Below are 72,089 nucleotides of genomic sequence, written 5' to 3'. Positions count from 1 at the left end.
ACCAGGCTGGGAAGACTGAATCTGCAATAGGTAAGCAGCTTGGTTTGAAGAAATCAACTGTGGGTGCAATTATTAGGAAATGGAAGACATACAAGACCACTGATAATCTCCCTCGATCTGGGGCTCCACGCAAGATCTCACCCCGTGGGGTCAAAATGATCACAAGAACGGTGAGCAAAAATCCCAGAACCACACAGGGGGACCTAGTGAATGACCTGCAGAGAGCTGGGACCAAAGTAACAAAGCCTACCATCAGTAACACACTACGCCGCCAGGGACTCAAATCCTGCAGTGCCAGACGTGTCCCCCTGCTTAAGCCAGTACATGTCCAGGCCCGTCTGAAGTTTGCTAGAGAGCATTTGGATGATCCAGAAGAAGATTGGGAGAATGTCATATGGTCAGATGAAACCAAAATAGAACTTTTTGGTAAAAACTCAACTCGTCGTGTTTGGAGGACAAAGAATGCTGAGTTGCATCCAAAGAACACCATACCTACTGTGAAGCATGGGGGTGGAAACATCATGCTTTGGGGCTGTTTTTCTGCAAAGGGACCAGGACGACTGATCCGTGTAAAGGAAAGAATGAATGGGGCCATGTATCGTGAGATTTTGAGTGAAAACCTCCTTCCATCAGCAAGGGCATTGAAGATGAAACGTGGCTGGGTCTTTCAGCATGACAATGATCCCAAACACACCGCCCGGGCAACGAAGGAGTGGCTTCGTAAGAAGCATTTCAAGGTCCTGGAGTGGCCTAGCCAGTCTGTAGATCTCAACCCCATAGAAAATCTTTGGAGGGAATTGAAAGTCCGTGTTGCCCAGCAACAGCCCCAAAACATCACTGCTCTAGAGGAGATCTGCATGGAGGAATGGGCCAAAATACCAGCAACAGTGTGTGAAAACCTTGTGAAGACTTACAGAAAACGTTTGACCTCTGTCATTGCCAACAAAGGGTATATAACAAAGTATTGAGATAAACTTTTGTTATTGACCAAATACTTATTTTCCACCATAATTTGCAAATAAATTCATTAAAAATCCTACAATGTGATTTTCTGGATTTGTTTTTCTCATTTTGTCTGTCATAGTTGAAATGTACCTATGATGAAAATTACAGGCCACTCTCATCTTTTTAAGTGGGAGAACTTGCACAATTGGTGGCTGACTAAATACTTTTTTGCCCCACTGTACATTGTGAAGTGTATATGATACCAACCAATACGTAATTTGCGATGAGTGGAAAATAGTTGTTGAGAAAAGGCTTTTTAAAGTATTAGGCCTTTTTATTGGTGTCATCATACCATTGACTCCCTATTTCCATACCAACATGATCAACAAGTCATTAAGGCCTCCTGGATTATAAAATCAAATAATCTCAAATAATCTCTGATATTTAAATGAATTCACAATGTGGACGGTTTTACCATTTCAAATCCTACCGTACCTTCTCCGCTATGCAATCTGGTTTCCGAGCTGGTCATGGGTGCACCTCAGCCACACTCAAGGTCCTAAACGATATCATAACTGCCATCGATAAAAGACAATACTGTGCAGCCGTCTTCATCGACCTGGCCAAGGCTTTCGACTCTGTCAATTACCGTATTCTTATCGGCAGACTCAACAGCCTTGGTTTCTCAAATGACTGCCTCGCCTGGTTCACCAACTACTTCTCAGATAGAGTTCAGTGTGTCAAATCGGAGGGCCTGTTGTCCGGACCTCTGGCAGTCTCTATGCGGGTGCCACACGGTTCAATTCTCGGGCTGACTATTTTCTCTGTATACATCAATGATGTCGCTCTTGCTGCTGGTGATTCTCTGATCCACCTATACGCAGACAACATCATTCTGTATACTTCTGGCCCTTTTTTGGACACTGTGTTAACAAACCTCCACACGAGCTTCAATGCCATACAACACTCCTTCCGTGGTGTCCAACTGCTCTTAAGTGCAAGTAAAACTAAATGCATGCTCTTCACCCGATCGCTGCCCGCACCCGCCCGCCCGTCTAGCATCACTACTCTGGATGGTTTTGGCTTAGAATATGTGGACAACTACAAATACCTACGTGTCTGGTTAGACTGTAAACTCTCCTTCCAGACTCACATTAAGCATCTCCAATCCAAAATTAAATCTAGAATTTGCTTCCTATTTCGCAAAACAAAGCATCCTTCACTCATGCTGCCAAACATACCCTCGTAAAACTGACTATCCTACCGATGTCATTTACAAAATAGCATCCAACACGCTACTCAGCAAGTTGGATGCAGTCTATCACAGTGCCATCCGTTTTTTTTCACCAAAGCCACATATACAACCCACCAGTGCGACCTGTATGCTCTCGTTGGCTGGCCCTCGCTTCATATTCGTCGCCAAACCCACTGGCTCCAGGTCATCTATAAGTCTTTGCTAGGTAAAGCCCCACCTTATCTCAGCTCACTGGTCACCATAGCAGCACCCACCCGTAGTACCCGCTCCAGCAGGTATATTTCACGGGTAATCCCCAAAGCCAACTCCTCCTTTGGCCACCTTTCCTTCCAGTTCTTTTCTGCCAATGACTGGAACGAATTGCAAAAATCACTGAAGCTGGAGTCTTATATCTCCCTCTCTAACTTTAAGCATCAGCTGTCAGAGCAGCTTACCGATCATTGTACCTGTACACACCCATCTGTAACTAGCCCACCCAACTACCTCATCCCCATATTGTTATTTATTTTTTGCTCCTTTGCACCCCAGTATCTCTACTTGCAAATGCATCTTCTGCACGTCTATCACTCCAGTGTTTAATTGCTAAATTGTAATTATTTTGCCACTATGGCCTATTTATTGCCATACCTCCCTAATCTTACTACATTTGCACACACTGTAAATAGACTTTTCTATTGTGTTATTGACTGTACGTTTGTTTATCCCATGTGTTTGTGTCGCACTGCTTTGCTTTATCTTGGCCAGGTCGTAGTTGTAAATGAGAACTTGTTCTCAACTGGCCTACCTGGTTAAATAAAGGTGAAATATAAAAATAGAAAATGTTTTTTTAAAGTCCCTGGTAGTTTTTGATGTCATATTCCATATCAAGGAGAACATAGCTTTTCATGTCCTTTGTTGTTCTAGAATGTGTCTCAGTTGCAGGATTCGCCCCCAACTGTTGAGTGCGTGCGCGCATTCATGCTTCAGCAGATTAGAGTGCAAACAGCAGACACGGCTGCAGAACTGGCAGAAGTATTCATCATAGTTTTGTGTGTGCGGCAGTGCTGCAGGTAGGTTGAACGATGGGTGAAGTTCCCTCCACAGCCCTCATCCAGGCAGACAAAGGCCCTGCTTCCCTTGTGGAACTGCACATGGTCCCTGAGTGACGCCTCCCATTTAAAAGGTGCGACCACAAATGGTGCAACCGAAGAGGTAATCTGTGGTGTGGACTTTCTGATGCTTGGTCAGGCAGCCTGCCATCTTGAAGCCTTTACCACACTGGTCACAGGCAAAGGGAAGAACATCTTCATGCACCACCAGATGCTGGTTGACATCACCTTGCAGCCTAAAGATTTTGCCGCAGGTGGGGCAGGAGTATGGTCTTTGGCCAGAGTGGAACTTCGGATGAAGCGCTTGTGATACTGGGAGCACTCATATTGTCACGCCCTGATCTGTTTCACCTGTCCATATGATTGTCTCCACCCCTTCCAGGTGTCGCTTATTTTCCCCAGTGTATTAATCCCTGTGTTTCCTGTCTCTATGTGCCAGTTCGTCTTGTATGTTTAGTCAAGTCAACCAGCATGTTTTTCCCTGTACTCCTTTTCTATTCTCTTTTGCTAGTCTTCCCGGTTTTGACCAATGCCTGACTCTGGACTACTTTCCCGCCTGTCTGATCATCCTGCCTGCCCTGACCTTGTATTTTCCTGCCCTTCGGTACCTAATGGACTCTGAACTGTTTTTGCCCTTTTGCCTGTACACGACCATTCTCTTGCCTACCCCTTTGGATTATTAAACATTGTAAGACTCCAACCATCTGCCTCCTATGTCTGCATCTGGGTCTCGCCTTGTGCCTTGATACATTTGGCCTCTCTCCACCATGTATCTGCAGCTGATCCTACAGGACATAATGCAAAAAACCCTACTTTTTGACACAAGGATTCTATGGGTGTGCTCTAAATAGCCTATAAGCAGGATTTACATTTTTGAGATGTAGTGAAATCACATTGATACTATGGACAACAAATCATATTTGGGATACTGTGATATGAACTACATAAACTGACCTGATTGTGCAGAACATTTTTGATATCCTTGGGACATTATAGTTTCACAGTGTGTGGTGGTGAAATGACGAGATTATGTTATAATACTGTTATTGCATCAAATGTTTGTTTTATGCAACATAATAGGGGGTTCTTAGAACTATATTGTGTCTGTGTGAACTGAGAGGAGCTTTTGAGATTTAACTCTGGCAATATTTATACACAATATTTTGTTTCATGTCTGCCAGGAGTTTGCCCAAATGTGCCGAATTGGTCAATTTATAAATTTTCAAGTACATAACTACAGAGAACATACGAAAATGCTATGGTAATAAAAAATGTAAGTTTACAGTCATGGCCAAGTTTTTGAGAATGACACAAGTATTAATTTTCACAAAGTCTGCTGCCTCAGTTTGTATGATGTGTCACGATCGTCTTGATAAGAGAGAGAGGACCAAGGCGCAGCGCGTGAAAAATACATCTTCTTTTATTAATGAAGGAAAAAACAAACACTTACAAAAATGAACAAAACAAACGATCGTGAAGCTAAACCGAACTAAGTGCACACATGCAACATAGAACATAGACAATTTCCCACAAACACCTAAAGCCCATGGCTGCCTTAAATATGGCTCCCAATCAGAGACAACAATAAACAGCTGTCTCTGATTGAGAACCAAATCAGGCAACCATAGACTTTCCTAAACACCTACACTGAACACAACCCCATACATACTACAAAACCCCCTAAACAATACACACACCCTAAACAAGACAAAACACACAAACATCCCCCATGTCACACCCTGACCTAACTAAACTAATAAAGAAAATCAATATAACAAAGGCCAGGGTGTGACAGTACCCCCCCCCAAAGGTGCGGACTCCGGCCGCAAAACCTGACACAGAAGGGGAGGGTCCGGGTGGGCCTTCCTATGGTGGCGGCTCGGGTGCGGGACGTGGACCCCCCTCCACCATAGTCACTACCCGCTTTGGTGGCGCCTCTGGAACGGCGAGTCCCGGACTGATTTCCATCCCATAGGGCGCCACTGGACTGAGGGGTAGCTCCGGACTGAGGGGTAGCTCCGGACTGAGGGGTAGCAGCTCCGGACTGAGGGACGGCAGCTCCGGACTGAGGGACGGCAGCTCCGGACTGAGGGACGGCAGCTCATGGCTGGCTGACGGATCTGGCTGCTCATGGCTGGCTGACGGATCTGGCTGCTCATGGCTGGCTGACGGATCTGGCTGCTCATGGCTGGCTGACGGATCTGGCTGCTCATGGCTGGCTGACGGATCTGGCTGCTCATGGCTGGCTGACGGATCTGGCTGCTCATGGCTGGCTGACGGATCTGGCAGATCCTGGCTGACTGGCGGATCTGGCAGATCCTGGCTGACTGGCGGATCTGGCGGATCCTGGCTGACTGGCGGCTCTGGCGGATCCTGGCTGACTGGCGGCTCTGGCGGATCCTGGCTGACTGGCGGCTCTGGCGGATCCTGGCTGACTGGCGGCTCTGGCGGATCCTGGCTGGTTGGCGGCTCTGGCGGATCCTGGCTGGTTGGCGGCTCTGGCGGATCCTGGCTGGTTGGCGGCTCTGGCGGATCCTGGCTGGTTGGCGGCTCTGGCGGATCCTGGCTGGTTGGCGGCTCTGGCGGATCCTGGCTGACTGGCGGCTCTAGCGGCTCCTGACTGACGGACGGCTCTGACGGCTCGGGACAGACGGGCGGCTCTAATGGCTCGGGACAGACGGATGGCTCAGATGGCGCTGGGCAGACGGATGGCTCAGATGGCGCTGGGCAGACGGATGGCTCAGATGGCGCTGGGCAGACGGATGGCTCAGATGGCGCTGGGCAGACGGATGGCTCAGATGGCGCTGGGCAGACGGATAGCTCAGATGGCGCTGGGCAGACGGATAGTTCAGGCGCCGCTGGGCAGACGGCAGACTCTGGCCGGCTGAGGCGCACTGTAGGCCTGATGCGTGGTGCCGGAACTGGTGGTACCGGGCTGGGGACACGCACCTGAAGGCTAGTGCGGGGAGAAGGAACAGGGCATACTGGACCCTGGAGACGCACATTTGGCCTAGTGCGTGGTGCCGGCACTGGTGGTACCGGGCTGGGGACACGCATCTCAGGGCTAGTGCGGGGAGCAGCAACAGGACGCACAGGACTCTGGGGACACACAGGAGGCTTGGTGCGTGGTGTAGGCACTGGTGGTAAAGGGCTGGAGACACGCACCATAGGGCTAGTGCGTGGAGGAGGCACTGGTGGTACTGGGCTGGGGCGGGGAGGTGGCGCCTGAAATACCGGACCGTGCAGGCGTACTGGCTCCCTTGAGCACTGAGCCTGTCCAACCTTACCTGGTTGTATGCTCCCCGTCGCCCGACCAGTGCGGGGAGGTGGAATAACCCGCACCGGGCTATGTAGGCGAACCGGGGACACCATGCGTAAGGCTGGTGCCATGTAAGCCGGCCCGAGGAGACGCACTGGAGACCAGACGCGTTGAGCCGGCTTCATGGCACCTGGCTCAATGCTCAATCTAGCCCGGCCGATACGTGGAGCTGGAATGTACCGAACCGGGCTATGCACGCGTACAGGAGACACCATGCGCTCTACTGCGTAACACGGTGTCTGCCCGTACTCTCGCTCTCCACGGTAAGTACAGGGAGTAGGCGCAGGTCTCCTACCTGACTTCGCCACACTCCCTTTAAGCCCCCCCCCCAAGACATTTTTGGGTAGTACTCACGGGCTTCCAGCCTTGCCTCCGTGCTGCCTCCTCATATCGCCTCCTCTCGGCTTTAGCTGCCTCCAGCTCTTCACGAGGGAGGCGATATTCTCCCGGTTGTGCCCAAGGACCCTTTCTATCCAGTATCTCCTCCCATGTCCATGAATCCTGTGTAGGTGGGTCCTGTTGCCGCTTGACACGCCGCTTGGTCCGATTCAGGTGGGTAATTCTGTCACGATCGTCTTGATAAGAGAGAGAGGACCAAGGCGCAGCGCGTGAAAAATACATCTTCTTTTAATGAAGGAAAAAACAAACACTTACAAAAATGAACAAAACAAACGATCGTGAAGCTAAACCGAACTAAGTGCACACATGCAACATAGAACATAGACAATTTCCCACAAACACCTAAAGCCCATGGCTGCCTTAAATATGGCTCCCAATCAGAGACAACAATAAACAGCTGTCTCTGATTGAGAACCAAATCAGGCAACCATAGACTTTCCTAAACACCTACACTGAACACAACCCCATACATACTACAAAACCCCCTAAACAATACACACACCCTAAACAAGACAAAACACACAAACATCCCCCATGTCACACCCTGACCTAACTAAACTAATAAAGAAAATCAATATAACAAAGGCCAGGGTGTGACATGATGGTAATTTGCATATACTCCAGAATGTTATGAAGAGTGATCAGATTAATTGCAATTAATTGCAAAGTCCCTCTTTGCCATGCAAATGAACTGAATCCCCCCAAAAACATTACCACTGCATTTCAGCCCTGCCTCAAAAGGACCAGCTGACATCATGTCAGTGATTCTCTTGTTAACACAGGTGTGAGTGTTGACGAGGACAAGGCTGGAGATCACTCTGTCATGCTGATTGAGTTCGAATAACAGACTGGAAGCTTCAAAAGGAGGGTGGTGCTTGGAAACATTGTTCTTCCTCTGTCAACCATGGTTACCTGGAAGGAAACACGTACCGTCATCATTGCTTTGCACAAAAAGGGCTTCACAGGCAAGGATATTGCTGCCAGTAAGATTGCACCTAAATCAACCATTTATCGGATCATCAAGAACTTCAAGGAGAGCAGTTCAATTGTTGTGAAGAAGGCTTCAGGGCGCCCAAGAAAGTCCAACAAGCGTCAGGACCGTCTCCTAAAGTTGATTCAGCTGCGGGATCGGGGCACCACCAGTACAGAGCTTGCTCAGGAATGGCAGCAGGCAGGTGTGAGTGCATCTGCACGCACAGTGAGGCGAAGACTTTTGGAGGATGGCCTGGTGTCAAGAAGGGCAGCAAAGAAGCCACTTCTCTCCAGGAAAAACATCAGGGACAGACTGATATTCTGCAAAAGGTACAGGGATTGGACTGCTGAGGACTGGGGTAAAGTCATTTTCTCTGATGAATCCTCTTTCCAATTGTTTGGGGCATACGGAAAAAAGCTTGTCCGGAGAAGACAAGGTGAGTGCTACCATCAGTCCTGTGTCATGCCAATAGTAAAGCATCCTGAGACCATTCATGTGTGGGGTTGCTTCTCAGCCAAGGGAGTGGGCTCACTCACAATTTAGCCTAAGAACATAGCCATGAATAAAGAATGGTACCAACACATCCTCCGAGAGCAACTTCTCCCAACCATCCAGGAACAGTTTGGTGACAAACAATGCCTTTTTCCAGCATGATGGAGCACCTTGCCATAAGGCAAAAGTGATAACTAAGTGGTTCAGGGAACAAAACATCAATATTTTGGGTCCATGGCCAGGAAATTCCCCAGACCTTAATCCCATTGAGAACTTGTGGTCAATCCTCAAGAGGCAGGTGGACAAACAAAAACCCACAAATTCTGACAAACCCCAAGCATTGATTATGCAAGAATGGGCTGCCATCAGTCAGGATGTGGCCCAGAAGTTAATTGACAGCATGCCAGGGCGGATTGCAGAGGTCTTGAAAAAGAAGGGTCAACACTGCAAATATTGACTCTTTTCATCAACTTCATGTAATTGTCAATAAAAGCCTTTGACACATATGAAATGCTTGTAATTATACTTCAGTATTCCATAGTAACATCTGACAAAAATATCTAAAGACACTGAAGCAGCAAACTTTGTGGAAATTAATATTTGTGTCATTCTCAAAACTTGGCCACGACTGTACACACTCCCAGGAATGTCATTCATGATAGATCATTAGCTTCCCTCTAGAAAAGACACTAACCTTCACACATCTAGATGGCCGGGCGGGGTGGGTGTGGAGCCAGAGACAGCAATGGGGTCAAACTGTAGAACCAGTTCCTACAATTGAATATAGAAATTTCTTTTTTCAACCAAAACTACACTACATTTTATCTCTGGGACCCTCAAGATGACAAATCAGAGTAAGATTACTGAATGTTAGTACATTATTTACCTTCAGAGGTGAATGTATCAAACCAGTTACCGTGATAAAAGTATTTTGTTGTCATCAAACAATAGCATGGTATTATTTTGCTGTAATAGCTACTGTATATTCGACACTGCAGTTAGATGAACAAGAATTTAACCTCTACAGGATCGGTGTCCCTAAACCGGGGCAGTTGTTGCTCAATATGCGATAATGTGACTAGAAAATGTTGTAAACAACAGCCAACTTCCGGGACATAGACATATCTTACATGGGCAGAAAGCTTAAATAATTTCTTCAGTTGTTTAATATGAATTAGTATATTGCAAATAACTAACCTATGGGTCATTCCATGTTATTTTACCCACCATCTCAGATTGTTCTGAAATCATTTCTTATGTTCGAAACAGATAAGATTAGCATTCCTGATTTTTTTGTTGTTTAAATTGTATTTGATCTCTGATAAATTAGGCTAATTTCTTGCACCCAAATTGGCAATTTTTTATTCATAGGATTCACATAATATTCAACAAATATAGTACCCAACTACCGATTTGGACCAAAATTCTTCCTACCCTTGAGTAAGACATGAGGAATCCAAAAAAGTGTTAAGTCACCCATGGACCCCCACACTCCACAGCAATCCCACCCCAACAACCAGTAAACAGCATCAGTTCTCCATGTTTGATAAGTAGTATTGAGCTGAGGCTTGGAGTATTGTTCTTCACCCTTTGATATATATTACCTGTGAATATGTTGATGTTTTTTCCCCCTTGTTCAGAGAAATTTGACATTGAAGTCACTTGCATTATCTACCATAAGTTAGTGTGAAAGTACCAGATTTTGTCCACTAGATGCTGCCGTTTTAGTCACAACATTTTAGTCACAATCCAGACCTTTTTTTGAACGGAATGAATCACACACAGTTTCCAGGACACAAATTAAGCCTAAGAGAAGGACAAACTGAATTGCTTGAATTGTGAGGATGGCCATACAATGTATTTTCATCATGAGCTAAATCTATTGGTTTTCTACCCAAAGTTACAAAGAAAATGTTGTGATCCATTTAATAAACACAAAAGACCAGCAACATGGATAAAATAGTGTGGTGTCAGTAGCAGGAACAGTGGCATCATGTGGGCAAAATGTGGTACTTTCCCACTAATTATTACAGTAAATAATGCATCAACTTCAATTCTCTAATTTCTTTGAAAGGAAAAAGAACATCACCAGATTCACAGGGAATACATTACAAAGGATGAAGAAGCAATAGTCTAAGCAGCAGCTGCACACTACTTGTCAAACATAGAGACCTGATACTGTATACTGCATGTTGGGGTGAGATTGGCGTGGGGTGTGTGAGGTCCGTTGGTGGCTTTTGATTATTTCATTGGATTCTCCGTGTCTTATTCATTGTTAGATGTAGTTATGGTCCAAATCAGATTAAGATACTATATTTATTGAAGATTACAAGAATCCTATAAATTAAAATGGCTAATTTGGGTGCAATAAATAAGATTTGGAATGCTAATCTTAACCATTTCTAACTACAGAAACGATTTCAGAACAATCTGAGATGGTGGCTATCGAAATCCTCTTTCTTGTGCTTTTTGAGATGTAATGACTTCTTTCTCTGTCATTGGGCATCATCATTCTCATCCCTATGACAAGTATACCTTGAGGATCAAAAGGCACTGGGTCAGGGAGGGTATCTCACTGTTGGCTCTCCCTCAATGAAATGCTGTGATATAACAATTTTAAGTCAATCAATGTTGAGTTGTTAAATCCCAATGTAGACATACTGTAGTTCAGGGGTACTCAACTCTTACAGTACGAGGTTCAGATCCTGCTGCTTTTTGTTCTATCTGATAATTAATTGCACACACCTGGTGTCCCAGGTCTAAATCAGTCCCTGATTAGAGGGGAACAATGAAAAAATGCAGTGGAACTGGCTTCGAGATCTAGAGTCGAGTTTGAGGCCTGTAGATGCTATACACTGAACTAAACTCCCATGTAAATTGTAATACAGTGAGGCTCACAGTAAAACTATGAGCAGTCAGGATCAAAGCCCTGGAAACCTGCTAACAAAACTGGTTAGTTGTGTCGGATTAGTTAGCTACATCCAAAATACACTACATGACCAAAAGTATGTGGACACCTGCTCGTCGAACATGACATTCCAAAATCATGGGCATTAATATGGAGTTGATCCCACCTTTGCTGCTATAACAGCCTCCACTCTTCTGGGAAGGTTTCCACTAGATGTTGGAACATTGCTGCAGGGACTTGCTTCCATTCAGCCACAAACGATTAGGTCTGGCTTGCAGTCGGCGTACCAATTCATCCCGAAGGTGTTGGATAGGGTTTCTGTATGGACCTCACTTTGTGCACAGGGGCATTGTTATGCTGACACAGGAAAAGGGCTTTCCCCAAATTGTTGCCACAAAGTTGGAAGCACAGAATCGTCTAGAATGTCATTGTATGCTGTAGCGTTAAGATTTCCTTTCACTGGAACTAAGGGGCCTAGCTCGAACCATGAAAAACAGCCCCAGACCCTTATTCCTCCTCCACCAAACTTTACAGTTGGCACTATGCATTGGAGCAGGTAGTATTCTCCTGGCATCCGCCAAACACAGATTTGTCCGTTGGACCGCCAGATGGGGAAGTGTGATTAATCACTCCAGAGAACGCGTTTCCAATGCTCCAGAGTTCAATGGCGGTGAGCTTTACACCACTCCAGCCGACGCTTGGCATTGTGCATGGTGATATTAGGCTTGTGTGTGGCTGCTCGGCCATGAAAACCCATTTCATGAAGCTCCCGACGAACAGTTCTTGTGCTGACAATGCTTCCAGAGGCAGTTTGGAACTCGGTAGTGAGTGTTGCAACTGAGGACAGACGATTTTTACACGCTATGCATATCAGCACTCGGCGGTCCCGTTCTGTGAGCTTGTGTGGCCTACCACTTTGAGGCTGATCCGTTGTTGCTCGTAGATGTTGAATGTCACTGAGCCCTTCTGTATGGGCCATTATACTGCCATTATACTGCCAATGTTTGTCTATGGAGATTGCATGGCTATGCGCTCGATCTTATACACCTGTCAGCAACGGGTGTGGCTGAAATAGCCAAATACACTAACTTGAAGAGGTGTCCACAAACTTTTGGTGATGTAGTGTATATCTAGCCTAGCAAATGCACTGGCTAGCTACTCACCTCAGTGCAGACAAAATGTTTCTTAAGGTTCTACACATGTTACTGTCAGCTCTTCCGCAAAGTGTTATCCTCGGTTTAGGCAATGGCATACACCAACCGGACACCTGGCCAGAACTCAATATGTCCCAATATCTAATAACCCAATATGTCATGGTTAGTTGTTGTCTTAACTTTAACGGCACCTCTCCCAACTCTGCCTGCAGCGGTGCCACCGGGGAGATCCCAACTGCTCCACCACATATTTATAGAGCTTGTGCCTGGCCCAGGAACATCGATCTTTTCACGGTCACCATTTTGGGAAATTTTTATCAAGTTGTGCCTTCTGTCGTGATTAGTGAGCCGGTTCTTGTTCATTAGGGGAGACAGTGTAAAAATGTTTGCAAGGAAAAGGGAATAAAGCGTATCTTATTGGGCTAGTCCAGATAGTACCTTCCCGTTTTCTGACCATTTTTGTCCTTTCATGCGTACTGAACACCACCCTGGCTGTGTACTGCTAATTGGCATCCGTGTACCAGCCCGGCGTGAGAAAGAGTTGGAGGAGACCCGGGTGGGAGTTTTACTGACTCTGTCCAAGGCCTGGGCTATTGCGGTGGAGGTGGTAAAACTCATGACTCATCGACTACGGCAGTGGTTTTCAAAGCTCTCTTTGGGGACCCCCAGTTTCACAATTAGGTTGTAGCCCTGAACTACACTAAACAGAAATATAAACGCAACATGCAACAATTTCAAAGATTTGACTGAGTTACAGTTACAGAAATCAGGAAATTCAAGTAAATGAATTCGGCCCTAATCTATGGATTTCACATGACTGGGAATACAGATGCATTTGGTGGTCACAGATATCTTTTCTTTTAAAGGCAGGGGCGTGGATAAGAAAACCAGGCAGTATCTGGTGTGACCACCATTTGGCTCATGCAGCATGACACATCTCCTTTGCATAGAGTTGATCAGGCTGTTGATTGTGGCCTGTGGAATGTTGTCCCACTCCTCCTCAATGGCTGTGCGAAGTTGATGGATATTCCCGGGAACTGGAACACTCTGTCGTACACGTCAAACCAGACTCTAGAGCACAGGTGTCAAACTCATTCCACGGAGGGCCGAGTGTCTGCGGGTTTTCGCTCCTCCCTTGTACTTGATTGATGAATTAACATCACTAATTAGTTAGGAACTCCCCACACCTGGTTGTCTAGGGCTTTATTGAAAGGAAAAACCAAAAACCTGCAGACACTCGGCCCTCCGTGGAATGAGTTTGACACCCCTGCTCTAGAGCATCCCAAACATGTTCAATGGGTGGCATGTCTGGTGAGTATGCAGGCCATGGAAGAACTGGGACATTTTCAGTTTCCAGGAATTGTGTACAGATCCTTGCGATATGGGGCTGTGCATAATCATGATGCTGGTGGATGAATGGCACGACAATGGGCCTCAGGATCTTGTCACGGTATCTCTGTGTATTCAAATTGTCAAAAAATGCAATTGTGTTTGTTGTCCTTAGCTTATGCCTGCCCATACCATAACCGCCACCATGGGGCACTGTTCACAACGTTGACATCTGCAAACCACTCACCCACACAACGCCATCGGCCCAGTACAGTTGAAACTGGGATTAATCCGCACACCTCCAGCGTGCCAGTGCTCATCAAAAAGCACTTGCCCACTGAAGTCGGTTACAATGCCAAACTGCAGTCAGGTCAACACCCTGGTGAGGATGACAAGCACGCAGATGAGCTTCCCTGAGACGGTTTCTGACAGTTTGTGCAGAAATTCTTCGGCTGTGCAAACCCACAGTTTCATCAGCTGTCCGGGTGGTTGGTCTTAGACGATCCCGCAGGTGAAGAAGCCGGATGTGGAGGTCCTGGGCTGGCGTGGTTGCATTTGGTCTGCGGTTGTGAGGCTGGTTGGTTGTACTGCCAAATTCTCTAAAACAACGTTGGAGGCGGCTTATGGTACAGAATGAACATTAATAAAATCTCTGGTGGACATTCCTGCACACAGCATGCCAATTGCACGCTCCCTCAACAATTGAGACATCTATGGCATTGTGTTGGGTGACAAAACTGCACATTTTAGAGTGGCCTTCTATTGTCCCAAGCACAAGGTGTACCTGTGTAATGATCATGCTGATTAATCAGCTACTTGATATGCCATACCTGTTAAGTGGATGGATTATTTTGGAAAAGGAGAAATGCTCACTAACATGGATGTAAACAAATTTGTGCACAAGATTTTTGATAAATAAGCTTTTTGAGTATATGGAACATTTATGGGATCTTTTATTCAGCTCATGAGACATGGGACCAACACTTTACATGTTGCGTTTATATTTTTGTTCAGTGTAGCTGACCTAATCAAGGGCTTGATAATTAGTTGCTTGGTTGAATCAGGTGTGCTAGCTCTGGAATAGTTCAAATACATGACTGGAGGTCCACTAGTAGAGGTTTAAAAACCCCCTGGAAGGCACTATAGCATTCACTCGCGCTACATTGGTTGGCTACATTGGTGGCAGCGATGGGATGCCTATAGGTATTTGTTTACCTTAGAACAATGCCTAATGCCTAGTGACTTCATCAAGTATTTTTGACCTTATGGTGTAATATGCAGTGTCAGGTTTGAGCTGCCTACACCCACCCTGAATTTGCTTCAATGGTCAGAAGTGGGGTTGCTCAAGACTTTATTTGGCTTTAATACCCTATTGAGTCTTCACATAGGAATTAATAGTAGCAGATGATCAATAGCTTTGTCCATTCATATATACAGTCATTGAACTCAAGTTGAAGGTGTTAACTCTCGCAAGGCTGTCGGAACAGACGGCATCCCTAGCCGCGTCCTCAGAGCATGCACAGACCAGCTGGCTGGAGTGTTTATGGACATATTCAATCTCTCCCTATCCCAGTCTGCTGTCCCCACTTGCTTCAAGATGTCCACCATTGTTCCTGTACCCAAGAAAGCAAAGGTAACCGAACTAAATGACTCTCGCCCCGTAGCACTCACTTCTGTCATCATGAAGTGCTTTGAGAGGCTAGTTAAGGATCATATCACCATTACCTTACCTGACACCGTAGATAGACCCACTTCAATTTGCTTACCGCCCCAATAGATCCGCAGATGATGCAATCGCCATCGCACTGCCCTATCCCGTCTGGACAAGAGGAATACCTATGTCAGAATGCTGTTCATTGTCTATAGCTCAGCATTCAACACCATAGTACCCTCCAAGCTCATAATTACGCTCCGGGCCCTGGGTCTGAACCGCGCCCTGTGCAACTGGGTCCTGGACTTCCTGATGGGCCGCCCCCCAGGTGGTGAAGGTAGGAAACAACACCTCCACTCAGCCCTCTCCTGTACTCAGTCCCCTCCTGTACTCCCTGTTCATCCATGACTGCATGGCCACACACGCCACCAACTCAATCATCAAGTTTGCTGACGACACAACAGTAGTAGGCCTGATTACCAACAATGACGAGACAGCCTACAGGGAGCAGGTGAGAGCCCTGGTAATGTCGACAAAACAAAGGAGCTGCTCATGGACTTCAGGAAACAGCAGAGGGAGCATGCTCCTATCCACATCGACGGAACCGCAGTTGAGCAGTTGGAAAGATTCAAGTTCCTCAGCTTACACATAACTGACGGTCCACTGCTCCATCGGAATTGGTCCAACCACACCGACAGTGTGGTGAAGAAGGTGCAACAGCGTCTCTTCAACCTCAGGAGGCTGAAGAAATTTGGCTTGGCACCTAAAACCCTAAACCTTTACAGATGCACAATTGAGATCATCCTGTCTGGCTGTATCACCGCCTGGCACGGCAACTGCACCGCCCGCAACCGCAGGGCTCTCCAGAGGGTGGTGCGGTCTGCCCAGCGCATCACCGGTGGCAAACTATCAGCCCTCCAGGGCAACAACCAGCCGAGCCACTGCCTGTTCACCCCGTTAAATAGCCATCACTAGGCGGCTTCCACCCAGTTACGTAACCCTGCACCTTAGAGGCTGCTGCCCTATACATGTAACCAATGTGAAATGGCTATCTAGTTAGCGGTGGTGCGCGCTAATAGCCTTTCAATCGGTGACGTTACTTGCTCTGAGACCTTGAAGTAGTGGTTCCCCTTGCTCTGCAAGGGCTGCGGCTTTTGTGGAGCGATGGGTAACAATGCTTCGTGGGTGTCAGTTGTTGATGTGTGCAGAGGGTCCCTGGTTCGCGCCCGGGTCGGGGAGAGGGAACGGACTAAAGTTAAATTGGTGCCGTGACCCGGATCACTGGTTGCTGTGGAAAAGGAGGAGGTCGAAAGGGGGGTGAGTGTAACGGATGTGAAATGGCTATCTAGTTAGCGGTGGTGCACGCTAATAGCCTTTCAATCGGTGACGTCACTTGCTCTGAGACCTTGAAGTAGTGGTTCCCCTTGCCCTGCAAGGGCCGTGGGTTTTGTGGAGCGATGGGTAACGATGCTTCATGGGTGACTGTTGTTTATGTGTGCAGAGGGTCCCTGGTTCACGCCCGAGTCGGGGCGAGGGGACGGACTAAAGTTAAAACTGTTACATATACATAAGACTTGAAATTACTGGCCACTTTAATAATGTTTACAAATTTGTGCTTTACTCATCTCATATGTATGTACTGTATTCTATTCTACTGTATTTGAGTCTATGCCACTCCGACATTGCTCATCCTAATATATTTATATATTCCTTAATTCCATTATTTTACTTTTAGGTTTGTATGTATTGTTGAGAATTGTTATATATTACTGCATTGTTGGAGCTAGAAAACAAGCATTTCGCTACACCCGCAATAACATCTGCTAAACATGTGTATGTGACCAATTACCTTTTGATTTGAAGGCCGACTGGGGTACTCCAGGCTGCAATTAGCAACTAAATTATCATTATTACTTTTTCTGTGTGTGATTTTAAAATAATTGGTTCAAGGAAATACATCTGGTCTATTAGAAGCAATTATTGGTAACATGATTATCTTCAAAACTTGTATTTACAAGAAGATTGACCACGAAGATCGCCATGTTTCGATTCACAATAATGGGGGATCCTATTTTCTGCTAACAATGCTGCAGTACCATGGTTGGCCTTGAACTCCTTGGCTTCAATGACAGGGAGTTCACCTCTGCTTGAGTTCAAGGGCCCAGCGTTCGACTGCTCCTACAGTTTTGCTTCGGTACTGCTGTTTAACACAGAAGTCAGATTTGAACATTGCTAATAAGACACATTAATCATCACCTTTGTGCTCAAAACATCCATTGAATTATTCAAATCATTGTTGCTGAGGCCGATTTATTTTTTCTATCACTCACAGTCGAGATCAACATTTTCTATTCATACAATGTCTCCCATGTTTTTGGATGACGTGTTGACGTTGTGCGCATTTGACGTTGTTCCATATAAACCGGATGCAACCCGGATATAGCCGGTCCATGAATCGGCGTATACGAATGTGAGTAGATTACCTTGAAAACAATGGTCAGATATCTTGGGAGCATTCTCCAGCTCATTTTATACCGCGGTGCTTAAATTAGTCAATGCAAGGGGGCAGCACTGACCTAGCCTGTAACGTCACTTCCTGGAGTAGCTCAAACGGTGCATGTTATGGGTGCGTTCCTCTGCACACTCATTGCTGACACATGCCATCTCTCATATTTTATTTTTTATTATTATTTTATTTTTATGCCATCTCTCATATGTTACAGTATTATGTTAGTCGATGACGTGGCATGCAACCATTGGTTGATGTATGCAATGTTTGAGCAGGGGACACAACCTTTGTCTCCATGAGAAGCCATTTTTAGGGTCATGTCTAGCTGGGATACAGCTTTTGTCAAAGTGTGTGTATATATATATATATATATATATATATATATATACACACACACACACACTTTGACAAAAGCTGTATCCCAGCTAGACATGACCCTAAAAATGGTTTCTCATGGAGACAAAGGTTGTGTCCCCTGCTCAAACATTGCATACATCAACCAATGGACAAAAGCTCTATATTTTTTTGTGGGGGTATTTTAGATAATCCTAACCTGCTACGTTAATTATCATAACCTGCTGCATAAATCATCCTAAACCTGCTACGAAAAGTCAATTTTGACAAAAGCTGTAACCCTTCTACACAACTCATTTTAATCGACTTAATTTGGCATCAATGCGCTATTGAGTCTAAACATAGGAATGAATGGTGTCACGTGATCAATGGCTTTGTCCATTCATATTATATACAGCCATTGGTTCCTTGATAAACACACTTGACACACTTTAAGTAAATTGAGGAAAGCAAACGACCTCGGTCTGCTCCATCCAAAACATTGTTTTTATTGTTCACTGTCATCACATGCAGTGAGTAATCGAGTAAAATGGTATCTCCCGCCAGTTGTCCGTTATTGTTCCCGGGAAATTCTAATTCAAACTGTTTTATACAGAGGAGAATGGTTGGTTGTTTTCGTCATACTCATCTTTCGAAAAGTAATAATCCGGTTGTACAGCCCCGGTAACCGTTGATACTTCCCATGCTCCGACTGCCGCCCCCCCCCCACATAGACATTAAAACAGGCCCCCCCTCCCTGGCGTTTCTGTCCCTTTGGTAGTGACCGATTTTCACGCCGGGCAAGATGGCGGCTGTACTGCCGAGGTGTAGGAGCCGCTCGGCATGAAGTAATTTTTTAACAAATTGATTAAAATCAAACAAATATTTGAACACCGGACTACAGGGCGCGTGTACCACTTACCACTCATCGAGATATAATTTTATCTGTTGTGATAAGGATTTTTTTCTGACAATGATAATTGTAGTAGCTCGCTAAACTAGCTAACGTTAGCAAACGCCGGAGAAAGTGTAGAATGGGAGAAAAGCTAGAACTCAAGCTGAAGTCGCCAGTTGGAGCAGAAGCTGCTGGCTACTCGTGGCCATTACCAGTATACGTGAGTATTTAATTAAACCAACCAAGTTGCCAGCTATAACCTGGCCAACCAAGTGAGGATTAGATGTATCTATTCATCTCTTAATGTACCTACCTAGCTGTTGTTAGCTAGCTATGTGTATAGCTACTAGCTTATGTGTTAGCTAAGGTTACATACATACAGGCCAGACAGACGGTCCACCACAGGGCTAGCCAGAAGCTGTTCGAAGTGGTATCATTAGCGTTATATCCACCGATTCTCAGTGGAGTGTATAGACAACAATATGGCTACTGACTGTGCGGAACACCTTACTAGTAACTAGATAACTAACGGATTAAAGTACACACATCGTTAGATGGAGCATGACACAAATTACACACGAGAAGCGCTGCACACTTGGCTAGCTAACTACAGTATATTAGCTAGTTATTGGTCCCGGTAACTCTTTAACAAGTCTAGAAGAGGCTCTCCACCATTTGGTTTCTGTTGGGGCAGTAAGTTAAGTTAACTAGTTAGCTACAGTACCTAGCTAAGGTTCAACCACAGAAAGGGTTAGTTATAAATATATTTGGTAAAACTCGGCTAGCTAGCGTTCTAAACGGCTTTCTTTGACTCGCATTATAGTTCTGAGTAACGTTAAGCATTTATTTAGCTAATTTAGAACGCTAGCTCGCTAACTTGTTATTTTATGCACCTATCCATGATTTAATGTAACTAGCTACCATGCCATCATTTTGAAGTGAGTCAGAGAGCGATGTTTTAACACCACGGTCATTTGCAATACGTGTAATTCGACTCATGCATGCAAGGACTTTTTCCAGAACTTAAACAATATATCAAATATTGTACAATGTTTTGCAAAATATTTTGCTGAAACATTATTACTACAGTAGCTGGACTTCAAATGGCTCTCTGCCTGGTGCTCACTGTCTTGTTGATATCTACTGTTACTGTTATTGCACAGAAAGATAGTTGCATACTCCAGTCTGACTGAATCTAGGGTATAGCTGCCAGCTGGAATTATACCTAAAATCCTGCACTCATGATGCAATCCTGCACTCATGCCAATAGGGTACAATCTGAAGGTATAATTTGCGTTAACATAGCAGGAACACTACACAATTCCCCACAACTCTAGTCCCTTATATGGATATATAAGTTGCTTTTCCACTAGGTCCAAGAAATCAAATAAATAGGGCTTCTGGGAAGTACCATCCCATATGACTCACATGTGTCTCACATGGTTTGACCAGTTATCCATCCCACTTCTAAAAACCAGTTCCACAAATTCAGTGGATTAGCTGACAGACTTGAATTTGAAACCTAGTTTCAACCATAAATGGGAACATCCAATACTGTTTTGCTGTATGTAGGTTATTCAAAACATGTTTTAGTTAGTGTTGAGGAGACTGCTAACAGCCAACCGAAAGGGTGTTAGACAGAAGCCTAATTACAACTATTTTGGCATCCAGAAGATAGCCTGTATACCTTGAACAATCTGTGGAGGACTAGGCTACGTTTTGGTTGTTCGAAGCAAGTGCCACTGAATAAACCAGTAGTGTGGGTTGACTGTGGGCAAAGGCCTACTGAATTCCACGTAAAAAAAAAAAAAAAGTTTTTGCTTTTGCATGCAAGTCATGTGTAGATTAAAAACAGTGAATCATTGCTGTGTGTTATGACATTATGACCAAGCTTCTCGATCTTCCGTAGATTGCTTTTTTGTTGTTACATGCACATACTATGATGCTGTAGTATTTTAACCTATGTAGATCTTACTAGATAGGCTATATGTAAAAAATATATTTGCCTAGTTAGGCCCTAATGTGTTAAGGCAGAGTTGATTGTGTTTGCACCTTGAGTGTGTGCAGCATGCTTTGAACATATTTTTTTAGCTGAAGTTCATGCTATAGTTTGCCAGATTGTACAAAGGGGAACGGAAATGGAAGCAGATGAAATAATTGTGTTTTCTCTGGTGGCTTCAAGTGTGTTTCAGCTGTTTTACTCATTTATAGTAAATTGCGGTAAGACGGTGCTGGGGGGGACTACCTGAAAGTGTATTTCTCAGAACGCCGGAGTGTTGTCTGTGGCGCGTCTAGTGTTCTGTGTCACACTGGGTAATACCCCTTAACGTCAGAGTTCAGGAACTAAGCAGTGCTGCTGCTGACGCAATCCTCCACAGTTGGCCTTGGCTGACTTCGCTCCCATTACACCAGAGACTGATAACCGGACTGTTGCATGACTGGCATCCTCAGAAAAAGGCAACGCAAACAAATCAATATTTTATGTCACATGCTTCATAAACCGTTGTAGACTAACAGGGAAATGCTTGCTTACAGGCCCTTCCCAACAAAGCAGAGAGAATAGTAGAAAAATAATAACACAATAAATACGTAATGGTTTGGTGATGGCGCTGCCTCAACTGCTTCGGTGTTATACCATGGCATTGTTGAATACTCGTTTCTAATTGACTTGAAGGGTATTATTTAAGTGATAATGCCTGAGAAACTGGTGTTTGGAGGATATATTGGCATGAGACTGCTTCGAGGGCATTATCATTTTTATACAATGGGTTACCAACATATTCAAATAATGATTGCTATATTTTCATAAACTTTATTTTGAAAAATTAATTAATACTGTTTCATCCTTCCACAAGATACAGTCCTGACAAATATAGGGTTGCTACTAGAGGTCGACCGATTATGATTTTTCAACGCCGATACCAATTATTGGAGGACCAAAAAAAGCCCATACCGATTAATTGGCTGATTAAAAAAATATAATTAAAATAAAAATTGTAATAATGACAATTACAACAATACTGAATGAACACTTATTTTAAGTTAATATAATACATCAATAAAATCAATTTAGCCTCAAATAAATAATGAAACATGTTCAATTTGGTTTAAATAATGCAAAAACAAAGTGTTGTCCGTACCTCTCCTCGCCCCTACCTGGGCTCGAACCAGGAACACATCGACAACAGCCACCCTCGAAGCAGCGTTACCCATGCAGAGCAAGGGGAACAACTACTCCAAGTCTCAGAGCGAGTGACGTTTGAAACGATATTAGTGCGCACCCCGCTAACTAGTTAGCCATTTCACATCGGTTACACCAGCCTAATCTCGGGAGATGATAGGCTTGAAGTCATAAACAGCGCAATAGCTGCTGGCAAACGCACGAAAGTGCTGTTTGAATGAATGCTTACGAGCCTGCTGGTGCTTACCATCGCTCAGACTGCTCTATCAAATCATAGACTTAATTATAACACACAAATACGAGCCGTAGGACATTAAAATGGTAGAATCCGGAAACTATCATTTCGAAAACAAAACATTTATTATTTCAGTGAAATACGGAACAGTTCCGTATTTTATCTAACGGATGGCATCCCTAAGTCTAAATATTGCTGTTACATTGTGCAACCTTCAATGTTATGTCATAATTATGTACAATTCTGGCAAATTAATTACGTTCTTTGTTAGGAATAAATGGACTTCACACAGTTCGCAATGAGCCAGGTGGCCCAAACTGCTGCATATACCCGGACTGCTTGCACGGAATGCAGGAGAAGTGACAGAATTTCCCTAATTATAAGAAATTCATGTTAGCAGGCAATATTAACTGACTTGCCTAGTTAAATAAAGGTGAATTATTATTTTAAAATATTTGGCAAATCGGTGTCCAAAAATACTGATTACAGTTGGTTATGAAAACTTGAAATCGGCCCTAATTAATCGGCCATTCCGATTAATCGGTCAACCTCTAGTTGCTACCTAAGCCGGCTGGTCGTTCATTCTATCGTTTCAGTTGCCAGGGACGCGTACCAGTTTTTGTTATAAATCTATGGACAAGATTGTTTGTTCTAAATGTTTCGTTGCCATGATGACTGGCACCATTCATATCCCTTTCTAGCTAGCCAACTTTGGCTAACACAGTCATGTCAAACAGTGCAACCAGAATAACAGTGAAGTAGTTGCAGTTGCGTTTATTGTAGCAATATGTAACTTTTTGGGCAAGCAATCAAATTCACATAGAAATTCTAGTTACGGATATCTCATTTTACTTGAAAGCAAGTTTAGGAAGGGGTAAATCTGTTCTACGTGCGCTATTTCTATGCTTCCCGTTAAGCACAGAGTTGTGGGGCAGCAGGTAGCCTAGTGGTTAGAGTGTTGGACTAGTAATCGAAAGGTTGCATGTTCGAATCCCCGAGGTGACAAGGTAAACATCTTTCGTTCTCCCCTGAAAAAGGCAGTTAGCCCACTGTTCCTAGGCCGTCATTGAAAATAAGAATTTGTTCTTAAACGACTTGCCTAGTTAAATTTAAGGTAAAACATTATTTTTTATTTTTAGAGTTTGTCTTTTACATTCGGTTTTGTACACCAGCTTCTAAAAGCTGAAACAACATTATTTTTGTTTATGGAAAGTATAGTTCAGTGGCTTTGATGGTACAATGTTACTCTGCACTATACTAGCTTATTTTGTCACATAAACTGAAGTGAGGCGAACTATTAGTTCTAACAACCAGGAAATGGCGGCGCTATTTCGGTATAGTGTAAACATTTTTGGGGGGTGGTGGATACATCCATAACAATGCATGAGCTAATGATGTGCAATTTCGCCTGGCATAGAACATGTGCTCTCTCTCCAGGCCACTCTTCAGAAGAGAGCCAACTAACACAATCACTTCAAACTGAAGCTGGAATGTCAGCATACTTGCTGAATTTTGTGTTTTCTATTGACATTTCTGTGTATATATCCATAAAATATTATGCCAGCTTATTCATGATTTTGCCTGGCTGAGAAGCTGTTTCGTCCTAACTCCCAACGCGTTTACCATAGGACAGATGGAGATCAAATTTCAATATTATAACAATGTTGCAGATAACAGAGACAGACAGCATGGTTATTACAAATCTCCGCTGTTGAAAACCAACTGCTCGTCGAACATCTCATTCCAAAATCATGGGCATTAATATGGATTTGGTCCCCCCTTTGCTGCTACAACAGCCTCCACTCTTCTGGGAAGAATTTCCACGAGATGTTTGAACATTGCTGCGGGGACTTGCTTCCATTCAGCCACGTGTATTAGTGAGTGCGCGCACTGATGTTGGACAATTAGTCATGGCTCGTAGTCAGCTTTCCAATTCATCCCAAAGGTGTTGAGGTCAGGGCTCTGCAGGCCAGTCAGGTTCTTCTGCACTGATATTGACAATTTCTGTATGGACCTCGCTTTGTGCACAGGGGAATTGTCATGCTAAAACAAAGGGCCTTCCCCAACTGTTGCCACAAATGTTGGCGGCACAGAATTATCTAGAATGTCATTGTTTGCTGTAGCGTTAAGATTTGCCTTCACTGGAACGAAGGGGCCTAGCCCGAACCATGAAAAAACACCCCAGACCATTATTCCTCCTCCACCAAACTTTACAGTTGGCACTATGTATTCGGGCAGGTAGCGTTTTCCTGGAATCTGCCAAACCCAGATTGGTCCGTTGGACTGCAAGATGGTGAAGCGTGATTAATTCCAGAGGACGATTTTTCACGCCCTTCCTGTTCTGTGAGCTTGTGTGGCCTACCACTTCGCGGCTGAGCTGTTATGCCTAGACGTTTCCATTTCACAATAACACCACTTAGTTGGAGGAGGAATAATGATCTGGGGCTGTTTTTTCATGGTTAAAGCAAACACTGACATTCTAGACAATTCTGTGCTTCCAACTTTGTGGCAACAGTTTGGGGAAGGCCCTCCTGTTTCCAGCAAGACAATGCCCCTGTGCACAAAGTTAGGTCCATAAAGAAATGGTTTGTTGAGATCAGTGTGGAAGAACTTGACTGACCTGCACAGAGCCATGACCTCAACCCCATCGAACACCTTTGGGATTAATTGGAACGCCAACTGCGAGCCAGGCCTAACTGCCCAACATCAGTGCCCGACATCACTAATGCTCTTGTGGCTAAATGGAAGCAAGTCCCCGCAGCAATGTTCCAACATCTAGCAGAAAGCCTTCCCAGAAGAGTGGAGACTGTTTTATACACTGCTCAAAAAAATAAAGGGAACACTTAAACAACACAATGTAACTCCAAGTCAATCACACTTCTGTGAAATCAAACTGTCCACTTAGGAAGCAACACTGATTGACAATACATTTCACATGCTGTTGTGCAAATGGAATAGACAAAAGGTGGAAATTATAGGCAATTAGCAAGACACCCCCAAAAAAGGAGTGATTCTCCAGGTGGTGACCACAGACCACTTCTCAGTTCCTATGCTTCCTGGCTGATGTTTTGGTCACTTTTGAATGCTGGCGGTGCTCTCACTCTAGTGGTAGCATGAGACGGAGTCTACAACCCACACAAGTGGCTCAGGTAGTGCAGTTCATCCAGGATGGCACATCAATGCGAGCTGTGGCAAAAAGGTTTGCTGTGTCTGTCAGCGTAGTGTCCAGAGCATGGAGGCGCTACCAGGAGACAGGCCAGTACATCAGGAGACGTGGAGGAGGCCGTAGGAGGGCAACATCCCAGCAGCAGGACCGCTACCTCCGCCTTTGTGCAAGGCGGGGCACTGCCAGAGCCCTGCAAAATGACCTCCAGCAGGCCACACATGTGCATGTGTCAGCATATGGTCTCACAAGGGGTCTGAGGATCTCATCTCGGTACCTAATGGCAGTCAGGCTACCTCTGGCAAGCACATGGAGGGCTGTGCGGCCCCACAAAGAAATGCCACCCCACACCATGACTGACCCACCGCCAAACCGGTCATGCTGGAGGATGTTGCAGGCAGCAGAACGTTCTCCACGGCGTCTCCAGACTCTGTCACGTCTGTCACATGTGCTCATGTGCTCAGTGTGAACCTGCTTTCATCTGTGAAGAGCACAGGGCGCCAGTGGCGAATTTGCCAATCTTGGTGTTCTCTGGCAAATGCCAAACGTCCTGCACGGTGTTGGGCTGTAAGCACAACCCCCACCTGTGGACGTCGGGCTCTCATACCACCCTCATGGAGTCTGTTTCTGACCGTTTGAGCAGACACATGCACATTTGTGGCCTGCTGGAGGTCATTTTGCAGGGCTCTGGCAGTGCACCTCCTTGCACAAAGGCGGAGGTAGCGGTCCTGCTGCTGGGTTGTTGCCCTCCTACGGCCTCCTCCACGTCTCCTGATGTACTGGCCTGTCTCCTGGTAGCACCTCCATGCTCTGGACACTACGCTGACAGACACAGCAAACCTTTTTGCCACAGCTCGCATTGATGTGCCATCCTGAATGAACTGCACTACCTGAGCCACTTGTGTGGGTTGTAGACTCCGTCTCATACTACCACTAGAGTGAAAGCACCGCCAGCATTCAAAAGTGACCAAAACATCAGCCAGGAAGCATAGGAACTGAGAAGTGGTCTGTGGTCACCACCTGCAGAACCATTCCTTTATTGGGGGTGTCTTGCTAATTGCCTATAATTTCCACCCTTTGTCTATTCCATTTGCACAACAGCATGTGAAATTTATTGTCAATCAGTGTTGCTTCCTAAGTGGACAGTTTGATTTCACAGAAGTGTGATTGACTTGGAGTTACATTGTGTTGTTTAAGTGTTCCCTTTATTTTTTTGAGCAGTGTATATAGCTAAAGGGGGACCAACTCCATATTAATGCCCAGGATTTTGGAATGAGATGTTCGATGAGCAGGTGTCCACATACACTACATGACCAAAAGTATCTTTCTGCATTTTCTAAAGGCAGATTTAAAATGCTTCTAATTGTAATTTCCGCACGGCATCAGACTAACTGGATTCCAGTCTTTATCTGTGTGGTGTTCTAGCCATGTTTTTAAAATAAGGGCCTCCTAGACTTCTCAATATGCACCACTGGGAGGGGCAGAAGATAAGACCAGCATTACAAAGCACTTGATTAGCTACAGATTCTGCCTGGCTCTGCAGTCTACACATCACAAGCCTGTGGATGTTTCATTGGGGCGGTTTATTTTGACTATGTGACTAACTCCTGAGCATATTAATGTATAATGGTGCAATATTTTGGTATTCATTGGGTTGTATTTGGTTAGTTCATCTTTCTCAGTAATAATGCTTCAGGCCAGGGGTGTCACTCATTCCATAGATGACCTAGTGTCTGCTGGTTTTTGATTTTCTTTCAATGAAGACCTAGACAACCAGGCAAGGGGAGTTTCATACTAATCAGTGACTTTTTAATTCATCAAGTCCAAGGGAGGAGCGGAAACCCACAGATACTCGGCCCTCCGTGGAATGAGTTTGACACGTGCTTTAGGCCCTGTGCTCCTGCCCAGCCAAAAGATGCTGTACATCATACATATTCCAGTATTTCTGACCAAATTGCTCCACTCCCCCCACAGAGAAGGAACGTGCACTGTTCTGTTCTGTTCACTGCACAACATGATAGTAATATATGCTGCCTTCCTGTCTCCCCACGCTGAAGCTGCTACCAATCACATGCTTAAACGCTCATTCTCTCACTGTCACCATCTGCGGATTTAAATATGTAACTGCGTCCATATGAGGAACAGCTCTTGTGCTGCGGAGCCCTTAGTTCAATTATTTTCTTGGCTCTAACTAAGCCAGAATGCTTTCGCACATGACTGCATTTGAATCGATGTCATCTTGCCTATTTTGTGTTGTCAGTTGTGTTTCTTCTTCCAGTATTTCTACCTGTGTTAAAGTGAAACTAATAAGCTATACATCAATGAATTAAGAAGCCCTCCTTGGGCCAACATGTGACCTGTGGTGTTATCAGGGAAGATCAGGCATATTAAGGCAGTTCTGCCTAAGAACTAGACTGATGGATGGGTTGATGAATCAGTTTTTCTCTGTGGTAATATCGCTGCTGCACCTGGTTAGTTACTTGTTCATTGGTCGTGAGTAATGCGTAGTGGACCGGTATTTTTCCTCGGCAGTGCGTCATGGTGAGGTAACGAGAGAATGAAAAGGCGGGGAAGGTAGTGAGTGGTTGAGTCAGTTCCTTCGTCGTGCCCACAACAGGGGGCTAGGAGGGGAAGAGAGGATGATTGGCTGTTAGTGCCTCTCAGGCGTCACACGCATTCTTTCTCTAAGCCAGCGTTTATTTTTAGAAGCAGCGCTGGTGTTGCTGCGTGCTGTCTGTGTGTGAGCGGCAGGAACTCCCCTCTCTCGCCGCCTCCACACACACACACTGTGAAGAGGCTGATTTGTATGTGCAACCGCTGTCTGTCTGGGACCAGCACATTAACCCTTCACAAAATTGTAGCACAGTAAACTCATTGGAGCTCTCTAATTTAGAGGTCGACCGATTTAGGATTTTTCAACGCCGATACCGATTATTGGAGGACCAAAAAAGGCCGATATCGATTAATCTGCCTATTTATTTGTAATTATGACAATTACAACAATACTGAATGAACACTTATTTTAATATAATACATCAACATCAATTTAGCCTCAAATAAATAATCAAACATGTTCAATTTGGTTTAAATAATGCAAAAACAAAGTGTTGGAGGAGAAAGTAAAAGTGCAATATGTGTCATGTAAGAAAGCTAACGTTTAAGTTCCTTGCTCAGAACATGAGAACATATGAAAGCTGGTGGTTCCTTTTAACACGAGTCTTCAATATTCCCAGGTAAGACGTTTTAGGTTGTAGTTATTATAGGACTATTTCTCTCTATACGATTTGTATTTCATATACCTATGACTATTGGATGTTCTTATAGGCACTTTAGTATTGCCAATGTAACAGTATAGCTTCCGTACCTTTCCTCGCCCCTACCTGGGCTCGAACCAGGAACACATCGACAACAGCCACCCTTGAAGCAGCGTTACCCATGCAGAGCAAGGGGAACAACTACTCCAAGTCTCAGAGCGAGTGACGTTTGAAACGCTATTAGTGCGCACCCCGCTAACTAGTTAGCCATTTCACATCGGTTACACCAGCCTAATCTCGGGAGATGATAGGCTTGAAGTCATAAACAGCGCAATAGCTGCTGGCAAACGCACGAAAGTGCTGTTTGAATGAATGCTTACGAGCCTGCTGGTGCTTACCATCGCTCAGTCAGACTGCTCTATCAAATCATAGACTTAATTATAACACACAGAAATACGAGCCGTAGGTCATTTAACCTGTTTGGGGTGCAGCCCGACACCGGTACACTTATGACAACATCCAGCTCAAGTGCAGGGGCGAAATTCAAAAGATATTTTTTTAAAATATTTAACTTTCACACATTAACAAGTCCAATACAGCATATGAAAGGTACACATCTTGTGAATCAAGCCAACATGTCCGATTTTTAAAATGTTTTACAGGGAAGACACTATGTAAATCTATTAGCTAACCACGTTAGCAAAAGACACCACTTTTCTTACTCCATCAGTTTTTTACTCCATCAGTAGCTATCACAAATTCGACCAAATAAAGATATAAATAGCCACTAACCAAGAAACAACTTCATCAGATGACAGTCTGATAACATATTTATTGTATAGCATATGTTTTGTTCGAAAAATTTGCATATTTCAGGTATAAATCATAGTTTACATTTCAGCTACAATCAGAAATTGCACCGAAAGCAGCTATAATATTTACAGACACCAACGTCAAATACCTAATTACTCATCATAAAACATTTCTGAAAAATACATAGTGTACAGCAATTGAAAGACAGGCATCTTGTGATTCCAGACAATATTTCCGATTTATTAAATGTTTTACAGCGAAAACAAAATGTAGCGTTATATTAGCGTAGCCACAATAGCCAGAAACACTTGGGCGCCCACGACCAGTTCACATGCACGACAGATATTAGAAATAGCATCATAAAATGTTTCTTACTTTTGGTGATCTTCCGTCAGAATGTTGGACAAGGTGTCCTTTGTCCAGAACAGTCGTTGTTTTGATCTGGAACGGCAAATATCCCTCTTCATTTAGCATGGGCACTTGCCAAGTGGCACGGATCACTCCAACGTCAACAAAGTCAGAGAACGGAACACGGCAAAACTCCCGAAAAAATTTCAATAATCTGATTAAACTATATTGAAAAAACATACGTTACGATGATATGGTCACATGTATCAAATCAAATCTAAGACGGAGATGTTAGTCGTCCATAACGAGAGCAAAACAGAAGGCAAATTCATGTCCTCTTTCGCGCGCTCCAGAAACAGGAAATGGACGGTCACGTCAAACAAAGAGCTTTAATTCCACCTCAGACCAAGATAAACACGAATTTTTTTCTCTCACCGCCTCTTGACAACCAGGGGAAGGTGTATGAAGTGTACGTAGACTCTTACGTATCACGCCCATGTATAGGCATGAAGTTGAACAGAGCATCGATTTCTGACATTCCACTTCCTGGTCAGGAAGTGTGCTGCAGAATGACTTCTGTTTCACTCAGAGAAATAATTCAAACGGTTTTAGAAACTAGAGTGTTTTCTATCCAATAGTAATAATAATATGCATATTGTACGAGCAAGAATTGAGTACGAGGCCGTTTGAAATGGGCACGATTTAACTGGCTACTCAATACTGCCCCTTGCAGCCATAACAGGATTTATGGTCGAATCCGGAAACTATCATCTTGAAAACAAAACATTTATTCTTTCAGTGAAATACGGAACCGTTCCATCATTTATCTAACGAGTGGCATCCATAAGTCTAAATATTCCTGTTACATTGGACAACCTTCAATGTTATGTCATAATTACGTAAAATTCTGGCAAATTAGTTCGCAACGAGCCAGGCGGCACAAACTGTTGCATATACCATGACTCTGCGTGCAATGAACGCAAGAGAAGTGACACAATTTCACCTGGTTAATATTGCCTGCTAACCTGGATTTCTTTTAGCTAAATATGCAGGTTTAAAAATGTATACTTCTGTGTATTGATTTTAAGAAAGGCTTTGATGTTTATGGTTAGGTACAGTCGTGCAATGATTGTGCTTTTTTCACAAATGCGCTTTTGTTAAATCATCCCCCATTTGGCGAAGTTGGCTGTCTTTGTTAGGAAGAAATAGTCTTCACACAGTTCGCAACGAGCCAGGCGGCCCAAACTGCTGCATATACCCTGACTCTGTTGCAAGAGAAGTGACACCATTTCCCTAGTTAAAAGAAATTCATGTTAGCAGGCGATATTAACTAAATATGCAGGTTTAAAAATATATACTAGTGAATTGATTTTAAGAAAGGCATTGATGTTTATGGTTAGGTATACGTTGGAGCAACGACAGTCCTTTTTCGCGAATGTGCACCGCATTGATTATATGCAATGCAGGACACGCTAGATAAATTAGTAATATCATCAACCATGTGTAGTTAATCATTCATAATCACTAGATGTTTTTTATAAGATAAGTTTAATGCTAGCTAGCAACTTACCTTGGCTTCTTACTGCATTCGTGTAACAGGCAGGCTCCTCGTGGAGTGCAATGTAAAGCAGGTGGTTAGAGCATTGGACTAGTTAACTGTAAGGTTGCAAGATTGAATCCCCGAGCTGACAAGGTAAAAATCTGTCGTTCTGCCCCTGAACAAGGCAGTTAACCCACCGTTCTTAGGCCGTCATTGAAAATAAGAATGTGTTCTTAACTGACTTGCCTAGTTAAATAAAGGTGTAAAAATATATATATATATATATTTAAAAAATCGGCCAAATCAGTGTCCAAAAATACAGATTTCCGATTGTTATGAAAACTTAAAATCGGCCCTAATTAATCGGCCAATCCGATTAATCAGTCGACCTCTATTCTAATTTTTGTGCCTTCAAAATATTCATACCCCTTGACTGACTTCACATTTTGTTGTTACAGCCTGAATTCAAAATAGATTAAATAGATTTCTCATCCAGCTTCTTTTTTTATTTTTTATTAGTCAATTCAGTTAAGAAATTTGTATTTACAATGACGGCCTACCCTGGCCAAACCCTCCCCTAACCCGGACGACGATGGGCCAATTGTGTACTGTCCTATGGGACTCTCGATTACTGCCGGAACCCGGGTCTGTAGTGACGCCTCTAGCACTGCGATGCAGTGCCTTAGACCGCTGCGCCACTCAGGATCCATACATACAATACCCCATAATGACAAAGTGGAAACACGTTTCTAGAAGTATTGAAATGTGTAAATGAGATTTCTTTAAGTATTCACACCCCTGAGTCATTACTTTTGTAGAAGCACCTTTGGCAATGGTTACAGCTGTGAATTTTTCTGGATAAGTCACTAAGTGCTTTCCACACCTGGATTGTGCAGCATTTGCCTTTAAAAAATTTTTTTTTTATTCTTCATGCTCTGTCAAATTGGTTGTTGATCATTGCTAGATGAGCCATTTTCAGGTCTTGCCATAGATTTTGAAGTAGATTTAAGTCAACTGTAACTCAGCCACTCAGGAACATTCACTGTCTTCTTGTTAAGCAACTCCTGTGTTAAACACTATTGTACAAAAGCTGAAGAACATGCCCACATCCAGGTGCTGGAGTTGTAGGCAAACTAATGGAAAACAGAGAGGAAAACGCTGCTCATGCTCCCAGGTGCTTTTATTTATAACATTTCGACCCGTAGGTCTTCATGGGGCATCCATATCCCAGGCAGGTGGAAGGTCCTATACAGTGCCTTAAAGTATTCAGACCCCTTGAATTTTTCCACATTTTGTTATGTTACAGCCTTACTCTAAAATGGATTGAATACATCAAACCTCCTCATCAATCTACACCCAATACCCCAGAATGACAAAGCCAAAACAGGTTTTTAGAAATGTTTGCAATGTATTTATAAAAAAAAACGGATACCTTATTTACACAAGCATTCAGACCCTTTGACTCTAAATTGAGCTCAAGTGTCATCCTTGATGTTCCTACAACTTGATTTGGAGTCCACCTGTGGTAAATTCAATTGATTGGACATGATTTGGAAAGGCACACCTGTCTATATAAGGTCCCATAGCTGACTATGCATGTCAGAGCAAAAACCCAAGCTATGAGGTTGAAGAAATTGTCCGTAGAGCTTAGACAGGATTGTGTCGAGGTTTTTCTGCGGCATTGAAGGTCCCCAAGAACACAATGGCCTCCGTCATTCTTAAATGGAAGAAGTTTGGAACCACCAAGACTCTTCCTAGAGCTGGCTGCCCAGCCAAACTGGGCAATTGGGGAAGAAGGGCCTTGGTCAGGGAGGTGACCAAGAACCTGATGGTCACTCTGACAGAGCTCCAGAGTTCTCTGTCGAGATGGGAGAACCTTCCAGAAGGACAACCATCTCTGCAGCACTCCACCAAATCAGGCCTTTATGGTAGACTAGCCAGACGGAAGCCACTCTTCAGTAAAAGGCACATGACAGCCCTCTTGGCGTTTGACAAAAGGCATCTAAAGACTCAAACCATGAGAAACAAGATTCTCTGGTGTGATGAAACCAAGATTGAACTTTTTGGCCTGAATGCCAAGCGTCACGTCTGGAGGAAACCTGGCACCATCTCTATGGTGTAGTATGGTGGTGGTAGCATCATGCTGTGGGGATGTTTTTCAGCAACTGGGAGACGAGTCCGGATCGAAAGCTGAACGCAGCAAAGTGTATAGCAATCCTTGATTGAAATCCTGCTCCAGAGCGCTCAGGACCTCCGACTGGGAGAGAAGGTTCACCTTCCAACAGGACAATGACCCTAAGCACACAGCCAAGACAACGTAGGAGTGGCTTCGGGGCAAGTCTCTGAATGTCCTCGAGTGGCCCAGCTAGAGCCTCAACTTGAACCTGTTCTAACGTCTCTCGAGAGACCTGAAAACAGCTGTGCAGCAACGCTCCCCATCTCACCTGACATGGCTTGAGAGGATCTGCAGACAAGAATGGGAGAAACTCCCCAAATATAGGTGTGCCAAGCTTGTAGCGTCTTACCCTAGAAAAATCGATGCTGTAATCGTTGCCAAAGATGCTTCAAAGTACTTAGTAAAGGGTCTGAATACTCAAGTAAATGTGATATTTCAGTTGTATTTTTAATAAATTAGCAACATTTCTAAACCTTTTTTTTGGTGTGTAGAGATGACAATTTTAGAATAAGGCTGTAGCACAATGTGGAGAAAGACAAGGGGTCTGAATACTTTACGAAGGCACTGTATATAGGGGCAGTACCCAGTGACCTCACTTCCTGAAATAGGTGGTGAATGTAACATGGGTTCACAATATTAACATTCAATGTATCAAAATATATTATCATAAACCCTTGACTTTTTCCATGTTTTGTTACGTTACAGCCTTTTTCTAAAATGGATTCATATTTTTTCCCCTCCAATCTACACACAATACCCCATAATGATAATGCGAAAACAGGTTTTTTGATTTTTTTGCAAATGTATAAATTAAACTACCGTATTTACGTTAGTATGCTATGAGACTTGAAATTGAGCTCCGGTGCATTGGGGTGGCAGGTAGCCTTGTGGTTAGTGTTGGGCCAGTAGACAAAAGGTTGCTAGATCGAATCCCCAAGCTGACAAGGTAAACATCTGTCATTCTGTCCCTGAACAAGGCAGTTAACCCACTGTTCCTAGGCCGTCATTGTAAGTAAGAATTTGTTCTGAACTGACTTGCCTAGTTAAATATAAAAATTCTGTTTCCATTGATCATCCTTGATGTTTCTACAACTTGATTTGGAGTCCACCTGTGGTAAATTCAATTGAGTAAACAAGATTTGGAAAGGCACACCTGTCTATATAAGGTCCCACAGTTGACAGTGCATGTCAGAGCAAAAACCAAGCAACAACATAATTCAACCTTGACATTATGGGGTGTAGGCCAGTGGCGTCAAATCTCCATTTAATTCTGTCTGTAAGACAAAATGTGGAATAAGTCAAGGGGTGTGAATACTTTCTGAAGGCACTGTATTCATTGGTTATTTTATTACTAGGCTATTCATAGCAGTGTTTGCCCGTTTTGTGAAATGCTTTGCTTCCCTTGTGGCTAAATATACTTTATTTCATGACATGCTCTCTGGTCCTGTAATCTCAGACCTGATGTTATTGTAAGCGTTATTGTAAGCGTGGAGGTATTGGGCAGGAAAAGCAGAGCCCTGTAACTGTAGCCTGCTGTTGTGCCAGAGCCAGTCCAGCTGAGTGTAGCTAGGCCTGGCTTTCTACCACCTTCCCTTCTTCCTTCCCGCCGAGGCCCTCCCAGGAGGTCCCTCGTTGCAGCAGGGAGCAGAAAGTAGGTCACTGGGTTATCTTAGGTTGCTGGCAACCAGACTGACTGAAATACTGCAGTTCCTCCCATGCTGCAATGGCAGTAGGTACAGCAGTGGCCTGACAACCCAGCTAACTAAGTTACTGAGCTTTAAATGCACTCATTCTCCCAGACCACAGCCATTTTAGAGAATGTCAGCTTGATAAGTGATACACTCAGTGGTCTCTTGAATTGTTATGCTGGCAGTCATAGTGAATGAGTCACACTAACTACTGTGGTGTGCACTGTGTGGATTATTAAGTCATTGAGTGCTGCTGGCCTTATATGAGCCAGTTGTCTGAACTCGTGTTGGTAGCTGTTAGCACATCTGTGTACATTCTTTGTCTCCTATTTGGATTCTGACTACTGACTAGGGCTGTTGTGGTGACTATTACCGCCACACCGGCGGTCACAGGTCATGAAGGCAGTCAACAAATATGATCTTAGCAACTGTTCAAGCAAGAATCATATCATTGTTAAGCGTATGAGAACCAAAAAAGTAATTTTGTTTGGAAGTAATAAAAACGTAAATCTAGGCTATGTTGAATGGCAGCAGTAAGAAAGCCATCTGCAGCCAAGAGTCGTGTGTGACGTCAGTGTGTCATGTACTGGAAAAGGGTCTATACAAACCCACTATCTTTTCTCCCCTTTTTGTTTACTTTATCTCCAGGATAAACACCATGATGCTGCTCATGAAATCATTGAGACCATTCGGTAAGTAACTACCATCTTTCTATCTCAAAAGCATGGTGCAGTGAGTGACTGCACTTCTTGACTGAGTTAGGCTAGGTCTTTGTAAACTAAACCCTGTATTGATCATTGTTCTCAGTTGGGTGTGTGAGGAGATCCCAGACCTTAAGCTGGCCATGGAGAACTATGTCCTCATCGACTACGACACCAAGAGGTGAGCTGAGCGTCAGACTATGAAGAACAAGGACTGTGATGCTGATCTTAAGCACAGTCTACCAGAGCACCCGTAGTCACAGTCCAATACCATAGTAACATCCAGAGTATGAACAGAATGGACTTGCACTCCACTTTCTTTACATGTAAATGTTCTTCCCAGGGGGGTAATGCAGACGCTAATGACATGGATGCTCATTTAGGAATATTTTGGTTTGGTGTGGCAGCAGCCCAAGAGATGAGTCTCGTAGAGTGGAGGCAAACTGATATGCAATTAGCATTCTTGTATCCACGGTCCTGGCCAAACTAACATCAGCACAAAAAGTCATGGGCTGCTAGCTTCCTTGTCCGTGTCTTGTCATAAGATGTTGATAGATGTCATCCCCACCCATGTTATTTCTTTTTCTGTGTGTTACAGTTTTGAGAGTATGCAAAGACTTTGTGACAAATACAACAGAGCCATCGACAGCATCCACCAGCTGGTGAGTTGGAATGTCCACAGTTTAGTCGAAAGCTTATTTCTGAACACGTTATGTTAAAACGCTGAAATGTTACATTTAATGATTTTTCTTGTTGCCGTTTGTCACCGTAGAGAAAACCTAGCCCCCTTGTGCACAGCGACATGTTTATAACCTAGCTATGTAATATAGTCATACTGAACTCCCTGTCCTGTGTGTCACAGTGGAAAGGCACCACCCCGCCCCTGAAGCTGAACAAGCGACCGTCCAACGGGCTGCTCAGGCATATCCTGCAGCAGGTGTACAACCACTCGGTCACGGACCCAGAGAAGCTCAACAACTATGAGCCATTCTCCCCCGAGGTGTACGGTGAGACTTCCTTTGACCTGGTGGCCCAGATCATCAACGAGATGGAAATGATGGAGGACGACACCTTCGTAGACCTCGGCAGCGGTCAGTGTTTACCTCAATGTTTAGTTCCTAATGAGATAATCAGTCTTAATGTGACTCGCAGCCCGGTGCATTATTTGCCATCTTAATCATCTGTAATTGCAGGAGTGGGACAAGTGGTGCTGCAGGTTGCTGCAGCAACAAACTGTAAACACTACTTTGGTGTGGAGAAGGCAGACATTCCAGCCACTTATGCGGAGGTAAGTTCCTAACATCCCACAACAAGCTTGATGGTTTTTGTAATCTATTCCAGATGGTTATCATAAGTAATCTGTGTGCTTTTTCTTTCAGTCCATGGACAAAGAATTTAAGAGGTGGATGAAGTGGTATGGGAAGAAACATGGGGACTACTCGGTAAGATTCTGAGTTGATCTGACAGAAGTGTCATTCGGAAATACACATGGTTTCGGATTGCAGACGTGCAACTTATTTTCCTGTTTATTTTCAAGCTGGAGAGGGGTGATTTCCTGTCTGAGGTGTGGAAGGAAAGGATAGCCAACACAAGGTACAGTACCTCTATATAATCTGGAGGCTTCCACACCCACTGAGATGTCACTGTGTATTTACACACGTCTGAACACAAGGGAAACGTCTGCACAGCTTTAACTCTAAATCGTTTTCTCCTCTTCTCCCTTCTCTTCTCTTCCCCGTTTGTCTAGTAGTGTTATTTTTGTGAACAACTTTGCTTTTGGTCCAGAGGTTGATCACCAGCTGAAGGAGCGCTTTGCTAACATGAAGGAAGGTATGTAGTAAATGGCCCTTTCGTTACCCTGTGTCAAGCCCACCCTGCCATATTGTTACAGCGAATTAAGAACCTTGGATCATTTCAATAGGTTATTGATTCAACTGCTTTCATTAGTGATAACAAGAGAGAGGGTAACATGCAGGTAGCTAATGTCAGCTGTGTCAATACCACACACTTGACCTCTGAACCCTCAGTCATTTGACCTCTCCTCCACATACCCCTTGTGTTTTCAAAGCTAGACATGAAAGCATGATCTATGCTGCCATTGATTATTTATTGCAGCCACATACACAGATCAATCTGGGACTCATTATAGATGAGTGTTTGTATTGTTTAGTTTTAAGCTGTCATTCTCAAATAGCCTTTTGTGAAGTGCCTTCATGGGAAGATCATGTTTTTTCTCTTTTAGGTGGGAAAATTGTATCCTCAAAACCTTTTGCACCTCTAAATTTTAGAATCAACAGTCGAAACTTGAGTGGTAGGTTTTCATCATGTGCATATCATTCTTATGGATCTCAAAGATTCTAGTGTGTTTTCATGAACTAAATAGATTGCCTTTCTGCTCTTTGTTTCTCCTTTTCAGACATTGGCACAATAATGAGAGTCGTGGAGTTGTCTCCGTTGAGGGGTTCAGTGTCCTGGACGGGAAAGCCAGTTTCCTACTACCTTCATACGATAGACCGCACCATAGTGAGTCAAGCTTTCCCCTCTTGTACTCTCATCCCCTCCGTCCCAATACACTCACAATGTTGCAATGGCAGTTGCTCTACAGTGCCACCATTTTACTCATGCGCCTAAATATGTTGCTGTACGACCTAGAATTTTTATTTGGGAGCACCCGTGCGCCTACAAAAAAAAAAAAGGATTCTAGCTTTATTACCTCCAATATTTTTTCATTGTGCTCCTACATTTCTATGTGCGCCTACATGTTCCAACTTAGGTGCACATGTGCTCCTTGTAAAAAAAGGTCTGTTTATAGTAGGGCAACTTTGAATTGAATGAGAGCTCTCAATCAGTTCATGTATATAAAATACCAATGCGTACGGTAGCAGTACTCAGAACATGTTTAGTCGGACATATCCCTGCAGGAAACAACTGCATCTGCTGGTATAGCCCTGCAGTGGACAGAGGAGAGGTGATACTGAGACAGGTGATGGCGCAACCAACATTACTACTAGCCTACATGTTGTACCATGAGTGTTTTCAACTTGTTTAGAAACATTAAAAACAGGACTTACTTGCTTACTTTTGCACTCAGTTAGCCTGACTGCAAGCAGGAAATCTTCACTTTTCTGCCTGTTGGTCGTGGCGGCATATTGTGCCAATAGAACCTAGAACAGGCCACTCCAACCCTGTTCCTGGAGAGCTATCGTCCTGTAGGGTTTCTTGCCAATCCTAAAGTAGCGCACCTGATTCTAATAATTATACTGAACAAAAATATAAACACAATGTAAAGTGTTGGTTTTATGAGCTGAGATAATGTCTACATTTTTCCATATTCACAAAAAGCTTAATTATAAAATTGTCCATGAATTTGTTTACATCCCTGTTAGTAAACATTATGCCTTTGCCAAGATAATCCATCCACCTGACAGGTGTGGCATATCAAATAGCTGACACAGGTGTAGCTTGTGCTGGGGGACTATAAAAGGCCACTCTAAAATGTGCAGTTGTCACAACACAATGCCACAGATGTCTCAAGTTTTGAGGGAGCGTGCAATTGACATGCTGACTGCAGGAATGTCCACCAGAGCTGTTGCCAGAGAATTTAATGTTCATGTCTCTGCCATAAGCCGCTTCCAATGTCGTTTTAGATAATTTGGCAGTAGGTCCAACTAGCCTCACAACCACAGACCACGTTTAACCACGCCAGCCCAGGACCTCCACATCCGGCTTCTTCACCTGCGGGATCGTCTTACATGCTGACTGAACCGGGGCACGCGAATGTTGATTTCTGTCCATCCACACCAGACGCGATCAGGAAACGCAGGTTGAAATATCAAAATGAACGCTGATCCAACTCATTTGCGGACAGGTTGAAACGCATCAAACATTCATTCTAATTTGTCCTGGGATATAAACATTGGATTATTTTACCTGAAATGCACAAGGTCCTCTACTATAATTAATCCACAGATAAAAGGGTAAACCTAGTTAGTTTCTAGTAATCTTTCCATTCATCTGTGGACTTTATATGGCAGTTGGCAACCAACTAAGGTGCATTACCACCACCAACTGGGCCGGAGTGTGGACCTCACTTCATCTTTCAATCATCCACGTGGGTATATGCTCCTAAAAACCAATGAGTAGATGGGAGAGGTGTGACTTGCAGCACATCAATCATAAAAATTATACCAAGTTCAGTGAGCAGTTTGGATTGAATAACGTGTACATTTTATTTTGCAACTTGCACGTAACAAGAGCGGTGTGGTCTGCATGTTAGACCAGCCCCATGGACAGCTGATGAAACATAGTATTTTTGTCTGTAATAAAGCCCTTTTTGCGGGGAAAACTTCTGGTTGGCTGGGCCTATGGCTGTCCAGTGGCTGGGCCCCTGCCCATTCATGTGAAATCCATAAATTAGGGCCTAATGAATTTTTAAAAATTGACTGATTTGCTTTATATGAACTGTAACTCGGTAAAATCGTTGCATGTTATGTTTTATTTTTGTTCAGTATTGCTGGTTGATAAGATGAATCAGGTTAGTAAGACAACCTACAGGACGGTAAGCTCTCCAGGAACAGGGTTGGAGAATCCTGACCTAGAAATGTTTAGTTATGTTTTGTCTTGATACTGGTCTGTACCGGTTTGTACCATCTCAGTGCAAGTGAAACAACTGGCTAAGTCTTTAATCCTTAAATCTATTTACGCATCCGTCAGTTTTAAGATAGAGATATCTGTTTTTTTGCATGGGCTGCGTCTCAATCCACCATCTGCCTATGTCGGCCTTCCGCATCTGCGGTGGAAGGTGGCCGAGCTACAGCGGTGTTTGTCAGACCATGAGACATCCTGAAAATCGATCTTCTCACAAACGTCTGTAGCGTCCGAACGGTTTGGCCTACAAACTAATATGACCACTCTATGGAAAGATGACTCTTTTGCTCTACGGGACTCGTCTGAAGGTAACCCATACAAACAAATAGAAGTATGGAGGTAGTTTTGTGAACAAAAATAAGGGGTTTAATGTGTCCAGAAAACAAATATTTCCTGAGCTTTCTTATGTCCTAGAAATAGGACAGACAATTCAAAAACGTATTCCTAATGATTTATTTTGATATTTATGAAGGAGTTATTCATTGCATTTCTGTGGGCTGTAGTAGTAGTAGACAATTTATTTTTAACATTTAATTAAATTATGGAATAGTTAAAAATAAATTATAACTAGGTGCCCTAAAATTCACAATCAAATAGCTAAATGAGCCAACGGCTTAGACTTAGTGGTTAATGTATCCATTCACTGGAGGCAGTGGAAACGGTAAGGTCATCGCTGTATTGTTTCTGTAGCTCCTCACTAACTCTCATGCACGTGTTGGAGGGCTTATGGACAGTGTCAAACAAGGTCACTGCGCTTAGATAGCAGAGGCCACTCTCCCCTATGTCCTTGTGCAATACTTGATACCTTCTTTTTCCTTTTCAGCTTGAAAACTATTTTCATAGTCTCAAAAATCCTAAACTCAGGGTAAGCTAAACATTTTTTGTTCCTTTTGCACTATTTTATATTGTCATTACTCTGTGGGCAATCTTGGTCACCTCCAGCTTGTCTTTACAATTGCTCCTAGTTCGTGCCCTGCTGAACGATTCACATTGTAAACAACACAGATGTTCCTATGTGTTTTTAGGAGGAGCAAGAAGCAGCTAGGCGTCGTCAAGAAAAGAATAGTAAAAGCAACAGCGCCACGCCAACCAAGGCAAAGGAGCACAAGGCAAGTGACTTAGCTGACTTTATAGTCTTTTCACATCTCTATGCTAAGTTCTTACGCTTTTCCCTATGATATGAGATCACTTCTAGCAGCTCTAGGTCAGCTTTTTCTCTCTCATGCTGGTCCCTTCCCTGTATGTCTCTCAGGATTCCTGTGAGGAGGTTGAGCGACCAGGCCTGTTGGCAGTCGTGAAGGCGCCACCCAAACCGCGGCGCGCCAAACTCCTCAACAAGGGCCGCAAGCTGAGTGCTCGGAAGCGCGGGCGTCCCAAGAAGGCTGCTGTGGCCGCAGCTGAGCGAAAGAGCAAGAGCAGCCAGAGTGCCCTGGATCTGCTGCATGCCAAGACCCTCTCAGCAGCACCCCCTCAGGGTGAGCCACCTGCTGACAGTTTTACTCAGGGCTGTGTCCATATACCCTTGTGCATTTGTGTTATTCAGCCCTTTACTCATTGTGTTCCATGTTTGTTTAGCTGACTTTGTGTTTCTACAGATGCATACAGGTCACCTCAAAGTCCCTTCTACCAGCTACCTCCCAAAGTTCAGCACTATGCGTCTGGCCAACTTCTGCTGGGCCCCAGTCCTCCTGGTCTACAACAGCTTCTAGGTGAGCACCGCTACCCTGACCCCACCCTTAGTTATCACATCCATCAGTCAGTCAGAGCCAGCAGTCCTGATAAGCCATCGCTCTCTCCTCACACAGACAACATTAAAGTCCAGTACCTCCAGTTCATGGCCTACATGAAGACACCTCAGTACCGCAACAACCTGCAGCAAGTCCTGGAGCAGGAAAAGGTAAATGGAATGTCCAAATCACTCACTCCATCTTGTGAACTCTGACAATCACTCTAATGGTAGCGCCACCTTTAAAAAAAAAAGTAATAGATTACTCACTCCCTCAGACTCACACCGCAACTCTCGGCCCTCTATCAGTCATGTTGGATGAGACTCCTTCTGGGAATGTTGCCTCTGATTTAGCCTCAACCTGTAAACCTTCCTCTCTCATGTTTCTCCTTCCGTCTCCCTCTCTCCTCCAGCTCAAACACAGAGGGCTTTCTGGGCAGGCGGAGCATCTGCAGACTGCTTGTCAGACCCACAAAGAGAAAATCAAAGGGCTCTTCCACCACAAACTGGATGAGGTAGGCAGACAGTGGTGACTGTCTAATGAGACAAGCTGATATTGAGTCGCAAATAGTGGTTGAGTACTCGATCCCTGAAAGTGGTACCCTGTCTGTTCCACTCAGCTGGGAGTGAAGGCCCTCACCATGGAGGACCTATTGGAGGCCCAGAAGGAGATCTCGGCCCACAACCGTCAACTGAAGGAGCAGACCAAGCATCTGGAGAGGGACATGGCCGAGCTGAGGGATCACAGCCTGCTCCTGGTGAGACCTCTCTGCCTTTTTGTAATTTAGGAGACGCTCTTATCCAGAGCGACTTATACTGTACTCCTGGCTGCCTTCTCTCTGGCCGCTTTCACATTGGATTTCATCTGCATGCTTGACACTGTCGGACAGTTGGACCAGAGGCATGTAACTAACTGGTAGTGTCTGTGTTTGTCTCAGTTGAAGTCTCGGTGTGAGGAGCTGAAGCTGGACTGGAGCTCTCTGTGTCTTGAGAGCCTGCTGAAGGAGAAGCAGGCCCTGCGTAGACAGATCTCAGAGAAACAGCGCCACTGCCTCGAGCTGCAGGTACACCTCACCTGTATCCAGGACTCTAAAGTGTGGCCATGTTGGTCGCTTATGCTCCTTAAAATTTTACTGTGCGTCCTGGAATTTTTTATTTGTGAGCACATGTGCATCTAGGAAAAAAAATCTCCCAGATAATTGTAGTGATTAGGCTTTTCTGTACTGTTGCGAAGTGTTTTAAAGAAAAAAAAGCCCCAGCACAGATTCGTTAGTGTTGTGATTGCACCATGTGCAATGCGAGATGTTAATGCGAGTGTAGCGAAATGCTTGTGCTTCTAGTTCCGACAATGCAGTAATAACCAATGAGTTATCTAACCTAACAATTCCACAACTACTACCTTATACACAGAAGTGTAAAGGGATAAAGAATATGTACATAAAGATATATGAATGAGTGATGGTACAGAACGGCATAGGCAAGATGCAGTAGATGGTATCGAGTACAGTATATACATATGAGATGAGTAATGTAGGGTATGTAAACATAAAAGTGCACAGTTTAAAGTGGCTAGTGATACATGTATTACAAAAAGATGGCAAGATGCAGTAGATGATAGAGTACAGTATATACATTATGTTAAGTGGCATTGTTTAAAGTGGCTAGTGATACATTTTTGATCAATTTCCATCAATTTCCATTATTAAAGTGAGCTGGAGTTGAGTCAGTATGTTGGCAGCAGCCACTCGATGTTAGTGGTGGCTGTTTAACAGTCTGATGGCCTTGAGATAGAAGCTGTTTTTCAGTCTCTCGGTCCCTGCTTTGATACACCTGTACTGACCTCGCCTTCTGGATGATAGTGGGGTGAACAGACAGTGGCTCGGGTGGTTGTTGTCCTTGATGATCTTTATGGCCTTCCTGTGACATCGGGTGGTGTAGGTGTCCTGGAGGGCAGGTAGTTTGCCCCCAGTGATGCGTTGTGCAGACCTCACTACCCTCTGGAGAGCCTTACGGTTGTGGGCGGAGCAGTTGCCGTACCAGGCGGTGATACAGCCCGACAGGATGCTCTCGATTGTGCATCTGTAGAAGTTTGTGGGTGCTTTTGGTGACAAGCCAAATTTCTTCAGCCTCCTGAGGTTGAAGAGGCGCTGCTGCGCCTTCTTCACAACGCTGTCTGTGTGGGTGGACCAATTCAGTTTGTCCGTGATGTGTACGCAGAGGAACTTAAAACTTACTACCCTCTCCACTACTGTCCCGTCGATGTGGATAGGGGGGTGCTCCCTCTGCTGTTTCCTGAAGTCCACGATCATCTCCTTTGTTTTGTTGAGTGTGAGGTTATTTTCCTGACACCACACTCCTCCCTGTAGGCCGTCTCGTCGTTGTTGGTAATCAAGCCTACCACTGTAGTGTTGTCCGGAAACTTGATGATTGTGTTGGAGGCGTGCATGGCCACGCAGTCGTGGGTGAACAGGGAGTACAGGAGAGGGCTCAGAACGCACCCTTGTGGGGCCCCAGTGTTGAGGATCAGCGGGGTGGAGATGTTACCTACCCTCACCACCTGGGGGTGTCCCGTCAGGAAGTCCAGTACCCAGTTGCACAGGGCGGGGTCGAGACCCAGGGTCTGGAGCTTGATGATGAGTTTGGAGGGTACAATGGTGTTAAATGCTGAGCTGTAGTCGACGAACAGCATTCTCACATAGGTATTCCTCTTGTCCAGATGGGTTAGGGCAGTGTGCAGTGTGGTTGCGATTGCGTCGTCTGTGGATCTATTGGGGCAGTAAGCAAGTTGGAGTGGGTCTAGGGTGTCCGGTAGGGTGGAGGTGATATGGTCCTTGACTAGTCTCTCAAAGGCCTTCATGATGACGGAAGTGAGTGCTATGGGGCGGTAGTCATTTAGCTCAGTTACCTTAGCTTTCTTGGGAACAGGAACAATGGTGGCCCCTTGAAGCATGTGGGAACAGCAGACTGGGATAAGGATTGATTGAATATGTCCGTAAACACACCAGCCAGCTGGTCTGCGCATGCTCTGAGGACGTGGCTGGGGATACCGTCTGGGCCTGCAGCCTTGCGAGGGTTAACATGTTTAAATGTTTTACTCACGTCGGCTGCAGTGAAGGAGAGTCCGCAGGTTTTGGTAGCGGGCCGTGTCAGTGGCACTGTATTGTCCTCAAAGCGAGCAAAGAAGTTATTTAGTCGGTCTGGGAGCAAGACATCCTGGTCTGCGACGGGGCTGCTTTTCTTTTTGTAATCCGTGATTGACTGTAGACCCTGCCACATACCTCTTGTGTCTGAGCCGTTGAATTGCAACTCTACTTTGTCTCTATACTGAAGCTTGTTTGATTGCCTTGTGGAGGGAATAGCTACACTGTAATAGCTACACTGTATTCGGTCATGTTTCCGGTCACCTTGCCCTGGTTAAAAGCAGTGGTTCGAGCTTTCAGTTTCGCGCGAATGCTGTCATCAATCCACGGTTTCTGGTTTGGGAATGTTTTATTAGTTGCTGTGGGTACGACATCGCCGATGCACTTTCTAATGAACATTACTAGGCTACATAGAAAACAAATTGTTGCTAGGCAGTTCAAAAGATTCAATTGCTTAAGTGTATCATAAGACATGAACAGAATGCGTCAGTGATTCGTATTTCCTGCAACTTTCTGAAGAGGCAACGCACAGGAATGCCCGTCTGTGTGCGGTTTGAGTATTTCTACCACTTTGTGTTGCGACGTTAATGGTAGATTTAAATGCTTTCTCAAAAACCTCAATTAAATGTTAAGTACAATGTAGCTTGTGCCTACCCGGCAGCAAGACATCATGATTATTTGCATCCATTTGTTTTGCAAACCCTACAGACGTGAGCTACAGAAACACTGATAACCAAACAATAGTCTGTTGCTATAGAGGGGCATGGTGCGCACTTAAATTAAAGGTTAACTACACTCAACAACAAGTGGTCAGCTGATGTGGTTTAAGCATTGTTGTGGACATGGAACATGCTTTTTAGTTTTGATTAAAAAAGTTTTTTTGTTTTTTGAGGGCACAACCTGACAACTTACATAACCTAATCAACAAATTACTTGGTTATTTCAATGAGTTATTTGTATCAACATTTTTGCTTTTTATAATAAGCAGATGTATTTACAGGGTTACCTTTTAGTTTGTAGGGCACAACATGTGCTTCAGAAGTAGCTCACATTCATATAGGCCAGCTATAGGCTATATCTCAATCTATTTAAAGAATTGTATTTTCTGGTGCTCCAACTTTTTTTTAAATTTTATTTTATATAACCCTGCCTGAATCCCCTCTTTCCTCCCCTGCCTGTTTCTACTGACATACTCAGAAATAATTGAAGGAATCCGTCAACTGTTATTGTGAAGCATTGGCATGTTCTCATAAAGCTATGTTCCTCTCCTTACCTTATGCAATGGCTCCCCCTGTTGTTGGTTCTCAGATCATCATCGTGGAACTGGAGAAGAGTCAGAGGCAACAGGAGCTGCTCCAGCTCAAGTCCTACAGTCCCTGTGAGGGCTCCCTCTACCACAAGGGCCTCCCCGGCCTGGAGGCCCTCCCTCGTCCTCCCCTGGACCACCACACCCCCAAACTCAGCCTGGCTGCGGCCGGCCTCAACAGTCTTAGCCCCGAGCTGTCCATCAACAGCATCGCCTCGCCCTGCTTCCACAGGGATGGTGGGGGGATCAAGGGAGAGCTGCTCTCCCGCTACCTGCCCATCTCGCCCGACCACGAGATTGTACCCCCCACCCCGGATGCCCGGCACAGGCAGCTGGGTCACCCCCTCCCCGACTACACCCGCTACTCCCCAGCTAAGATCGCCCTGCGCAGACACCTGAACCAGGACTCTAGTATGGCACACTTCAGAGGCCTGGGCTTCACTGGTCTCAGGTTAGTCAGGTTTAAAATCTACAACCACTGTAGGGACTCTGCTAATAGGTTTGTTACATGTTTGTATAGTACTGTATTTCTGACACTTCTGCTCCTGCAGGGATATGGTTGCTGTCACCTCTCCATTAGGAGCTAAACTGAGCTGCCTCTCTCCCAACTCATCAGACAGTCCGCAGAACAACACACCCAGGAGTGCTGAGAGGGTAACTCTGTCCACTCTGTTCCCACACTGTCTGACTCCGTCTGTCCCCTGGCCTGACACACAGCCTACCATGCTGACTCAAACACTATTTACTCTCCCTGTATGTTCCTCCCTAAGTTGTCCTCTGTCTGTGTGTGATATCCAGGGGGGCCAGGGTGACACCATCACCAGCCTGCCCATCAGTATCCCCCTCAGCACGGTGCACCCCAGCAAGCTCCCTGTTAGCATCCCCCTGGCCAGTGTGGTGCTGCCCAGCCGAGCTGAGAGACTGGTGGGTACATGTAGAGCTAGGGTTTGATTTTGGACTGGGTAATAAAGGTCACGTGTGCTGTAATAAAACACTGTTGACTCGAACGCTCTGTTTGTTTTTGTAGAGGAGCACACCGAGTCCTTTGTCCCAGACGGGCCAGACCAACGGTAAGCAGCCCCAAATACACTAGTACCTTAACCACATCCATTGAAACCTGCATGTTTTGACAGACATCTCCTGAAGGACCAGTGTCTAACGCTCTCTGTCCTTCCTCAGGCTACTCCTCTAGCTCAGGGCTGATGAACGGAGGCTCTCACTCTGAGGACCAGGACAGTGCTGCCCTCTCCCCTCCCCCTCACGGTGCCCCTCTAACGGGACCAACACAAGGCCACAGCCCCCCTCTCAGCACCGGGGGGGTCCTCCAGTACGCTGACGGCCCCCCCAGAATCCTCCCTGAGGACTGGGCCGAGCGGCACGGCGAGTCTGACTCTGAGCCCCAGGACAGCGAGTCCAGACGCCGCGTGTTCTTCTCTTCGTCCTCCTCGTCCTCCTCTTCATCCTCTTCAGGGGGTGCAGCGACTCGCCTACACCTCGGCTCGGCCAGGCAGGGCAAGCATCACCACGGCAACCACAACACCAATAACCACCACCACTCGCCGGGCTCCCAGCACACACACTCCCACGGCCATGGATTACAAGAGGGGCGCAAGCGTGGGAGGAGAAAGCGCAGCTCCACGGGGGCTCAACTTGCCAGCGGCTCCCCAAAGAGGAGGTCCTTTCCTGCGCTCAGCTCCACCAGCCAACCCTCAGGATCCCCACTCAACATCAACTCCATGGTGAGTCAAGCCACATTCAAGTTGCTTCCCTGTCCTTCAGTATGTGGTCCATGGCTAAGTTGGTTGCAGCGTCGTACTTGCTACAGGAGTTGTTTGATTCCCAAATATCTACTCTATACATATTTTAACAAGAGTTGTATGTTTGATTCCCTAATGTTTTCTGTGTTTGTCGTGTCAGGTGAACAACATAAACCAGCCTCTGGAGATCGCTGCCATTTCTTCCCCGGAGCAGTCTGGTTGTAGCCCCTGTGGGCCAGACATGGACCAGCCCCCCGTACTGAAGAGAGAACGCCCTCTGGAGATCAACGGCTCAGGACACTACTCCTCTGCACCCAGCTCCGACGACGACTCTGGCTACCCTGCTGACAGCTCCAGCTCAAGGTATAGTAAATGGTGAAGCAGAAAAGCCACATGGCTGCATCTCTACACAAGAGTACATTTGAAGTTTTATATTTTCTTTCATTTGTCTTTTTTTAGAATTGAAAGGAAGATTGCCACTATTTCCTTGGAGAGCAGAGATGGAGCAGGCAGACCAGGGAACAGCGAGCGGGGTAAGGAACGTCCAAATGTGACCGCTGAAGCCTGCATAATAAACTTGATATTATAGAGCTAGCCGATATGGACAAAGAGTCATATCATGATAAATGTTACTATTTTGCTCGATAACAATGAAATTCAATGATAAAAATGTTTACTTTACAGGGCTCTTTTTCAGTCCCAATTAAGACAACTGAGATCGTAGCCTATGGTTTAAAAAGTAAGCTATTTCATCTCACATATCCAGGGAATGCATGATTTAAATAGGGTCCAGAATTATCTGCATTATAATTTGGGGGGGCTCTTAGGCTTTATTATTCACCACCTGAGGAAGTGGGAACTCAAAGCGTTTGACTCAAAATACAAGCTAGATTACTAACTCAAAATAATATATTGTTGCGTTTATATTGTTGCCATGTAGGCTAATGGATTCAGTAAATCAGTATATCAGTAAATGTAGGCTGATGAATTACAGAAACCATGTTTCATTAGCTGAAATAAAATATCCCAGAAATGTTCCATACACACAAAGCTTATTTCTCAACTTTTGTGCACAAATTTGTTTACATCCCGGTTAGAGCATTTCTCCTTTGCCAAGATAATCCATCCAATTGACAGGTGGCATATCAAGAAGCTGATTTAAACAGCATGATCATTACACATGTGCACAATAAAATGCCACTATAAAATGTGCAGTTTTGGCACAACACAATGCCACAGATGTCTCAAGATGAATTCAAATGTTAATTATTTATCTACCATAAACAGCCTCCAATGTTGTTTTAGAGAATTTGGCAGTAAGTCCAACCAGCCTCATAACTGCAGACCACGTGTAAACACACCAGCCCAGGACCTCCCACATCAGCTTTCTTCACCTGCGGGATCGTCTGAGACCAGTCACCCGGACAGCTGATAAAACTGGGTTTGCGCAACCAATAATTTCTGCACAAACTGTCAGAAACCGTCTCTGGGAAGATCATCCACGTGCTCGTCGTCCTCTCCGGGGTCTCGACCTGACTGCAGTTCGGCGTCGTAACCGACTTCAGTGGGCAAGTGCTCACCTTCGATGGTCACTGGCACGCTGAATAAATATTTTGATTTATGATGGATCTCTATTAGCTGCTCCCAAGGTAGCAGCTACTCTTCCTGTGGTCTGGCAAAATTAATGTAGTTATACCATTTTTAATACATTACAATACATTTATAAGATTCCAGAACACACTAAGTGATTCCCGGTTTCAACTGTACCGGGCAGATGGCAGCAGTGTGTATGTGGGTGAGCAGTTTGTGTTCACAATGTTGACATCCAGAGTGCCCCATGGTGGCAGTGGGGTTATGGTATGGGCAGGCATAAGCTACGGACAACGAACACACTTGCATTTTGCCGATAGCAATTAAAATGCATAGATACGGTGACGAGATCCTGAGGCCCATTGTTGTGCCATTCATCCGCCGCCATCACCTCATGTTTCAGCATGATAATGCAAGGCCCCATGTCACAAGTATCTGTGAACAATTCCTGGAAACTGAAAATGTCCCCGTTCTTCCATGGCCTGCATACTCACCAGTCATGTAACCCATTGAGCATGTTGGAGATGCTCTGGATTGACGTGTACGACAGCGTGTTCCCGCCAATAACCATCAACTTCCCACAGCCATTGAAGATGGGTGGGACAACATTCCACAGGCCACAATCAACAGCCTGATCAACTCTATGCGAAGGAGATGTGTCCAGCTGCATCAGGCAAATGGTGGTCACACCAGATACTAACTGGTTTTCTGATCCACACCAATATATATATTTTTAGGTATCTGTGACCTTCAACTGCATATCTGTATTCCCAGTCATGTGAAATCTGTAGTTTAGGACCTGATTTAATTTATTTCCATTGACAGATTTTCTTATGACCTGAACCTCAGTAAAATCTTTGAAAATGTTGCATGTTAGGTTTGTTTTTCAGTGTAGAACAAAAGTAGTTGCTTAAACGGTGTATTCCCCCACAATTGCATTTTTAGCAACCGTCATCCTTGTGCTTCTCAAAAGGCATCTCTCTGTGCTCTCAGTGAGTGGCTTGCTCACACAGCAGGCGATGGTGAAACGGGGACAGGCAGATACTGTCATAGCAGGAATCAACATAATGCGTAGGCTATTAATGTTGACCAAATAATGGTTTTAGAACAATCTACAGGAACGTTGTGTAGAAAATTACCAACGTACACAAACTGCATCGGAAAGAGGAAGGCCGTGTCGCTAACTTTCAGTTTATCGTTCCAGCTCTGTCACTTGTCCGATGTCTACTGTACTTTGACCTTTTGCTCTTTTTATCCCACTTTTCTCTCTATTGGGTCAACAGGAAGGAAATCGGGAGGCAGCAGCGGGAACAGCACCGGCAGTGAAGTCTCCTCTTCATCCTCATCTTCCAACAGCAAGTGGAAGTCTACCTTCTCCCCCATCTCAGACACCAAGCAGCCCCCAGGCGAGCTGAGGCAGGAGGGCTCCCCCTTCGGTATGGGGAGAGAGCCACCGGGCTTAGGCACCGACTCAGACTCTGATCACAAACCGCAGCAGAGGGGGGGTGAGTCCTCAGCATCTTCGTACATTCCCCCTAGCCCCTTCCTCAGCCAGGAGGCTGGTGGCCGGCCGGGGGCAGGCCCCCAGGGAGGAAGCAGCTCTGAGAGGCAGGCTATGCCCAAACAGAAGCCCAGGGGGGAGTGGGAGCTGAAGACATCCAGCAGCCTAGGAAACAGCCAAAACCTCTTCATCTCTGCGGCGGCCAGCGGGGGTATCCTGAGCAGGAAGGTGGGGGGAAGCCCAGTAGCTGTGTCCTCAGCCTCAGGGGCTTCTGTGGGACAGTACCTGGGGGCCCAGTTTCCCCTCGGGGGGGCCTCTGTCCTTCAGTCCCTATTTGGGGCCCAGACGCCCAGCACCTCGGTGAGCGGGGCCTCTCGCCTGGTCAACGGACACTCTTCCCTGGGGAGCTTCTCCAGCGCTGGGCTGGCAGGTGGAGCAGCTGGAGGTGAGGCCCACTGACATATTCTAACCAGTTACCTTCCCTTCAGCAGCACCGTTAGCTATGGGTTGGGATAGAGGATTTAGCATTTATTAGGATTCCCATTAGCTGTTGCTGAAGCAGGGGAGCTACTCTTCCTGTGAGATCAGTCCTCATGTTAGACAGCTACAGAGGGATTCAACGGAGAGGCCCGAAGTTGAACACAGGTAAGTGTGGGAGCCCTGTGCTGCTGCCTGTCTCAATGCCCTTGCTGCTTTGCTTTGCCATGGACTGGCTGTACAGAAGCTGAGTTAGACACCCTTGGGAAATGCCTACTACTTCAATGAGAGTACAGATCCTTAAGATGACAAACTTGGTTCATGAAGTCATGGCCACGGACATGGGAAATGTCCTTTAATATAATAAAGACATACTGCATCTGTGATTATCTGTGTTGGTAAGATATAGATCTCTCAAGCATTGAAAATTGATGAATCAAAGAAACCTAATCAACATGGCCATTTTCTATGGGTGTTGGTGTCACTTTCTGGTCTTCTGTGTAATTTAGAGACATTTCACTATGATTTGCCACATTGCGATTTTATTAGGACTCAACAATATATTTAAAGCAGAGGAATGGCCATTGAGCTATATTGTAATACTTGATTGAGTTGATGTGTCAAAGTGAAATGTCTGTGCTTTCTGTGTGCTTGTCTGTATGACTTGCTTGGCGCTATGCAAATCCTGGCTCAGCCCCTCTCTCTCTGTCCTCCCCCCATCTCTCTGTCCTCCCCCCATCTCTCTGTCCTCCCCCCATCTCTCTGTCCTCCCCCATCTCTCTCTTGCTGTTTAATCCGCAGGTATCTTTCACCACGTGGTGCCCTCAGTGTCGTCCCATCAGTTTGGGGCTGTGCTGCCAGCCACAGGAGGCCTCAGCTCTCTGCTCAGTCTCTCCTCCCAGCAGCATCACCACATTGCCCCTCACTCATGCTCCTCCTTCCTGGCCTCTGTGTCCTCCACCATCCCCCTGCCCCTCTCACAGGCCCAGCACAGCCGCACCCAGACAGTACTGCACACTCCTCTGCCCCCCATGCGCTCCCTTCCACCTCCCCCGCCTCTACTTAATGTCTCCTACTCTTCCTCTGTCCCCTTTTCCTCTGAGCCCACTTCCCTCCAGCATCAGAGGGCACAGTCCTCCTCAATCTCTCTCTCTGGTTCCTCTGCTGCTGCTTCTTCCCCCCTTCCTCCTTCCTCTCGTAACTTCACAGTACACCACCCCCCTCACCTGCTCCCTCCAACCCCGGCCAGTATATCAGGGGGTGGGGGCATCATGTGGAGGACTCTGGGCTTGCCTGCTTCCTACATGTCGTCCTCTCAGCACACCGGTTCCCGGCCTAGATAGGTCACGGTGGGGGTGGGGGGGGGGGGGGGTAGGTCAGTCAGAGGGATAAGGAGGAGAGATCTGGTTGTCCCTGTTCTCCCCAAGCTGCTATTCAGTCCCAACAAGGTAAGTTAGACTCCTACTGTAGGTTTGTGAATAGATTATTAGCTCTTTGATAAATCCGTTCTTCATGAGCCGTCTCATGTCTGCCATGTCCTATCCTGTTAAGTGCTATTGGTCACGGCAGAATTTTGTCTTGTTTTCTGAACCTGGCTCTTTCCTCTCCCTGGCAGGTAACTGAAGAATATCTACCTCAACCCAACGTAACCTATGCAAATGGCCAGGTGTGGACCAAGGTACTCTTTCACTGGTGCTCCTAAGCCTGTTAAATTGCCACTGATTTGGGACTCTACACACACACACACACACACACACACACACACACACACACACACACAGAGCTGAGAACACACACACACACAGAGCTGAGAACACACACACACACACACACTCACGTTGACACACACAGCATGGCATCCTGAGCGGAGTTGAGCGGTCACCGGGGTTTTTGTGTCGTGGGTTGAGGCTGACCGTAATCCGTGAGTTGTGTACCTACCATCCTGAATGAATTGGTATGCTGCCTGCTATAAACATTAACGTTATAGAGACACAGGACATGCACTGTTTCCATGGCAGTAAGTTGTACAGGTACATCACTGTCACCATGTAACCTGGTGCTACTAAGTATGAAATATAGATAACTATATTGAGCTTTAAGACTCAATTCAGACATTTGATGACAGAAGAAAGCACAGTTAGCAGTGTAGTTGTACATGTTATATTACTAAGGACAGACTGTAAATGGTGGGAGACTCCTGTGGTACCATCATCCCAGTATCATCTTTGTTCTGTTATTATCTGACCACCAGGGTGCTTTCTTAGCCCCCCCCCCCCCCCCCCCACACACACACAAAGAATGTGTTTACACAGGCAGACCTATTCTGATCTTTTTTCCAGTAATTGGTCGTTTGAACCTATCAGCTCTGAAAAAGATCTGATGTGATTGGTCAAAAGACCAATTAGTGTTAAAAAAATAAATATATATATATATATAATTTGTCTGCCTGTGTAAACGCATCTATATATACACAGTCTAGACCAGTTTAACCCAACTCTGTACAGGACTAGGGACCATGCAGCTGTGACTCTGCATCTCTATCGCTCTGCTAGCTAACCTTTAACCCTGATAACTTCTTCAGTGAATTTAATATGATTTGACCACATTAGCTTTTGGCTACAGTATGAAACGAGAAGCTGTTTGTTCAAACACACTGGATCACATATCTGTGTACCCTCACTGTGGAAACATCCCTGGTGCAGGGACAGCACTATAGTCGGCTCAGAGTAAAAAAGTTGGTGTGATCATTTATGTGAATAACGACAGTTTCTGGAAATGTAATAGTAAGCCTCTAGGGTGTTCTCATTCATTTGAATGCTGTGTCAAAATGTATGGAAGTGAACAGCAGAAAGACTTGAGGATGTAATGTGGAAACAGGATTCAATTACTGAGACAGTTGATAATCACTACTTATAGAGCCAGCTAGGGAGTAGGGACCTGCAACGCAATGTGCATTCTTCACAAGTAGGAATCTCAACTACTCTAACTTAAGCGTCTTGGTTTTGTTTTTATAGCCCTGCTGAAACACTGATACGATGAAAAATGCAGGTGTAATTTTGGGACTTTTAATATTGTCTGTGTTGTATTCAGGCAAGTCTCTGGAACCCTATCTCACGGAGTTCACAGGGGACGGGTATTTTTTTTATACGTGTCAACCTTTAGTCCACTGAAGGCTATAGTGGTACTTTCTGCAGCCTGTCCAACCTGCACACACTGGTGTACGAACATCCTCACTCACACACTGGTGTACGAACATCCTCACTCACACACTGGTGTACGAACATCCTCACTCACACACTGGTGTACGAACATCCTCACTCACACACTGGTGTACGAACATCCTCACTCACACACTGGTGTACGGACATCCTCACTCACACACTGGTAAATGCATGAATAACAACAAACTACTGGGCAATTTTCACTTGATTTATTTCATTTTTGTAAACAACATTGTACTGTGAATGGGAGACATTCTGACTGTTTAATTGTGTATAATTTTGATCATTATATTTATGCTGTCATGTTTTTTGTTTATTTTGTTCTCCTGAAATGTGTAACAGTGTAGAATGCAATAGGTATAAGTGTGTACTTAACGTAGTCTGAAAACATTGGTGCTACAATCTGTAACTCTGGACTGTGCCTCATTTTATTTATACAATATTAAGAACATCAATAACTGTCGATACTTGGTGCTTCTTGTACACAGGGACGTTTTAAATGCCATTTTCTGGCATTCTTTCTCGTATTTAAAGTGTAGTTATCAGATTTTTGAATTGTTGTACCAGTGTACAACTGCAGACGATTTGGCTCAGAGTTAAGACAAAAGGTAACGCTCTCATTCGATGCGTTTTCACACAGTATTTTTGGCATACTGCGAATCACCCTTTTGCTTTCAAACTTGCCACTTGTTCCGGACTATTTGTAAATGTTTTTTTTTTTTTGACCGTTTGTTTATTAAGGGTGTGTTGCTGAATAAGAAACGCCTAGATTGCTTTGGGGTATTATTTAATTACTATATTTTTTGGGGGGGGCCTGACATGTGGCAAACTTCTACAACCTGTCAAACAGGTTGGGCCAGCACCCAAGGGATACAGAGGTGTGCAGAGTTGTTAAGCCAGTGCTTTAATAGTGAGAAACACCATGACTATTCAGTGTCAATGAGGGCTCCTCTGAGATGTACTGTACCAGTTAAAAGTTTAAACACTTTTTTTGGTTACTACATGATTCCATATGTGTTATTTCATAGTTTGATCTATTCACTATTCTACAATGTAGAAAATGGTAAAAAATAAAAACCCTTGAATGAGTAGGTGTCTAAACTTTTGACTGGTACTGTATATATTTATCTAGAGATACTCAACGCTTGTACTATGTGCTTAACACATGCAGACAGAGATTTTGTGCTGAAACTAGACTGTCTGGATTGTATCAGATTGACTTAATGCTTTTTAAAGAAAAATGTATACTGGTGCTCTTTCAACCACACAAACAGATTTCAGAAAATGTTCTGGGTGCATCCAAAAACCAAATCATCTCATTTCTGCTGCTTGTCCTGGGATATGTCTTAACTGCCTCCTTCCCATAGCGTGAGCATATTACATCTGTTTGTGATTACAAGTTAATTGTTCCAATATAACTGGTAGTAGAATAACTAGTAGGTATTATGTGATTTTGCAACAATCAGGCTTCCCTTTGATCTGATTGCCAAATGAGTCTTTACTAATTGAGGATGTGAAGCAGCAGGACATTCATTTCTCTTCGTTGTTTTTGTTCGTTTCACCTATGCCCTCAATGAAAAATTACTCATCAAAGCATTAGTCACAATGTGGTCCGGTAGGCAAGTGCTTTGTAACCAGGAATGTGTATATCAACCCTTCTGTTCAAGTAAAGTGAGGACAATGATTTGATCATGTCAGACATGAACAAAAAAGCGAATTCCATTGTTAACAGTGCTGACGGGCCTTTTTGTAATTATTGTTTATTTTTTTTTTCTTGGTGTTTGATATAATCGCAGTTGGTATCAATTATGCTTTTATTATGACAAGATTCAGATCAAGTTTTAATACTCTTAAACAGACAGTGCGGTGCTCTCCTACACTTAAAATGAGGGAAAATGCAGCTATTGATTAATACACTTCTGTTGTGCTAGAGGAGGGGAAAGGTTTAAACTTCAACACAGGCTATTTAATCAGAAAATATACTTCCTAGTTGGCTGGAGTGGCAATGTGTGTGTGTGGGAGTGAGAATAGTATTGGGTAGTGAATATTGTTACTTCAGGTTTCAACAAACTTTTACAACATGCCCCGTTTCTAATATGTCCACTGAAGAACTACGCCTATGATCTCTGGCAAATATGGATGAATTATATTGAAATCATATAGTGCTCTATACATTTTCTCAATGCATTACTTTACAGTTAAGACTTTTCCACATACCAAGACTGAATCCTGCCAAGTCTCTCTCAGGAACTTATCAGATATCTTGAAACGCTATAACACTTTGAATACTGTATGTCCCACTTAACTTTAAACTGGGACTTATGTTTCTCCCTTTCTCAGGACCAGGGACCGCATTTATATTTTGATGTACGGTAACTTAAATTGATATTGGTGCTTTGAGTTGACAAACTGCCTTAGATGTATGTTTGTCTCCTCAATTTCTCACTGTCACACACATCCAGCCACACCAGCAAAAGACTGCAGGTTTGTTCGACTAGTCTGAAGATGTCGTGGAAAAGTCTCATCTCTTCCTACTCTCTCACACATGTCTCAATCCCTTTCTTCTTTCTCAAAATGAAATGTCCTTTGACCTTCAGTGTTGTGATCCTTACATAGGAGAACGCTGTGTAGTTGAAGGAATTAATTTAACTCTCTCAGTAAAGCCAGGGCAGGTTTGAGGTGCAATAGGCAAACCTACGTTCCAAAACACCCTGGGTTGTCATGGAAACTCTTGGTGTTGGTGCTTTTATCTTAAATATGATTAATGACAAATTGAAATTTGTTTAGCTTTTTATGATCAATAAAATGTTTTCTTATAAAGTGTTTCATTTGCGTCTCTGCTTATTGGTGATATTATGCATATTAAAAAGGTGATTTTCTTAGTTTTTTCCCAAGTTTTTTTAGGCTTTAAACTGAAGGAGCCCGACAATGACGCTATGTAGGTGTGGGATTAGTTCATTATTTTTCTATTAGAGTAGTACGTTCTGTACAAAGCTAGGCTTATCGGTTTGCCCAACAATGGACAGTAGTGTTTTGAGAAATTGCTTTTCATTTCTGTCTGTAGTGGGGAATGCACATTTCAGAAAGAAATGTCCACAATTGGGGAAATAATGTACTGCTTTACCATTTCCTGTAGGCCTAGTAAATAAAAGCAACATTTGATGTAATGTTCTGGGATTACTCTGAAATACACATTGTTAAATAGTGTTTTGCATTATTACGTGTGTTTTTTTTCAAGCCGTTAAATTATTGTTTTTGTCATTTTTGTTTGTGGATTTGTGAATCCCTGCAGGAATTTGTAAATTAACCTTGGTTTTATCACTTGGCCCGGTTGACCACCAAGCAGGACAGACTCAACTCAATGACCTTGGTCGTCTGCAAAATAAGGCTGCAGCTGTGGAATTTGTCCATGAGGCCCTTCTCAACCCCAGAGGTCTCAACAGCAGCATCTCATGGTCTGGCCATCAGAGATCCTTTAATCAGTCAGACGTAAAGAGCGCTCCTATTTAGCACACACACTTGTAATCTATCTGGCATGTAGCACATCCATACTCCACCCCACTGTCCTTAGAATAACTGCTGAGAGGACTTTTGAATGCAAATGTCTAATCTATCATCCAATTAGTCACCTTTAAAAGCAGCCACTTGTGAGGCAATTCAATGAACATTCCAATATCTGTTTGTGCATTGCTAGAAAAAACATTGTGTAGAAAAACTAAGAAAAGGCAGGAGATTGAAACGATAGGATAGTGTTTAGAGTCGGCCAGTTGTCAATGAAAGGCCTTTAGAAATGTGATTACATTCATGTTTTTCTGTCTCCAAGCGTCCTTATCTTAGGTGTTTCAGTCCCCAGTCTATCCTCACCCACAGGGAGGGCAGGTGTCAATCTGCAACACACACAACGCTCTGTAGTCTTGCTTCCTTTCCATAGCTTTCTCAGCCCACCATAGTATTCACAGAATTGGGTGGCAGGTAGCCTAGCGGTTAGTGTTGGGCCAGTAACCGAAAGATTGCTTCTTTGAATACCTGCGCCGACAAGGGGAAAAATCTGTCTGTTTGCAGTTGAGCAAGGCACTTAACCCTAATTTGCCCCAGGGGGGCCGTACTACTATGGCTGACCCTGTAAAACAACCCATTTCACTGCACCTATCCAGGTGTCTGACAGAACATTTACTCTAGCATACTGTTCCTCAACATGTTGAGGAAACAATGTTTCCCCCATCTTTCAATGGACACATCACATGGTATTGAGGACGTGTACTACACAAAACCCTTCTCCCTTGCTAAACCAAGTGTTTGATCCAGACATGACGGGCTGCCATGAGGCTGTGGTGCGCATTCTGCCTGATACTGATGAGTGTCCCCACACTGGACAGCCATATTTTGGAAGTACACCAGCTCATGTAGAGGTAGTTGAGAATATGCTTTCAGTAATTTGAAGTTTAGGTCCAGGAAAGCGAGCTGAGGGGATTTGACTTGGTTTTGGAGTTTGCTCACACCGATGGTGCTCAAATCTAGCTGAAGAAGCCAACAAAGAGAAACATGGGATACATGTTTGGCACCCAACCAGATATGGATCTGATTCTGAATGAAATGGGATGTTATGTCTTGTCTACTCTCCGCCTTCCCTCCAAGATCAAGTTCATACTGCTCCTTGCCTTTAGAAACCTTAGAACAGCAGCCTTAAGCGCCATCACTTTCACCAGTCAATCTACAGCCTTACAGGTTAGAACTCATTACCTACTCATTTACAACATTACTGAACTTCTTGTCTTTTACATTTTAGAAGTCTCTTGTCTTACCATAGACCATTTAAAGACTGGTGTAATGCTGTTGGTATCGGACTGACCACCTTTCCCCATTTCAGACAGTATGTATTTTAAGAGAACACAGTTCCTCATCCTAACAGGAAAGCTATCAGAGGGCAAAAGTCACCTGAAATGGCGAATCAATGTTGACACAAAAACACCAGATACAGGTAAGAAGAACACTTCATCTTGTACAGCTTATCGTGTTCCAAGTTACATGCTGATGGAAGGAAAGCATATTATAAAGCTTATTTACTCTTCTCAGGGCTAAAGTTGTCTGAACTACAAGGTATCATGATTGGTGAAGGAGCAAGAAGTGATGTCAGTGTCATTCCCCTGGTGCTTTTCTCAATGGCTGAAGGATTTAATGAAAGGGCAGTTGGCTTTGGCTTTTTTTTTTTTATATATATATTTCTTATTTTAAGTAATTGATTCTTAAATTTGTGTAATTGTCCTTCTCCCAGTGACAAGCCAAAGCCCCTCCCCTGCTTCCTCCAGGACCTATGCTTTTCTGTGTGAGCTGCAGGAGTTCCTCAGTGCTGTCCAGCCACCACAGATGCAGTCACAACCACGGGCTGCTCCGGTCCCGCTGTATACCTTGCATTATCTCCCCACCCTGTCCCTTGGGGTGTCGTCCAGTGAGACCGTCCTGGCCGGGCTGCTCAACTCCTCAGCTCTCACGCTGTTCTCCTTTCCCACACTGGGCTCTGTTCCAGGGGCATCACAGGGAGCTGGCCCTGCGGCCTGCCCTGCTGGAGGTGCTCAGGCAGAGGCTGGAGGAGGTTGTGATCCAGATGAGGACGGAGGAGGTGGGCAGGGATGGACGAGCTGTGGAGGCTCCGGGAACTATGTTCTTCCCAAAGAAGGTGAGGAACCACCAGCAGGTGAGCGGGCTTCAATGTAAATTCATGATACATCTCTGTGCATTACCATGTCATTTAAAGTATTTTTTTCTTTCACACCCATAGGTGTGGAGAGGGAGCAGCAGGCCAGGAGGTCCCAGGGAAGGGACACCTGTGTCGGCTGCACAGCCTCACCGTGTCCCTGGAGAAATTCCGGCTGGCTCATCTACAACTACCAGGGAGTCTGCCGCTTTCCCCTGACCAACGGTAACAACCAGGTCCTCCTTCTGAACAGCCAGGTCCAGAGGGGCCCTGGAGCGCTCACCTTTGTGTGCCTATAGACAATGAGGACCTCAAGGTGGTGGAGTTGGATCAGGGTGGAACCAAGATCTCCATCAAACCCAACATGGTGGCCAAGGAGTGTGGTTGCCACTGTTTCCTCCATGTGGTCCAATGACCGTAATAATGGCTAGGGCCAGGCCAACTGAATGGGTGGACCATTACTCATAAGTCAATTTTGTTTAATGTAAATACATCACCACATCTAATTCTCCATTTGTGCTCAATCATGTTCTGCCAAATATTAGCTGATTTTACATTTTAATACACTTTGTTACTCGTCAATTTCAAACTCAATGGCACAATGCATATATTGGATCTTTCAAATACCATTTGATAATTATCAATTTGCATCCAATGAAAAGGCATATTAAAGGCAAAAATAATATTTATTTGAATATGAGATGGGAACCAGCAAATGTTATTCATTTGTATTGATTTTTGTATACCCTCTAAATATGAAAAACATTTATGCAGACAGATTATGCATGATCAGATAAGACTGTGTATGGGTCTAATTTAAAATCATTGTGAAGTATGTGTGACTTACTTTTTGACTCTGCATTGTTGGGAAAGAGCCCGTAAGTAAGCATTTTGCTGTTAAGTCTACCCCTGTTATATTTGGTGCATGCGACAAGTAAAATTGTATTTGATGTTTGGTAATTGTTCTGTAAATTGGTTCTTTCTACAGTAGTAAACCAGAATATACAGTGGGGAGAACAAGTATTTGATACACTGCCGATTTTGCAGGTTTTCCTACTTACAAAGCATGTAGAGGTCTGTAATTTTTATCATAGGTACACTTCAACTGTGAGAGACGGAATCTAAAACAAAAATCCAGAAAATCACATTGTATGATTTTTAAGTAATTAATTTGCATTTTATTGCATGACATAATTATTTGATACATCAGAAAAGCAGAACTTAATTTGGTACAGAAACCTTTGTTTGCAATTACAGAGATCATACGTTTCCTGTAGTTCTTGACCAGGTTTGCACACACTGCAGCAGGGATTTTGGCCCACTCCTCCATACAGACCTTCTCCAGATCCTTCAGGTTTCGGGGCTGTCGCTGGGCAATACGGACTTTCAGCTCCCTCCAAAGATTTTCTATTGGGTTCAGGTCTGGAGACTGGCTAGGCCACTCCAGGACCTTGAGATGCTTCTTACGGAGCCACTCCTTAGTTGCCCTGGCTGTGTGTTTCGGGTCGTTGTCATGCTGGAAGACCCAGCCACGACCCATCTTCAATGCTCTTACTGAGGGAAGGAGGTTGTTGGTCAAGATCTCGCGATACATGGCCCCATCCATCCTCCCCTCAATACGGTGCAGTCGTCTTGTCGCCTTTGCAGAAAGGCATCCCCAAAGAATGATGTTTCCACCTCCATGCTTCACGGTTGGGGATGGTGTTCTTGGGGTTGTACTCATCCTTCTTCTTCCTCCAAACACGGCGAGTGGAGTTTAGACCAAAAAGCTCTATTTTTGTCTCATCAGACCACATGACCTCCCATTCCTCCTCTGGATCATCCAGATGGTCATTGGCAAACTTCAGACGGGCCTGGACATGCGCTGGCTTGAGCAGGGGGACCTTGCGTGCGCTGCAGGATTTTAATCCATGACGGCGTAGTGTGTTACTAATGGTTTTCTTTGAGACTGTGGTCCCAGCTCTCTTCAGGTCATTGACCAGGTCCTGCCGTGTAGTTCTGGGCTGATCCCTCACCTTCCTCATGATCATTGATGCCCCACGAGGTGAGATCTTGCATGGAGCCCCAGACCGAGGGTGATTGACTATCATCTTGAACTTCTTCCATTTTCTAATAATTGCGCCAACAGTTGTTGCCTTCTCACCAAGCTGCTTGCCTATTGTCCTGTAGCCCATCTCAGCCTTGTAGAGGTCTACAATTTAGCCCTGATGTCCTTACACAGCTCTCTGGTCTTGGCCATTGTGGAGAGGTTGGAGTCTGTTTGATTGAGTGTGTGGACAGGTGTCTTTTATACAGGTAACGAGTTCAAACAGGTGCCGTTAATACAGGTAATGAGTGGAGAACAGGAGGGCTTCTTAAAGAAAAACTAACAGGTTTGTGAGAGCTGGAATTCTTACTGGTTGGTAGGTGATCAAATACTTATGTCATGCAATAAAATGCAAATTAATTACTTAAAAATCATACAATGTGATTTTCTGGATTTTTGTTTTAGATTCCGTCTCTCACAGTTGAAGTGTACCTATGATAAAAAATTACAGACCTCTACATGCTTTGTAAGTAGGAAAATCGGCAGTGTATCAAATACTTGTTCTCCCCACTGTATATACTTTGATAGAATAAACACCCTGGCAAACTGACATTATTTGATTATTCTTTCTGAAAATGTCAGCCTATTTGTTGTATGCCTCTACCATTCTCCATAATGCTCTCTTTCTATCATTCCTTCACAGCCCTTTGTCAGACACATCTCTCTTTCTGATCCTCAAGACTCCCCCTCTTCTCTCTGGTTTTCCTTTTGTTCCATGGTCTGATCCCCAACTCAGCAAGCTGTCCCACAGAGAGGCTGCAGGCTGGAGGGCGAGAAGAGGAAACACCAGGCACACAACATAAGGTTCCAAAGCAGAGCACTTATAACTAACACACTGAATAACAAATGAGAAGGACACAGAAAATACACTGAGTGTACAAAACATTAGGAGCACCTAATGCTCTTTCCATGAGACTGACCAGGTGAATCCATGGCAAAGCGATGATCCCTTATTGATGTCATGTTGCAACTCAATATTAGGAATGTGATCCTAATGTTTGGTATACTCGGTGTAAGCTATAAGTCCCTGTACCTGAGCTGTGCCATCTGGCTGTGGATCTGTGCCTCCAAGTAACATCTGAGTAAGATCATTCTCTAGAAATATTTCCAGAGCATCTAAACCACAAGAGATAATGCATGAGCTAGTCTGTGTGCATTGATTATATTTTTAATATCATATGTTTCAACACTCACCATGTACTTCATTCACCCCTGAGCTCACAAGCACAATGATGATGGCCAACACTATGCAACGGTTTAGAGTAATGCCTTTCCATGGGTTCTCAACCTCCTTCAAACTTTGGATGGACAAAATACCTTCATATGACACTAGAAGTAGACAGTAGTAGGTCAACACGGGACAAAATATACTATTACTGAATGTAGAAATGGAAATGTAATGAATAAGGATTTTATTACTGCTAAGACACTCCAATGATGATGTTCTGGATCTGTTGTGTCCTGTAAATTCAGGTAATATTGGGGTTTTGTTAATGCAAGATATTTGAAAGGTAAACTTATTAAACATCACAGTGACGGTATAGATTAAATCTTTTACTTTCAGAGTGTTTTAACTCAACTGAACATTTGCTCTAAAATCACATGGGCAATGAGGACTGAGCACAAACAAGGATTGGGGTTATGGTGCCTTCCCGAAAGTATTCATACCCCTTGACATACTCCACATTTTGTTGTTACAGCCTGAATTCAAAATGGATTAAATAGTTTTTCCTCACCCATCTACACACAATACCCCATAATGACAAAGTAAAAACATGTTTTTAGAAATGTTTGCAAATTTAGTGGAAATTAAATACAGAAATATCTCGTTTACTTAAGTATTCACACCCCTGAGCCAATACAGCGGTAATTGGCAGCAATTACAGCTGAGTGTCTTTCTGGGTAGGTCTCTTAAAGCTTTGCACAATATTTGTACATGATCTTTTTTTAAATTCTTCAAACTCTGTCAAGTTGGTTGTTGACCATGGCTGGACAGCCATTTACTAATCTTGCCATAGATTTTCAAGCCGATTTAAGTCAAAACTGTAATTAGGCCACTCCAGAATATTCAATGTCATCTTGGTACTGTAAGCAACTCCAGTGTATATTTGGCCTTTTGTTTTAGGTTATTGTCCTGCTGAAAGGTGAATTTGTCTCCCATTGTCTGTTGGAAAGCAGACGGAACCTTTTTTTTTTTTTTTTCTTCTTCTTCTAAGATTTTGCCTGTGTTTAGCTTTATTCTGTTTTTTTTTATCCTAAAAAACTCCCTAGTCCTTGCCAATGACAAGCATACCCAAAACATGATGCTGCCACCACCATGCTTGAAAATATGAAGAGTGGTACTCACTGATGTGCTGTTGGATTTGCCCCAAACATAACAATTTGTATTCAGGACAAAAAGTTAATTTCTTCTTCACTTCTTTGCTTCTTTTAGTGTAGTGCCTTATTGCAAACAAGATGCATGTTTGGAATATTTTTATTCTGTATAGGCTTCCTTTTCACTCTGTCAATTGGGTTAGTATTGTAGAGTGACTACAATGTTGTTGAGCCATCCTCAGTTTTCTCCTATCACAGCCATTTAACTGGTTTAAAGTCCCCAGTGGCATCATGGTGAAATCCTTGAGCAGTTTCCTTCCTCTCCGGCAACTGAGTTAGGAAGGACGCTGAGGGGAGGACTGCTCATAATGACTGGAACGGAGCAAATGGAATGGTTCCATTCCACTAAGCCCCTGCTCCAGCCATTACCATGAGCCCGTCCTCCCCAATTAAGCTGCCACCAACCTCCTGTGTTTTGTATTGACTGGGTGTATTGATACACCATTCAAAGTGTAACTAATAACTTCACTATGCTCAAAGGGATATTCAATATCTGCTTTTTGAAATTGTTACCTATCTACCAATAGGTAACCGTTGCAAAGCATTGGAAAACTTCCCTGGTCATTGTGGTGTTTGAAATTCAATGCTCGACTGAGGGACCTTACTATTATCTGTATGTGTTAGGTACAGAGATCATGTTAAACAGTATTATTGCACACAATGTCAGTCCATGCAACGTATGTGACTTGTTAAGCAAATTTCTACTTCTGAACTTATTTAGGCTTGCCATTACAAAGGGGTTGAATACTCTTACTAATTTCAGCTTTCCATAATTCCACTTTGACATTACGGGGTATTGTGTGTGTATACCAGTGACACAAATTCTCAATTTAATACATTTTACATTAAGGCTGTAACACAACTAAATGTGGAAAAAGTCTAGGGGTGTGAATACTTTCTGAAAGCACCATGTTAATGCTGATGTCGAGGACACGATCAGTCGCAATAAAGCATAGACCAATAAAACATTTCTTAAAATAGACATCAGTCAAATAACAGTCCTTGTCAAATTATTCTCAAACTACATTCTAATGCAAACCTATAAGAACTCATAAATGACAGAATGAGACTTACCTGTGTTGACCTTTTTCTCCTATGGAGGGAGAAGTTTGTGGATATTGATTTCAATTCACTGGTACGTGTCTTATAGCCTGCCCTGCTTTAGATGCGTTCGTCCCTGACAGGCAGGCACAGCTGAGAGCTTTTGGAAAAAAATACAAATATAGCACTGGAGAGATTTAAAGTCCATTCGGAAAGTATTCATACCCCTTCACTTTTTCCACATGTTGTTATTCTAAAATTGATCTTTTGGGGGTGGGGGGGAGGGCTGAATCAATCTACACACAATGGTCTCTACACAATGAGGACAGTATTTACAGCAGATACTGTTTGCTGTGAATTATTAGTAACCTTGTGACCCATTCCATACTTCTGTTTGTCATGAACATCCAGGAGGATGGACTTTGCTATAAAATGCTCGTTGATGAGTGTTTTCATTGAGAGGGACATGATTTTAGAAACTATAAGAGGAAATTGTTTGTCACACCCTGATCTGTTTCACCTGTCTTTGTGATTGTCTCCACCCACCTCCAGGTGTCACCTGTTTTCCCCATTAGTCCCCGGTGTATTTATCCCTGTGTTTCCTGTCTCTCAGTGCTAGTTCATCTTGTTTTACCAAGTCAACCAGTGGTTTTTCCTAGCCCTCCTGGTTTTGACCCTTGCCTGTCCTGATGCTGTATCTGCCTGCCTGACCACTCAGCCTGTTCTGACCTTGAGCCTGCCTATCCCCTTGTACTGTTTGGTCTTGGACCTGATCACTGAACCTCTGCCTGTTCTGACCTCGAGCTTGCCTGGTACTGTTTGGTCTCTGACCTGGTTTATGAACTCTCGCCTGTCCCCGACCTTCCTTTTGCCTACCCCTTTTGTTATAATAAATATTGCTCAACCATCTGCCTCCTGTGTCTGCATTTGGGTCTCGCCTTGTGCCCTTATAGTTTCTATAACTTTGTACAAGTAAGTAGTCACTGCGCCCTTGAGTGAGGACCGAAAGTGTCAGCCTGATGGAGCTGCCCCTTTTTGAACAAACTATATAAAATTATGGGTTAAGAATTAACATAGCAGACTAGAAAGACTTCAAGCTGCAGCTCACGTTTTAAAGTGGTTTGAACTCAATCTCAACACAAGGTAGAGATGATAAAGTCACCTCCCGGACAATCACTGGTATGGCTGATTAGCTGTCCTAATAAAAGTATCTAGAAAAGCAAACTGAAGTGGAACCATTCTACTACTTGGCTCAATCCACCGTAGTACGCTACTCTTATCACCCCACTGGGAACCATCTACACCGCTGCCTATCCAAATCTTCAAAGAAGCATTTTTCAGAGCGAATGGAAGTAAAATAAACACAAGTCACCGGATACCGGATGACTGCAGAGGAGAACAACAGTAGAAGACGGGTGTGGACCTCTTTCGGACAATCAGAGCCTTACAAGCGTGCCGCAAAAAGGCCCAACACTCTTTCCAAGAAGGCCTGATTCCGACAGAAATACACAAAGAACCTAGGCATTTACACGTAAATACATTCATGATTTCTTACTCCAAGCGGGCGGTGGTTCGTGTGCAAAGTATATTATTACTGTGAGAGTAGTTTCTAAATGTACCAAAGTATTATGTCTCTGTCTCTCTGCCCACCTCTATCTCTTTTGTACAAGCAGCCATGTTGTCAGTCCGCTAGGGACCTGTTTCTAATGTATTAAGTGTGTATGTCTATCCTGTGTTACCATTTAATTAGCTAGTAAATAAATAATTAAACCAAATTGTGTAGTACTGAATCATAAGTAAGGCTCAGGTTTTTGCAGATGCATGAGGTTACGACTCATCATAACCTCGTATCAAATCATCAATCTGAAAAGTTGACTGTTTATGGATGTGATAGGTAAGTTTGTTTTAGTTTTTAATTCGGGGAGATGGTAACTCTTTAAAGCCTCTACGGGGTGGATGTCCCTAAACCGAGACGGTTGTTGCTAACGTGTGCTAATGTGACTAGAATGACGTTGTATACAACAGCCAACTTTCCGGGACATGGACATGTCTTATATGGCCAGAAAGCATAAATTATTGTTAATCTAACTGCAGTGTCCAATTAACAGTAGCTATTACAGTGAAATACCATGCTATTGTTTGAGGAGAGTGCTCAACAACAACAAAAACTTATCACGGCAACTGGTTTGATACATTCATCTCTGAAGGTAAATGATGTACTTACATTCAGTAATCTTGCTCTGATTTGTCATCCTGAAGGTCTCAGAGATAAAATGTAACAGTTTTATTTGATACAATCAATGTTTAATTCAAATGTAGGAACTGGGATCTACAGTTTGACCCCACTGCTGTCTCTGGCTCCACACCCACCCCGCTCTGGCCAACTAGATTTGTGAAAGTTAGTGTATAAGCTAATGATCCATCATGTATGACATTTCTGTAAATGTACATTTTTTATTACCATAGCATTTTTGTATGTTCTCAATAGTTATGTACTTAAATGTATACATTGACCAATTCGGCACATTTGGGCAAACTCCTGGCAGACTTAATACAAAATATTGTGCAGTAATGTAATTATTCACTGGATCAGTCTGAAACTTTGCACACACACTGCTGCCATCTGTTGGCCAAAATCTAAATTACACCTAGACTCCTATCTGAAAGTATGGCCTTTCTCTTGCATTTCAAATGTTTTTTTTGTTTGTATTATCTTTTTACCAGGTCTAATGTATTATTTTCTCCTACATTCATTTCACATTTCCACAAACTTCAAATTGTTTCCTTTCAAATGGTATCAAGAATATGCATATCCTTGCCTCAGATCCTGAGATACAGGCAGTTAGATTTGGGTATGTCATTTTGGGATAACATTTTTTTTAAACGGTACGATCCTTAAAGAACCGCTCTTGTGGTCCCCCAAATCCTAATGAGTTAATTGTTACATGATTAATTTAATCGGGTAATAATGAAACCTAGTTGATTAGATAAATAACTCATCAGATTAATGAAAGTAAAGTCACGACAATAGAGATCCTATTAAATTATTGTAATTCCCAATTCTATGGTTTAATTCCAAAGTTGAATTCATCAAACGTCATGGTTTTAGGACACTCCCTTTTCTTTGTGACTGCTGACTCGAGCAGCCCTCCCTTTATGCTCTGGCAGCCTGAGCCTACGAGAAAAATTATTTGGTGAGGAGAGAAGCAAAAGGGATCTGCAGTCTTGGACGCTGTTGGCCTTATGGTTAAATCCAACCTTCAGACGATATTAAATAGCCACTGTTTTGTCAGAGAAAAAGAGAAAACCACATCCACAATGCCAGTTAACGAACTGCCCGGTAATAACCCCGAGAGTGAAAGGTAAGTTGAGATAGTGTAGTAATTGTCAGAAGGACTATGATTACTCATTGAGTCAGTAGCCACAGAGGCCTAGCTAACTGAAACGTAACGTTACTCATAGCACAACTTGTTTACTGTTTTTACAGTTGATATTATGTAAGTCAGTGGAACAATATTGTGCTGAACTGCCTTTTTATCTCAAAGTTGACTATATTTAACTCTAATCGAAGTCTGTATAATTTATTAAAGTTGGTTGCGGTTTATTTCGAACAAATTGTCATTTAGCATTATGCTGACGTTGGCTAACGCGTTAACGTTAGGTAGCTAGTTAGGTTACCAGCTAATGCTAACTAGACAGCTCGTTCTATAACTAGTTACCTTTGGCTTTGTCAATGCACTGTTTAACGCCAATTGCATAATTTGCGATGCATTAATAATCCAACTAACGTTAGCCACGGCAACATGTTTTCACAATAATGTTGGGATAATTGGAGTAACACCTTATTTCGTCGAATGTTCTGGAAGACGTTTGTCGACGTTGGTAGCTAGAAACGTAGTGACAGTACGTTTTAAGCAATAGTCACACAGCCAGTTAGCCAACGTTAGTTAGCTACTACTAGCCATTGCGGCAAATATGTAGCTTGCAACGCTTCAACACTTGTAGCATCTCACCTGCAGGTATCATTATCATATCTGTGCACTCACATATGTTTGGCCAATAAAAACCCTTGACGACTTGACTAGGTCGACAATATACTTTCGACCTAGGTTAGCTAGGTAACATGAGTGACAACTAATTAACTTACCTATTGGCTCAGTTCCCAGTCAGTACTTGTGCCTAAAAACCAAAGTACAGGATGTGCAGTCTAAAAGTAGGTTATTTAACTAAAAACAACCCAGCTAAGGAACAGCAGTGTACACTAACCCTATCAGAATGTACATCCCTTCTCATCTGTGGTAATTAAAACTAGTATAGACCAATAAAGCCTAGACAGCACTAAAGACCTTGCCCTAACACAAGTAGGCTCACCATGGAGTATTTTCCATTGATTATTCTCAATAGTTGCACATCGTCATGATTAGCCTCGACAGTCTGAGTCTCACTAAGTACAACTACTGTTGACTTGTGTAGTATGGTTATAGTATTCTATCAGAATGGACACAGCACTATTTGCACGTTTTGATCAAGTCTGTGCCCAATGGGTGTGAAATGCTGTTATGGTTTTTTGCATGGGTGGGGCATTGAGCAGCTGTCTGTTACTAGAGGAAGAGGGCTCTTGAAACTAAGTCCCCAGCACCACCATTTAAGTGCTTTGAGTACAGGCTGCAAGGTGTCCATAACTGCCCCAAAATCATTCCCCTTTGGCCAAATATGTAGTCTAATTTCTGCCAGGCAGTATTTTTCCACATCAGATTCATTCAACTGGTAAAGGCTGTTACGCAAGTGGTGGACTCATCTCCCACCTGACTAAGCCAGCTGTCAAGTTAAGGCGCTTCATGAATGGTTTGTGTCTGGGGATTTTGAGGAATATTGTGAATGGTGTAGAATAGCAGTGCAGTTGAATCTGTGGGAACAATTTACAGGTGTAATGTGAATGGCCAGGGATTTTACATAAGGATGCAAGTTGGGTATTATTTGCAATTATCTGGTCAGGTTGTTTCCAAAGGATCCTCGTTCACTAGAACCACAAGTGATTCCAGTCAATATACCGTAGAAATGAGTGATGAGCCTATGACGTCTCTCATACTTAATATCACTGTTACTCTGATTTTGAGCTCCAAGGTTGACAATGGTTTTTACTTTGATTTCACATGTCTGCTCCACATATAACACTGGAG

At 44.0% G+C, this 72,089-nt stretch overlaps 1 protein-coding gene, 1 long non-coding RNA gene and 2 pseudogenes across 3 annotated transcripts; 3 read left to right on the top strand and 1 right to left on the bottom strand.

The window, feature by feature from the left end:
• The first annotated feature begins 19,162 nt into the window (after nt 1-19,162).
• Nucleotides 19,163-58,540, top strand: LOC120052441 (histone-lysine N-methyltransferase, H3 lysine-79 specific-like). Of its 2 annotated transcripts, XM_038999349.1 has the most exons (29): nt 19,163-19,470; nt 36,297-36,340; nt 36,456-36,530; nt 36,948-37,011; nt 37,212-37,440; nt 37,543-37,637; nt 37,729-37,791; nt 37,887-37,942; nt 38,097-38,179; nt 38,592-38,660; nt 38,766-38,872; nt 41,820-41,861; nt 42,022-42,105; nt 42,249-42,471; nt 42,592-42,705; nt 42,802-42,893; nt 43,136-43,237; nt 43,343-43,480; nt 43,661-43,786; nt 47,171-47,619; nt 47,720-47,822; nt 47,967-48,092; nt 48,196-48,238; nt 48,348-48,907; nt 49,086-49,288; nt 49,385-49,458; nt 51,799-52,461; nt 53,295-53,941; nt 54,109-58,540. In XM_038999349.1, the coding sequence occupies exons 1-28, from the start codon at nt 19,390-19,392 to the stop codon at nt 53,834-53,836; spliced, it is 4,650 nt and encodes a 1,549-aa protein (XP_038855277.1). In that variant the 5' UTR covers nt 19,163-19,389; the 3' UTR covers nt 53,837-53,941; nt 54,109-58,540. The 2 variants fall into 2 exon arrangements, with proteins under 2 accessions (XP_038855277.1, XP_038855278.1); XM_038999350.1 differs by lacking the exons at nt 19,163-19,470; nt 36,297-36,340; nt 36,456-36,530; ... (6 more) ...; nt 38,592-38,660; nt 38,766-38,872 and adding an exon at nt 41,266-41,304.
• Nucleotides 58,541-60,961: 2,421 nt separating this feature from the next.
• On the top strand, nt 60,962-62,106 carry LOC120052044 (annotated as a pseudogene).
• Nucleotides 62,107-63,971: 1,865 nt separating this feature from the next.
• Nucleotides 63,972-64,949, bottom strand: LOC120051795. Its single transcript, XR_005477323.1, has 3 exons — nt 64,687-64,949; nt 64,526-64,608; nt 63,972-64,255 (listed from the first exon to the last, which is right to left on the bottom strand). It is a non-coding gene; the product is annotated as an uncharacterized LOC120051795 (long non-coding RNA).
• A 5,099-nt stretch (nt 64,950-70,048) lies between these two features.
• Nucleotides 70,049-72,089, top strand: part of LOC120052440 — a 14,031-nt pseudogene continuing 11,990 nt past the window's right edge.

The sequence above is a fragment of the Salvelinus namaycush genome, chromosome 8 (genome assembly GCF_016432855.1).
Source record: "Salvelinus namaycush isolate Seneca chromosome 8, SaNama_1.0, whole genome shotgun sequence".
Lineage (NCBI taxonomy): Eukaryota > Metazoa > Chordata > Actinopteri > Salmoniformes > Salmonidae > Salvelinus > Salvelinus namaycush.
Note: the sequence above shows the minus strand (reverse complement) of the source record. Positions and strands in the feature narration are given on the sequence as shown.

What these genes read in the sequence shown, in the direction of transcription:
- LOC120052441 (XM_038999349.1), top strand. Translation starts at nt 19,390, where the DNA reads ATGGGAGAAAAGCTAGAACTCAAGCTGAAGTCGCCAGTTGGAGCAGAA. An exon ending in CCAAGGCAAAGGAGCACAAG is followed by an intron (nt 42,106 to 42,248) that starts GCAAGTGACTTA and finishes TATGTCTCTCAG; the next exon opens with GATTCCTGTGAGGAGGTTGA. An exon ending in CCAGACGGGCCAGACCAACG is followed by an intron (nt 48,239 to 48,347) that starts GTAAGCAGCCCC and finishes GTCCTTCCTCAG; the next exon opens with GCTACTCCTCTAGCTCAGGG.